The sequence below is a fragment of the Epargyreus clarus genome, unplaced genomic scaffold (genome assembly GCF_041222505.1).
Source record: "Epargyreus clarus isolate Ecla_fem2 unplaced genomic scaffold, WU_Ecla_fem_2.2 ptg000029l, whole genome shotgun sequence".
Lineage (NCBI taxonomy): Eukaryota > Metazoa > Arthropoda > Insecta > Lepidoptera > Hesperiidae > Epargyreus > Epargyreus clarus.
Window position 1 is genome coordinate 10,685,983 of NW_027332235.1, and position 53,656 is coordinate 10,739,638.

Consider the following 53,656-nt stretch of genomic DNA (forward strand, 5'->3'; position numbering starts at 1 on the left):
TTTTATAAATAGTGTAATAATTATGTTTATGATAATCTAATGACCAAATACGCTCGAAGATTTTTGAAAAAAGCTACGTCTTTTTTCGTAGACGTAAGACGTAGACCATATTCCACTTAAAGTTAAAATATGTACATTATACCCTTACATTTGGAACCCGTGATCCTTTTGGTTTTTTATTATTATAGACAGACGATGTTACGACACAACATAGTAAAAAAAAATACTTTTGACGCATGTTGGAAAAAGAATCAATTCTCAGATGCACTAAGTATGTCAAGACTTATAGCAGTCCAAGCCTAAATACAGCAGGATCCTTAGGAGCTCTGGGCACGTAAATGAATCGGTTTTACGTCTATAATTTCATTTAAAAGTGTTGTAGATATTTACTCTAATAAAAAAATAATGTAATACAATCACGGTGCGTAGTGTTTTTGGTCATTGATTCGATACTGACATCCGAATAGATATATTTCATTGCATTATTCTTGTTTAAGCTATTTAAATCGAGTATAATAGTGGTACTAACTGTCTACTAGTCATTTTTAATGTCATTCATTTTAAGCGACGTGCGCACGATTTGTCTGCTATAATAATATGTGCATATGAACGTTACGAAATGTTTGTAAAGAGCATCGAACATTTTTGATTAAAACCACATTTATTTATGTCTCTTATAAGTCCGATATTTTTAAAAACCTTACCTTTACCTTACTTTACCCTTATTCTGGTGGGTAGTTATGAAACATGTGTCAATTTATTTTTAAAAATGTTCGGCTTGAATGAATAATGTTGTGTATCATTTTACTCTTTTCAAATATTATGACGAAGTTATAAGCATGTACAATGCCTCGTGAAGCCTTTGACTTTTTTAAAGATTTGCTTTTGTAAGAATTATAGGCTCCAAAGGCCGAATTTTGTACCACACTACTTATAATTAACATTTTGTACCGTTGCATATGCATAGTACATAAAATACAGCAGATAATCGTCCGTTTTTCGTATTATTGTAAGTGCAATCTTCGCGTAGCTTCTTAGATCCATCCGACTATCGCCGACTGAGCGCTCTTGTATATTTTTATAGTATTTTCGTTATTATTACAATCCCTCGATCGATCCGGTTCTACAATCGTTGTTTGGAAGTATTTATTGTTATTTTTTTTTCTTTATAAAAAAATCATAACTTACTCGTGATTTTATAAAAGAAAACTATATTTTTGGCTGGTTTGAAATTGCATTTCACTATGTGACAATACGTACTATTGTTTTTTATTTTATTAAGTGGTAATAGTATCACTATTAATAGAATAAAGAAATACATTTGATTCGGGATTTCATACTTAGGTATTTTTAAATATTGTTGAAATGTGTCTTTATAATTGCAGCTGAAAATGCCACAAGTTGGTCCGTTACTTTTATTGATAACCTCTGATTATACTACTTTGATTATGTGTCTATCGACTACTTAGATATCGGTTGTGGAACCAGACAATTTCTAAGCAGCTACATACCAACGGAATAATTTAAGTATTATATATTTTCACATCAAGACTGACTACAGATTACTCAGCTCGTCGGTCGCAGTCGGGACTTAGTTTTGTAAACACGTTTATAACACTTAATATTCATTTACAATATTTGTAAGATTTGTTAATATGACAAGCATTAGTTCGTGTCGCAGTTATTCCCCCTTAGAATACAGGCTACAAATTTTTGTTTTTCCCTTTTATTATGTATCCTGTCATAGTATCGACTACAGTTGTAAACAGACGCGGCTGACAAAAAATGTGTAAAATGGTTTCGATAAAATTGTAATCGTAAGTGCGGATTTCTTTTTACCGCGCGTTCTTGATTGGTGAGCGCGATGTGTGTGTGTAAGCTGCCATTTTGAATTACATTTTTTATTGAACCAATTTATCTTTTTTACCCGGTGTTTTAGCCGGTCTTCCGAGTCTTCCGTAAGAAAGTTTCAAATGAAAAAAAACATTCAAAGATATATAGGAAAGATTATTCTGAATAAAATGCAATATTAAAAGTTTCCAATCATTTATTTGCATTAAAGTTCTGCGAAATATATTTATTACGCTAAAAATTGTAGGCCGCATCTGTATTATATCATATTTATATTGGAATACGAAAATTGAAACGCAAAGCTGTTTTTATATTTTATGTAAAACGTCTCGTGGAATGTCACAACTCGCAATCTCAAATAATTATGTCACAATTTGTATTTTTAATATGCAATATTGCTGAGTTTTGGCTGGATTTCTCGAAATATAGTTTCGTCGACGCAGTTTTAGTATCTAAGATTAATTGGATGATAACCTAAGATATATTGGATGTGAAATTTGTGGACGCTGTGCAATGATTTTAATATTAAATTTGTTTAACGTTGTGTGTATGAAAATGATTGTTTTGAATTGATAGTGTGGGTAAGAGGCCTAGTTCTTGCTGAAACGTGGTGGAATAAATAAAGTATTTTACGTTGATACTTATTTAATAGTGAAATATACTAATGTTACCTTGTATAGTTCGCGCCAAGCTGCTAGTCCGCTCTGAATATAGAAACGAGTCGCGTCGAATAGCGAATTGTGCTACGAATATATGCTTGTAGTTGTGCGCAACAACTTCAGAGCGGACTAGCAGTTTGGCGCGGATGATACTAATGTTACCTTGTTTCAATAAATGTTAAAATACAAACTGGCGGCTCTATTCACCTCTCGCTCATTTTCCATATGTAAGTGAGAAACAAAATAAGGTTGCAATTTTGATCTTTATTGAGACAGGTTTTACTATTGTTTACAATCGTGTTGCCTATAATCGAATTATTACTGCGTCCAATTAAATAAACAGGGTAACGTTGAAAAAAAATCGAGTTTCGTTTAAAAAGATTTTCTAACTTTCAGTTTCAACAAAGGAGCCACTTAACCATGAATTTAGAAAAGAAAAGGATTTTTTATATTCATCACTTGTAGACACGTTTAAAAATAATAAGTGACCAAATAAGCAATGTTAATACATCGATATAACATGATCTTACGCCTGTTAATAGTAATCAGTCTAACTCTACTTACCAAATAATTTCTTCACTAGCAATTCCCAAATTGCGACGTGGGTAAGTAAAAATTCGAGACTGAATTGGTTAGTAACGGGCCTTAGTCAGTCAGCACCTCTTCAGAACTTATTACCTATTACGTGTGTTTTATTTGGTTACTTCCTCTATATTTGAGATGAATATTGAAAATCTCTTTTTTGAAATGTAATAATTAGATCGATCATTGTACAGTCGCCACGTGGTTCCAAAGACACTTGCCGTCCTGAACATTTGGTAGCGTACCCACCTTATTTGTTATCCATTACGTTAAGCCTGTATTTATTATGTTTTATAAAACAAATTTAAAAAAATACGTGTTTTATTACCTCCCTTTTATTTTTAGAACATTTCTGGTTTAGTGTTACATGCCTGTAAGTGAAACTTTTTTATTATAGTACTAGCATACAAGCATGTAGACCTTCTAATGGTAAGTGGGCGCCCATTGGCATCTGTGATAAACCCCAGATAAGATTAGATTCCTATCCCAGGTTGGCCACAAATGCAATTTTTTAGGCGCTCCTTGAGAGAGGGTAACGTATTTGGTGTAACGCGTCTTGTAACGGAAACGGTAACGCTGAAAAGTTACGTTACGTTACGGTTATATATATTTAATTATTATCGAGGCCTGGGGCGGACTGCAATTAAGCAGCTAGAGGACATATTGTATCTAACAATCATTTATGAACAGGGATTAAAAATGATGTATTATTTATTCATATTATGATTACAATTCATATTAATATTATATCAACATGCTGCATTTAGTTAGTCTTTGAGTTACTGCTAAAAATGGGTAAATAAAATGAGAATAAAACAAGTAAGTCCCAGTCGAAAATTAATTTTATTTTTTCCAAATATTTTTTCCAATTTTATAAGTCAGTAAAAAACTAGCATCTAGCAAAGGAGTTCACAGAATTTGTAAATTTGCATCTTAACAGAACTTGTGGTTTATTTGGCAATTAATTCAAGATATTATAGTCAAAGGGACAAATTAGATACACCTATATGCAATTGAAGAACAGTAATCAATGTATCGCCAGTTAAAATAATCTATCCATTGTTCTCCTACCAGAGATCGAATGAATGAATGAATGAATTTATTTATCGACGTTTGACTGTCTAAAATAAAGAAATTGTCTAAGCTAGGCACAACATTAGATAGATTGTATTGTTTGTATGGAAATTTAAAAGTTCAGATCACATTTTATAACTGGCAAAATTTCATGATTGCGACGAACACATTTTCAATGTACAATTACAAATATATTATCTATGATTACTTTTAAAGCTATTCTACTAAATCTAGGAGCCACACAATGCTTATAATATTAAAACATTTTATGATTATTAATAATATTTCATAAGACATTACGCTGTAAGATTTTGCGTTTTTAAAACAATAAAGAAATCAAAATTTCCTCAACCCTACTTAAATTTACGTCATTTTTATTTTGCACATTAACCATTAATTTTAAATTAATCAAATACTTTTTCTTACTTTGTAAGTGATTACACGCCACGTTAAACGTTCAATCATCGTATGAATTTAGATACAAACAAAATCTTATAAAATATATATTTTAAACATAATCTAAAATTAAAGAAAATAATTCGGTTTTATAAACATTAATCAATATTGTCCTTATACAATCACAAAAAAACATCTAAAGATGCTGCTTTTTAGAATATAACGCAAAATAAATAAGCAACCTTTTTAAAAGAATGCAAATAAAATAATTATAAGTGATATATGTAAGTCTTTAAATATCCACTGCTGGGTAAAGCTACTTACTGCGAGACTGGTAAGAAAATCTCCGATCACCATGACAGATCAAGTTGAATCCATATATATAAATTACATTGTCACATTGTAATTTGGACGATGAAACAATAAATACACGTATAAGAAACGCTTAAACAGCGCAGGGAGATCACAAAGAAACCTACACAACTTAATGATTTTCTCAAAGTATTTAAATACTATGTAACATTTCGTCTCATTTTGAGAAACGACCCCTACCCAGCAGTAGAACATTAATGACTTTGTTTTAATTGCTGTGTAAAATAAGATACATATCAAAAATAATAAACATAACGGTTGCAATTTAGTTATAACATCATCATTATGTAATAATACAACAGGACATAAGGACATTATTTGCAGAGCCATTTTTGTACTTCGTCATATTATGTGATATCACACGAGTAGGGCAAAGGGTTCTTTACAAAATAGGCTATTAGGAAATCATAAGTTTTATGTCATTTATAATAGAATATATCAATAAAAATATTGTGACCCCGCGCGTGGCGGAGCGCTCACCACACCGGTCTGACACACACAGTTCCGGGTTCGATTCCCGGTCAGACAACATATGTCTAAATAATTAATTGATGTATGTTCCGCCTCTGGGTGTTTATGCATTCATATGTGGAAAATTCTTAGTGTATGGCTATAGTATAGAAAGCGTAATATATTTATATAAAGCAGGTGTACAAAATCACTACAAGGGAATATCAAAATATAACGTTTAAACTATACGATTTCAATAGAAGGGGTTTAAAACTGTACCATTTGAAGCATATTTTACAGAAGGGTCTTTACTTTAAAAAGCAAAACTATATCGTCAAACACTAATTTAATATTATAATAGCGGTCACAGACAATTAATTATGCTTCTTGTACGTATATGTAGGCTTACAATTACAAAGAACCATTAAAAACAATTCTTATACACAAAAACAATCACGTTTATAATTTTAAATCACGTTTCTTACAAAAGATTATTTTTTATTATACTTCACCATAATCTCATGATGAAATAAATGATGACAACCATAGTTACATAAAACATCGCTTATAGTGGACACATCCAAATAAGTCACGTGACCATTTTATCATAAATCCAAACACAACGCCCACTTACTTGGAACTTGTAGATCATAGATAAGATTTAGTTAATTCCATAATCCTATTTTGTAAATGTATACAAACACAACACATCGTACTCATTTACATCGATATCAAGATATAGGTAAATATTTTCTTCCCCATATACATTAGACGGATATACTGATTACAAGTTAAATATGTGTATTCAGAGGTTAAACTCAAAAATTCACATAAAATTTAGGTATGAAATTCAATTTAAAATATACCAGAGTACCAGAGTATCGGGCATCGATTAATTATTGATATTTCACAATGTGAATTTTAAAAATACATTTTCACGCAAGAAGGCACGCAGTCCATCTGATAGCAAATAACTGCTGCCGATCATGAACATCGGTTATCAACACCAGATGGCCACAGATGTGTTTCTACTTTGAGAACTAAGTTGGATCGCTTCGGATAAGTATGTCCCCCTTACTTACGTAGTAACTATTTATTAATCTGTGCCCTTACCACACCCTTCAAAGCGAAGCACAACACTACTGCTGCCGTTTATAAGGCAGAAATTGGTGTTCCGGTAATGGCTTCGGAGACGAATCACAAAGAGTTCTACCACATTCAACATTGTAATAAGTATATCCATATTTTAATATATTCAAAATCATTAAAGTTTAGAACCAGCCGCTCACACGTACAAAGCACCATAGGATTGAACTGTGCACTTATTCATAGTTGGTTCTTTGCACTACACATTTAAATTCCATTAATTTTATTCCCATTTACCATAATACTTTAATTCACCAACCATTTACGTAACCATTTTAGTAAAATTTCATAGCAGCTCACTGCCATCAGAATGTCCGATGGAATTACAGCTCTATTATGAATAGACATAAGTTTTATTATTCCTTAGACATCAATTGTATCTTATGTTTTACAACCTACATTTTATATGTCTGAAATACATATAGAAGACACCATATATTGATTACACATAATATTATAACACAATGCACCTGCGATAGTGTACTTTTCTTTATATATTGAAAATATTAAAATAACAAGCGTTCCTGATACTAGGTGTGACGTAATCAACTCCAAATTGAATGAGTTCTATTTGAAGTTTATTACGTATGCGTTTCTCAACGTTATAAGGGGCTAGTCGTAAGTGTTATACCCCACGGGGACACACAGACAATAAGGAATATGACCAATTTTGTGTAATTTTTATGCAAAATTAAACACACTGTATAACCTGCATACTATCCAATCTTGCCAATCGCTCATACTACACACGACACTGAATTTGCTATCTCAATACCCACAAGGAATAAGCTGGAACGCCATATGTCCCAACTTAGTCTCTAGGGCGAAATCCAGGAAGGATTGATTTAATAAGGCAGGTCATATTGACCATTTTTTCAAAAGTCTAGTAATAACTTTTTGGCATAACGATGAACATTCTAGTACTACAACCCATTTGCCCACTGTTGGGAATGGATCTCTCCTTCATATGGAGGTATCACCACTCTGCTCTAAGGGAATGAACATTATTTTTCATATAAAATACTTATTTCAACCAATGACCAACAAATGTTAGTCCACCATATGTTGCCCGTGGTCATCTGTTATCAATCCCCGGTAAGATTAGAATTATATTTAAAGTCGGATCCAGAGGAACCTTTAATGTGCTCAAATCCCCCAAAGTATAAAATCATGTACGTTTATCGGGACTTCTAGGAAGCGGGAATATTTCAGAAATATGAGGACCAAGTCCCTAAAAATTGAAATAAAAATAGACAATATGATTTTAGATTGTTGCGATGTTAAACAGGCAACGAAAATTTAATCTTCTATACCATAGTAATATTTATATTAATTATAATGTTATTCTTTATTTGTATTTGAACCCATTAGTGAAAAATCCTGAAGAAACATAGGCTTATGTTCGCATATTTCACGACAAACAGAGAAGTTTCACTTCTACACATTAGCATTACTTACCATCCCAGAACAAACACTCACAGTTTAAAAATCATCACTTTCAGCATCAGATTCGTCCGAGTCTTGCGTTGAATTGTCTTTTTGCTCCCGAAAAAACTTTGAGAGCCGCTGCCTCTGGACGTCGTTGTACGTTTTGTATGATATCCGCACCTCGTCCATCAGTTTGAGAATCGCTCTGTTGTTCGGGGAAACTCTGTTCGCATGTTTTAGGTCTACAAGGGCGCCGTCGTAGTTCTTAAGGGCGAAGTGAGCTTGCGCTCGCCTGTATAGGGCCTTTTCATTCGTTGGATCCACTTCCAAAACCTGTAAAATGTATTAAGTATATTAGTTTTAGTGACCAGTTGAATGAATGATTTGAATGTTAAATTACATTAAGTGATTGAAGCGCGCACAGTCCTACGCCTCTTATAAATTGTAACTTAATCAACTCCAGATAGAATTAGATATTCCTACCTGAGGTCGGCCACAGATGCGCCCCTACCCCTGAGGACTAAGCTGGAATGCCTTGGAAAATATGTCTCCCTTACCACACCCTTCGAACCAGAACCAGTTGAACAGCGCTCAACACTGCTGTTATGAGGCAGAAATAGGTGTGGCGGTGGTGCTGCCGGAGTCGAACAGCAACGGGTTCTACCTTCAATCACACTATACAAGTCATTCATTAATTTCATATCGAAACTGTACCTCATTGCACGTGTCGATGCACGGCCGCCATTTCTCCAGCCTGATGTGGCAGGCCGCCAGGTTCAGGCTGCTCTGCCGCAAGTACTGCACCATCGTTGTGATAACTGTCAAAATTTATTTATTTTAATAAAACACTTTTGTTAAAGGAGGTTTGTTAAAGCTCTGTTAAAGGAGGAAAATAGACTGTTGGTAGCAGAACGAAAAATTTTACGGAAGATTCTGGGACCAGCCCAGTCCGATAGTGGGGAATGGCGATCCCGTACAAACAAAGAGATTGAAGATCTAGTGGCCGAGCCTAACATCATAGGAGTAATTAAATCCCACCGGCTTCGCTGGCTTGGCCACGTTGTAAGAATGAGCGAGGATCGCGGCGTCAAGCGCGCGTACTTGGGGCGTCCAAATGGTCGACGCCCTGTTGGCCGCCCAAAATACCGCTGGGCAGACAGGGTCGAAGCAGATTTGCGCGAACTTAAAGCCAATAACTGGCTTGAAACTGCGCAAATCAGGGACAAGTGGCGAAATCTCGTGTCGGAGGCCAAGACTCACTTTGGGTCGCTGCGCCAGCGGAGTAAGTAAGTAAGTGAGTAAAACACTTTTGTTAAGATTTTTTGGACGTGACAGTGAAAACAGAACTGCAGCGGCACTGATGTCATAGTATGGATATGTTTCTTAAGGTTCACTATGTTTAGATGTTAAGGAATAAATGCCAGTATAATTGGCGCGTTGCATGGTGCAAATTTGTGCGTTGCGTTGCTAATTTTGGCAGTACGGCACCACGCCACTTTTGATTTTTGACACTCAGTAAGGATGTAAATTGGAGAAATTATTGTTAAAGTATCGGTATTCATATTGCATGTCTAGAATATCAATTTATACAATATATTGAAAATCAACAGTACATATTATTGTATGTTGAAATTTTATAATTTCCGCGAAACTCAAGTAGAACGATCCCTTATTTCACCTTTTATTATTTTATTAATACTTTTTTCCGACCAACTAAAATTTGTGCAAATTGTGTGTACAAACATTCAGGCCCGGAAATGGAAATCTATTCATAATTTAGACATCTGTCTGGCCGGGAATCGAACCATGCATATAAATGTTGTTATTATTATGAAGATGATAAACAATAGAGTAGACTGTAGATTTGATTCTCATTGCAGTTTTCTACATATAAAATTGTAATGTAACTTAAATGTTTAATTGTAATTCAAAAATAAGTCTTTCTTACTTGAAATAAATAATTAAATTATTATTATTAAACTTTCGCTATATTATATTTTAATCACACTCACAGTCCTCCCTCCGACGGCGATCGGGCACGTGATGCACGGCGTGCTTCAAGTGATCAACATAACGCACACACTTGGTGTACTTTCTAGCCGCAGCCCCGTACCGCCCCGCACCGAACAGAGTGTTTCCCGCGTGTTTTATGTCTCTAAGACATGGCATCAGCTGTTCTACCTGGAAAATCATTCACAAATATGCAATTGTGAAAAAAAGAGTAAAAATATGCGCTAGACGTGGGGTAGATAGATTATTCTAACACTAGTCTTTGTCAAAGATTTTCTTCTCTATCGCAGATTCGCAGTGACCATGGCCCATGTAACGTGGGTCGAAATATGAAAACTACTACATTTAATTAAAAAAATACAAAAATACATATTAAAATGACTCAATTCCGCAACTTGACTCAATTTCACAACTTATAGAATATTAATGAATGGATAACATGTTAGACTGATTATAAATAACTGGCAAAAATTAAGAAAAACATCGTAAGAAAAGTTTAACCATGGAATCCAATTAAATCTGAATTGCTTCATCATTCTTCATTGCTGCCAATATTGCCAATCTACCTTTTGTCACGCTGCTAGATAACCCATGTTCAGCAATGTAACAGAAACGTATGAATGAATGGTGAACTCACACTTAGAGGCTCCCTCATATCCTCGGGGAACTCAGGCAGCTCATCCGCGGTACCATCGCGGCAATTCACGTCCCAGTTCTCAACATCTTCCAACTCCCCACAGTCTTCTATAACGCATTCCTAGTGAAAAAGTATTCTGAAGTTATTAAAGGTAATTTTATGATGTCATAGCATTTTGTTTTACTTTAGAAAGTTATATAATTTATAGTAGAGTTAGGTAGTTTATTAACTTGTATGTATATTTATTTATCAATATTGCATGTGTTGTACATTAATTGTAAACTAGTTTATCTGTTATTATTGTGACAACGATACCACATTTATTTTCATTTTCTACGTACATATCAATTATTATCATTGTGTGCTATAATAATTAAATTGTAATTTTTAACTGGTTTATATATTTTATAATATAAGAGTAGCAGACGAGCATGCAGCCCACCTGATGGTACGTAGCTACTGCCGCCCATGGACATCTATAATCAACCCCAGATAGGATTAGATATTGCTACGTGAGGTCGGCCATAGATGCGTCGCTACCGCTGAGGACTAAGCTGAAACGCCTCGGAAATGTCTCCCTTACCACACCCTTCAAACCAGAACATAGCAGCGCGTAACACTGCTGTTATTAGGTAGAAATACGCCGCCACGGTGGTACCACCGCAGTCAAACCATGAAGGGTTCTACCACCATCAAAAACCTTATATAAAGTTAATATCGTGACTGCATATTTTAATGTTCGCAAGATTGCCTACTTGACACTATAGCTTACCATTGTAGGTCTTCCATCATCATTGGTCCGTTGCACCTCATCCAGCACCCCAGCGCCGCCCAGCACACGTCCGAACACCACGTTGGTGCCGTCCAAGTGCGGACACGGGCCGCTCGTCACACAGAACTGAGAGCCGTTCGTGTGCGGACGACCTTTGTTCGCCATTGATAGGACGCCGTCTTCATGCTTGAATGTTCAATAGAGAAAGGATTAGTTGTGTTTTGATGAAAGATTTAATTTGTTTTCAATACGAAAATAGACCTTAATCAAACATTTTCTCCTACATATCACATCTGAATCATACATTATATTCGTACGTAATAAATGTATCTATTTTATATAATCATATAGAGGGTGAATTTTTCAAAAAGGCCTTCAGAGCCAAATCCAAAACGATTAGCGAAAAATGCTGAAAAGATTTACGACCTGAAAGCTTATTTGAAAAATGCACCCTGTATATTAGATACATTTACTCGTATTATGTCCCTCCTGACAAGTAAAATATTTAACAGACTAATTTATATGAATTTCATGTTGATTTTCTATAAGCAATTAAAGTCTAAATAGGCAATAGCGTCCACCACATGGTAACTAGTGAGTGGCAATTATGGAGTAATCATTTAATCAACCCCAAATTGGGTTCCAAGTCCGATCTGAGACCTAACTTATTATGTGTCAAAACTCTCTCTTTAACTACTCCTTGATCAACTTTAAGTTTACATCATAAAAGAACTTGATAATTACCGGTAAAATAAAATTTTCGTCTTCAAAAGTCGGTCCATATATGCTCTCGCCGCCGGATCCATCACCATGTATTATGTCACCGCCTTGCACCATGAACAGCGACATAGCTGAAACAATACATTAGAAATAAAACACAAGTTTTGTATAATGTAATCAGAGTCCTGATAAAAAGCTCTAATAATATTTTGATTCATTCAACCATCTTTATAAATACACTATGGGATATCGCTCCGTAATATATATTGCAACATTTTATATATAAAGCATATTATTTTCTACCTTTCAAATTACAACACATCTTTAAACTACTGCTTTAAAGCAAAAGTATTTGTGACTGTAGAAAATGTTAAAACTTTCTGGTTCGATAATCTTTAATCTACTCTGGTTAATCTATTCTTTATTTGGGTGTCTAATAAAAGTGAGTGATTTTGTAAGTACGAAGTGTTGTTTGTAAGTCGAAATTAATGGACAAGTGTCTATTTTTCCTTATGATCTTAGGGAATATGTTATACATTCATAACCAATACCTGTTTGAATATTGACTAACCTTTATGAAATCGAACACCTTTGTAGTGGAGTGGTTTTCCATACACTCCAATTCCCTTCTCACCAGTGCACAGTGCTCGAAAGTTCTCAGCTGTTTTGGGTACCACATCTGCTCTTAGTTCTATCACCATGCGCCCAGCTGAAAATTTGTGCAGTTCACAATTAATTTTACTTTATCAAAATTATATTTCTTTATCACAAAGACAACTTTGAATTAAATTTTTATATTTACTTCAAACAATTTTTATTAATAGTAGAGTCCACGCCAAACTTGTAGTCCTCTCTGAATATAGAAACGAGTCGCGTCACAACAGCAAATTGTAGATATTAGCGGGACGAAGACAGCGCGGGACACCTCGGCCCCGTACGCAGCCCGCTCTCGTCGCCCACGGGTACATAGAGTAGTTAGTATGCCCGTATACGCGTGAGGTTGTGTTCGACCACATTGGCTCTCTCGCTACACCTGCGCGCAACAACTTCAGAGCGGACTAGAAGTTTAGCAAGGACTATAATAGTATAGTGGTTAAAAAACTTGGCCTCATATTCAGGGGGTTTGACGTTCCAATCACACACACACCCTTCTGATGCTTATGTTATGTATGTATTAGGCATTAATAATCACTTGCTTATACTGTGGAGAAAAATATTGTGAGGATACTTGACTGTGTTTGAAAAAAACCTGAACTGTCTGTGAAGTATTTTTTTTTACAATATAGGAGTAACAGACGAGCATGCAGTCCACCTGATGGTAAGTGGCTACTGCCGCCCATGGACACCTGTGATCAACCCCAGATAGGGTTAGATATTCCAACCTGAGGACACAAATGCGCCGCTACCCCTGAGGACTAAGCTGGAATGCCTCGGAAAAGTATATCTCCCTTACCACACCCTTCAAATCGGAAAACAGCAGTGCTTAACACTGTTGTTATTAGGCAGAAATAGGTGTAACGGTGGTGCCTCAGGAGTCAAACCATAAAGGGTTCTACTACCTTCAAAAGTCAGCGTGGTCAGCATGGTGGATAATAGCCTTAAAGTTCAAACCCATTTTCCTAAAAAGTGTGCCATGCTAACAGTGGTACAGTAATGGTTGACAATGTATTTATTTAAAATATTGTCTTAAATAATGAGTTAGCTAATAGGATTACTAATAGCATATACATATATTTACATATTATGGATATTTACATATTTAATTACTATCATAATAATTTATAATGATATTTGTTCATACATATTTATTTAAACATTTGATAATAAATTATATAAAGTTGTAATTTCATTTAGAATATAACATTTTTCATTTGAATTACAATAATTAAATGATATGGCCTTGTGTGGTTGGCATGTAATTTAATGGCATGGCATTAATTTAATTTTTAATACAAATGTTGTGATACCTAGGCCTTATATTGGGGATACCAGGTTCAGATCCCAGTTATGCACTTCTGATTTTTAAATGAAAGTAAGCATATAGCTTAGAGAAGATAATTATAAGTTGTTTTAACAGTGAAGAAAATATTGCGAGGTCAGCACAGATGAATAGTCTTTAAAAAAGGAAGTCTTTAAAGATAAGAAGTCTATCAATTAACATTTGTGTAGTGGACTATGGCCTAAAACCCTCTTACACTAACAGGAGACCAACAGTGTGACAATAATGAGTTGTATCCTCAACAAGATGTAAAAGCTAACACACCGACTTAGAAACAAGTGTATATAAAATTCATCGAAACTCATTTTTAATGACTAAAACATCTTCCTATACATATATAATAGTTATGTAAATTTATGCTGCAACAGTTTCAAAGTCCTTGAACACATTAATAATATTTCAAAAATATACACTGGTACCTAAACAAAATCATAAAAATAAGGTCACTAATTTAAATTTCAAATGCACTTCATTATGTAAAATAAAGCTTTGTGATATAACAGGTACATTATCATTGAGGTGCTCGGTGCAACGGATCAATCGACCAACAATGTTTCACGACCTCAGCACACTATACTGAATCGTAAATCATCAATCTTTATGCACATAATGCAATGATAAATTACGATATGTTTTACACATATAACTTATCCTTTGTTCGTGTTTTGCTATCTTAATAACACTTTTATGTGCAAATTAATAGATCAATGTACAGTACTAACCTTTTTCCCCGTCAATAGCAATATCTAAGAAAACTAAGGGATTCTTTTTCTTCGGCTCTGTCCTCGATACCATTTTTCTGAACTCATCTACAAACACTGCTTCTAATAATACGAAAACAAACACACTGTACTTTATGTGACCCTCACATCATTCGTCCCTTTGATAATGAGAAATCTTTAATTTTAAATAATGAAATAAAAACAAATAAACAAGGGCATCGAGCCAACCTACACCAATCACAGATTGAATATTTGATTGTCAGGGCGACAATGACATTAGTTATGACAGCCATCCATGTTATGCGTTTCGTTTGTAGATTTATTTTCTTATTAGAAAATATTTATTCACTTTTCATTTTTTAATTTATTAATTTTACAAAAAAAATATATGTCTCTACAAAAACATTGAATAGTAATAATGGTATAAGTATTTAATTAGATATTTTCGTATAAGTTAGGAGAATGCGACGGCTCTATGAATCTATGATACTATACCCGAAAACACAGAATGTCATCTTTACAGTCATTGTCATCAAAACATCATTGACAGTTGACACTGACAAACGCTAATTCACTTCAACACAATTGCGTCACCACGTCTGCGCTGGAATTAATAGAATTGCAGATAATTATGATTTATAATTAAATAAACGTATAGTCCACCACGTAAGTACATCAACGCTTAGTTTACATCGTTCAGCGTCATATATTTTATTTGGCAAACCACATCTCAGCGAATTGATATGCTAGGACATGTAATACAAACAGGTTTTGTTGGTTATAGATAGAGCGATAAGTGTCATCAGTGATAATTTTGTTTCCAGCGAGATGTCGTCGTCGGCTATATACATTTTGGACGTGAAGGGGAAGGTGCTGATATCAAGGAACTACCGCGGCGATGTCGACATGGGTGTCATCGACAAGTTTATGCCCCTTCTCATGGAGAAGGAGGAAGAGGGCATGTTGACTCCTCTGCTGCAGACCGGAGAGTGCACCTTCGCGTACATCAAGACTAACAATCTGTACATCGTGTCCACTACGAAGAAAAACGCCAACATTGCTCTCGTTTTCGTGTTTCTGTACAAAATAGTCGAAGTCATGACAGAGTACTTCAAGGAACTGGAGGAAGAAAGTATACGCGACAACTTCGTAGTTATTTACGAGTTGATGGACGAATTGTTGGACTTTGGCTACCCTCAGACCACTGATAGTAAGATCCTACAGGAATACATAACCCAGGAGGGCCACAAACTCGAGATGCAGCCTAGAATCCCCATGGCAGTGACCAACGCAGTCTCATGGAGATCTGAGGGCATTAAGTATAGGAAAAACGAAGTATTTCTAGATGTTATTGAATCTGTTAACTTGCTTGCTAACTCGAATGGCAATGTACTTAGAAGTGAGATAGTAGGGGCCATAAAGATGAGAGTGTATTTATCTGGCATGCCAGAACTGAGGCTTGGCTTAAACGACAAGGTCCTCTTTGAAAGCACTGGCAGAGGGAAATCTAAGTCTGTAGAACTAGAGGATGTTAAATTCCACCAGTGCGTGAGATTATCGCGCTTTGAGAATGACAGGACCATTTCTTTCATCCCTCCTGATGGTGAATTTGAACTGATGTCCTACAGACTGAATACACATGTGAAGCCGTTGATTTGGATTGAGTCTGTTATTGAGCGTCATGCCCACTCCAGAGTAGAGTACATGATAAAAGCTAAATCACAGTTCAAGAGGCGTTCAACCGCTAACAACGTGGAGATAATCATTCCAGTACCTGCTGATGCTGACTCACCAAAATTCAAAACTACAATCGGTAGTGTTAGGTACACACCAGAACAAAATGCTATCACTTGGTCGATTAAGTCCTTCCCAGGGGGTAAGGAGTATCTCATGAGAGCCCACTTTGGATTACCGTCCGTTGAATGTGAGGATGTGGATGGGAAACCACCGATTCAAGTTAAATTTGAAATCCCCTACTTCACCACATCTGGCATTCAAGTTAGATACCTGAAAATTATTGAAAAGAGTGGCTATCAAGCCCTGCCGTGGGTTAGGTATATCACACAGAATGGCGACTACCAGCTTAGAACTAATTAATCAATTGATGCCTGATTTGTCACATTCCTTATTTATAAGTGGCACATACTAACTATATCCATTATTTTCGCAATTATATTTCCATTGTGTTTTGAAGTATTATCCTGTAAGCATATTATTTTGACTGGAATAAATATTCAGTAAACTAGCATTTTTATTTCTCCTTTTTTTTACCTTTGATAATGAGCCATTCAGGATAATTTCAATACTGATTTGGTATGCAAATAAGGAGGCCTAAACCAAAGAGTATATAACCATTCTACTTTATGAAATGGACATATATGCACAGCAGCGCCGCCAAGCGATTGGGGGGTAAACTGAAGTTATTTATTTTGTATAAATTAGTATGTACAGTCAGCGCCTAAAGCAGATGAACAGATTAAGATTTCAAGAAAACCTACACACGCAAGCGTTCATAAGTAGCTGAACATTCATTATATTTATTTAGATTTGTGTCATATTTATTATGAAATAAATAAAAAGAAAATACACAATTTGGTAATATTTTTATTATTTACAACAGGTTTTAAAATATCACAACAACAGACTGAATAGGTACACAAAATATAATAACAAACTTGAGGCAGTCTTTAATACCTAAACCTAAAAGCGTATGATTTACATTTAGACCTTATATGAAGGAAAATTTACACTTATTCTTATGTGTCTTTAGTGCTCCCGCAATTTAATTAACTGCAGATACATCGCGTGCTTAAAGGTAAAAGGGCCTATAGCTAAGGGTTGGCAAAAAAAAATAAATTATGTGCCCTTTCAGCATAAATCCCTATTAACCCTTAGCTATAGGCCCTTTTACCTTTAAGCACGCGACATATTTGGACCTAAATTAAATGTAAACTAAGAAAAAACTATACGGACAGCACCTATAAAACTTAAATGTACTAAATACAAAAATAAATATGTTTGGTTTTTCATAGAAATAAAAAAAAAATATTACATTATATTTTCTTTATATTTTATCTTACCACTCAAAATACGGTTAATTGATCGGCACCAGGTAAACATTAAAATGTTAATTGATACATCGATAAACACTTGCCTAAACTCGGCTTTGTGGATATCACAACTAACTGGAAATTTAACAAATGTATCAACAATCTTTGCTATTTTGCGTTTAATTTTGTTTTTTACAAAGGTTTTTCTAGTAAAAATTATCGTTATTTCATGAATCTCATTGTAACAGTCGATCAATTGTCTTGATGGATAGGCAATCCATTGTTTTTTTATATTATATTCTTTACCTCTTATGTATTCGTTTCCAATATCTGTTTTTTTAGACAACAAGGTGCCTTTACAACTTTTGCATCCCTTTACTACTTTACGTAGACAGTGAGACAGCACCCAACCACACAAATATCTTTGCTGTTGATTATTATTAGCAACTACAATTTTTTCTCTATAAATTTGTTTAAATATTTTTTGGCTTAAGCTGGGCTCAAGCTCAACCTCAGTTTCATTTATGGTATTATTAAGGTTTTCGTTGAACAAAAACTCTAGAGTTTGAAGGTAATTATTTAAATGTCCTTCACAATTTGTGTTTCTTGTCTGAAGTGAAATGAAATTGTTTAAGAGTAAAGTTTTAAAGGCATCTTCGAAAGCTCGACAGTTAAGGGCACCATTTCTGACCCCTAAACTTCTTATATTACCGAAAAACATTTTAAGCGGCTCGAGGCTCAATTTTCCAGTTAATAAATAATCAAATAAATACCGTTTATGTAACATGGACCACAATGTTTGCACACCTTTAATGGTTTTTATTAAATTCTTAAGAGATGGGACAGATGTTGGATCAATACGTGTTACGTTTCCTTCTGTCTTTACTACTAAAAATTTAACATTATTTAAAAACACTTTGCTTTCTACCCATAGTTTGTGATGTGGTGAGTTTCTTCTTACGCCACAGCTGAATTTTTTTCCATTTGGGCTTCTGAAAGTCCGTGCATTTAAGCTGTCAAATAATTTATCAAATAGTAGCACTACAGGAATAAGATTTTTGCATTCAATGGGCAATAACTTTCTGGCAGTCAAGTGCTCCGCTGCAACTGCCACATTATGGCTGAAAATTTCCGTGGCCGTTTTGGCACACTTTTTTTTAATTTTTTTTGGGTTGATGTGCTCTTCAGTCAGCTGGTACAGAAATCTGGAAATATAATTAATGAAGGGTTATATAATTATTAAAGCAGTAATAATTTACTATAATATTTTATTTGCCTTTTTTGTATATATTTTACAGGTATTGAAATTCTATTTAGGAATCAGCAAATACAATTAATATATGTATTTGAAAGTCTTTGTAAAGGTGGTAGAACCCTTTGTGGTTCGACTCCGGCGGCACCACCGCCACACCTATTTCAGCCTCATAACAACAGTGTTAAGCGCTGCTGTGTTCCATTGAAGGGTGTGGTAAGGGAGACATACTTTTCCGAGGAGTTCCAGCTTAGTCCCTTAGGGGTAGCGGTGCATCTGTGGCCGACCTCAGGTAGGAATATCTAATCCTATCTGGGGTTGATCACAGATGTCCGTGGGCGGCGTAGCCACTTACCATCAGGTGGACTGCATGCTAGTCTGCTACTCCTATATTATAAAAAAAATATATATAATGTATTTTAAATGTAACCAACCTTAATTCTCCGAAACGTTTGTCTACTTCATATAATTGTTGAAGATACTGCCATTTTATTAATTTTCTTTTATTTTCATCTTTGTCATCTTTATACACCATATATTTAGTTAAAAGATTATTCCTTATACCCTTGAAAAGACGGGGCACATCGTACAAATGGATAATTTTTTGCTTGTCGACCTCATAAAATTCTCCGCGTAGCTCTTTGCCTTTCTTCAAATATGCTGCCTTAGTGTCTTTGAATAGGCTATTAATAGCACTAACGTTAGTAGCACCCTGGTCAGAAACGGTACATAATATTTTTAAACCTGTTGACTTTACATGTCGTATCACATCAATTATTATTTCTTTTAATTCCCGCGTGTTGAGAGACTGTGTGAAATAGTAAGCTATTGGTTGTTTGAAATTCGTTTTAATTCCATTTACCATGAATACAAGAGCACGGTTTGCAATTTTTAAACTTCCGTCATTTGTGACGAAACCTACAAAGTTATCAGTCTTGGAATCATACTGTATGTTTTGTGTCAGAGGCATCTCATCAAATATTAAAGTAACAAGTTGATCCTGCTCGTTCATTCCTTCAACAGTGTCTTTTCGTTTTTCAAAAATTACTTTATTTATTCCTGGACTTAACTTTACATTGTCCAGGCGTATTTTCAAGGATTTGGCTGATAGCAATTTAAAATGTTTGTATAAATAGGAGTTAAGCCTTGGGCGTTTTTTATAAAATGACAGGGGCTGCATTGTATCCTCCAATGTGAAGTGGTTGGCTTTAGGAGCCTTTAAGACTTGTTCATATCGATTATTGGGTTTTTCTTTTGTAATTCTCCTTTTTCTTGTTTTTAAATTGTATTTTTCAATTTTAGAGACTGGTCCCTTTTTGTTATCTGCAAAATAAATGAGGCTCTATAAAATATTTATGCAGGTAGCAAAACTTATATTTCGAATTTTTGTAAATTTTCGCTACAAAAGCAACCAATTAAGTTTATTATACTAAATCGAATATTAACCTGTAATTAATGGTTTTGACGACGAAGGTTCGGCATCATTGTTAGTTTCCAGCTCTACTTCGAGATCTGAAAGTTAATAAAATAGTTGTTTTACTTAGATTAACTGTAAACATTATAATATCATTTATTTCAACTATTATAACATCTTTAATAGATATTTTAGCAGATAATAAGATAATATTTATTATAAAAAAATAAATATTAACCTGGCAGTAATGTTTCAGATGTTGAAGACTGGTCTTTATCAATTGGTGTTGGGCATCTTTGATGATCTAAAAGTAATATAAAACATTGTTATATTACTTGAAATAGAAATGAGTATATGATGGTAATTATGATTTATGTTACTTATTGAATACTTTTCTATTTTTTTTTTGGATATGCAGTCTTGCTTTGTGTTATAAATTGTCAACTGAAATCTTCAATGTCTTTTATAATGGTAGTGTGATGAATTAGTGGATAAAGATTATTGATGATTCTGGAAGAAGATATTGTATTATTGGAATCCCATTCGAGTGTTTTAATACTAGTTACATTCTTACCTTCATCTCCATCTCCATGTACATCTGCAGCAATATGATTTTGTGGAGAAATACAGTTTTCTTTGTTCTCTTCAGGCCACATTTGTAGCTTTGCATAATTATGTTCTAATAGTAATAAGATTCCTTCTGAACGAAACAGCCCTGTAAAAATATATTTTATTTAAATTACATATCTTGTCTAATCTTACGTGACTTGGTCAACCTATTTAATGATCATTTTAATATTTGTTTATAAATACTTATTTATTTGTATATACAGGGTGATTTTTTCAAATAGGCCTTCAGGGTCATATCCGAAACTATAAGGATTAGCCAAAAATGCTGAAAGAAGTTATGAGGCCGATTTTGATAAAAACTAAAACTGCATTATTACTTTTTTAAAATATCTTTTTCCCTAGCCGGGAATCGAACGAGTTCAATGAGAAAAAAATAAATCCTCTATATTAATCCAGTAGACTACTTACTTATAGCTTCTTACTACCCATATAGTCAGTTTTATAGTGTTAAGCACTACTGTATTCTGATTTGAAGCGTGTGGTAGGGCAGACTTAATTTTCCGAGGCATTCCAGAATAGTCCTCAGGGATAGCGGCACCTGTTGACCAGCCGACCTCAGATAGAAATCTCATCTTATCTGGGGATGATCACAGATGTCCATGGGCAGGTGGTCAGGTGCACTGCATGCTTGTCTGCTATTCTTATATTACTTAAAAAAATTAAAGAAACGTAAACCTACCATTTAAATGAAGTGTAGGTACTGCCCAAGGTTTTAAGCGATGATTGTGTTGAATTTTGTGCTCTGGTATGAAGTGGTAATCACAGACTCTCTTGTTATTATAAATCTTCTCAAAGTCAGGTTCTTTCACTTTATCTCTTTTTCTCAAAATGAAAAGCCAAGTTATAAACAATTCTGGTCTTTTGCTGGGGTTCGGAAAGCGATGCATATAACCACCTGAAAAAGTTACTAATAATTTTGTTATAAGTTCAATACTATATAAATTATATAAGAAACTCTTTAAAAATAACATCCCAAAAATTGCATTAGCAGTATTATCTTTCTATTAGGTGACGGCAATTTGATAAATAATAACTAGACATCAGATTATATGCACTATCAAAATGCCGAAATATGCTAAAAAGAGCGAAATATGCACTAAAAGGGCAAAATATGACCAAAATATGCAATATTAAATGACTATATATTTTTAAGTTTTAAGCTCATTGACGCAAATTGATATAGGGTATTGCATATACAAATATGCAATTGCATATAATCCGATATCTAATAAAAACTTTTGTATGTTGTGTGAATAAATTTCAAAAGTTGTATCACACTTAAAACAAAGTTGCATTATGATTAATAATAGATAAAATATATATATTAGATATTTTAGAAACTTACTAAAATCGTCGCATCCAAAAACACAATAAACTCTCTTTTTCGAGAATGAGTACATTTTAAACAGTAACAATCCCTTATACTCTCGAAATGTACTCGAAAGTTTCAGAAACTTTGAACTTATTTACATCGGTTACTAATGTAGGGTTAACTCAGAGTATTGAATTATTGTAATAATAAATAATTATTTATTATTTGAAGTGAAGGTTAAGATCCGTCAAAATCGTCAAACGTTCCATTACACTCATGTCGCTTTCATAATATTGGATATATTACCTTAAATTACTTATTTAAAAAATATATTGAGAGACGTATTAAGTATGAGAGCAGAAGATGATAATATTTATTACATAATTTTTTATTGGTATATTAGTAGGTATATCATAAATAATCATGAATTTTTCTTAAAATTATCTAATAGATTTCTTAAAATAGAGTATTGCGTGCAAAGGATATAGATTGCGTTAATCGGTTCTTTGCTGCCTGACTGCGAGTTGCGACACAGAGTTGTTCACCAATCAACCGTCTAGATGGCGGAACTTGTCTGCTATTTTTTTTATAATGTGACGTTTACTCCTAAGTTGTACGAAATATACATTAAAAATATTATTAATATAAATTTAATTAATTGAATCAAGTATTCATATATTTAAAAAAATAAGTTATTTTCCGCGCACTTGTTTATTTTGGTGTGTCTTATTCTGGTGACTCCACCTAAAAATGTACTCTGTGATTCCACCTTCTTTATAAACGGACGCTTTACTGTCAACACTGTCAAGTGAAGTTTGAAATATATATTATTGGAAAAAACAATAACAAATAGGCGGCAATACTTCACATAAAATGTTGAATACAAAGGAAAGAAATATTATTAAAAGTCTTAATAAATACTACATTATTTACCGAAATTGCTGTGATATATTACCTAGTAGTGAAATAAGGATAATAAAAAGAAACGATAACAATTCCGCTGATAACCTTAAAGGGCAAGAAACCGAAATTAAAAAGGATGAAAACATAGTTAATTCCAAAGAATTTAGGGTAAATGAAGTGAATATACAAATGATTTCTAAGAACATTTACAAACAATTATTTAAGAAACCTCCCAGGCCTATAGATCCAAAGATAGTTCAAAGGTAATTTATTTTTTGATTTATGTGGAAATTGTAAAAAGTCTCACATATGAGTGTTGATTATATGTCTTGATTGTCTTATCGACATTGTTTCTATATTCTTGTATAATAATATTTTGAAAAAATACTGTCTAAAATAAGAAAAAGATAAAAAAATTGTGGTTCCCTTCAGTATTTCTGCTTTATAACAGAAGAGTAGCACTGCTATGTTACGGCTTGAAGGGTGTGGTAAAGGAGAAACATTTATTTGCACCATTTCAGCTCAGCCCTCAGGGGCAGCAATGGATTATTTGTCAACCGCAGAAACCTCCTCTAACTCCATATGGAGTTGATTATGAATGTCCATTAGTTGTCACTTATCAACAAGAATATATGTCCGTTTGCTAGTTCTATAATAATATAATTTTGAAGGTGGTAGAACCCTTTGTGGTTCGACTCCGGCGGCACCACCGCCACACCTATTTATGCCTAATAACAGCAGTGTTAGGCGCTGCTGTGTTCCGGTTTGAAGGGTGTGGTAAGAGAGACAGACTTTTCCGAGGCGTTCCAGCTTAGTTCAAAGGGGTAGCGGCACATCTGTGGCTGACCTCGGGTAAGAGTATCTAATCCTATCTGGGGTTGATTACAGATGTCCATGGGCGGCAGTAGCCTCTTACCGTCAGGTGGACTGCATGCTCGTGTGCTACTCTTATATTATAAATAATAATAATAAAAATAATCAATATTTCAGTTGCCAAGAGAGTCTATTGAAGCATGGAATTGACTACAAAAACTACAGCTACCTACCTGATATAGAGTTGAAGTTGCCTGAACTAGAAGGGGAGGATATTGTGGAACATTTCTATAATATTGGGGAGCGGCAAAGTGCACCTTACAGGAGCCTGCTTCAGATGTTAGCTACTAACAAATTACCTACATTGCCTAAGGTATAAATTCAATATCTTGAGAACTAGACTTGTTCTGTAATCTGTGATTTTTAGTGTAAATACATGTGTGACCGTAGTTTAATTTTTTGAAATACATTGGTAAATTATTTTTATTTAAGACTAGAAAAAAAATAGTCTGGAGTTACAGCAATTTTCATATATTACTGTTTTACTTATCTCAATATTAATTTCTTTATAATAACAGAACTGATTTCAATTTGATTGTTTTCTAAGTAAATATGCTTTTGATTGTTTGTATGTATAAGTAAATTTTCATTGCTGATGATTAACTTCTAAAATAATAACAATTTGTAGACTGTTCTATTTGTCCACTCTTTTCTTTCTTATCTAGAAATGGTTAAGGAACCCAGGTTGGACCAAGTATGGTGAAGGTCCACCTCAGTCGGTGCCCTGTCCTCCTGATGATGCTCTTATCTTTGATGTGGAGGTGCTGATGTCTGCAGGAAAGAGGCCTACACTCGCCTGCGCTGTATCACCTGACGCTTGGTTAGTTGAGAAAGTAAATTATTAAGTAAAAGCTATAAAAGCCAAAGTTTGCCATTTCACATGCTATAATTGATATAACAGAACTAGTGAAAGCTCTGTGTTTAGAATAACAAGGTAGCTAGCTAAGCTAATATTAAGTTAATTTGGCCCTCGGTCAACAGATGGCATTGTACGAATTCAGATTATTCACAGAATCACGCTTTCGAGATTATTTGGCGGAACTATAAGGGTCTCCGGTTAGTTCCGCCAGGCATTGAGCTCTCAGCCGAATAAAACGTATTCCCTATAGTGGTGGTTTTATTTGAGGGATTTTTTCGGAGCCGTCTGTATACTCTTGCCTATATAGTATTTCGGTTATCAAAATTGACAATTGTCACAATAAAAATTTGTTTTTGTAAATACACATTATGATAATTATATAGGATAATTAGTATACAGTTAATTATATGCAGTGATCATATTAAATGTCTGTTAAGTTGAAATATTGCACATATCTATGTTTCATCTTTCAATAATATTGTAAATGGCATTATTCTATCACATACTCACTCTCTAGAATGTATGAATGACAAATATAATATATGAAAGCTTCAATTTCGGATTATATTATTTTTGGTTTTAGTCATAAATAAATGAATCAGAAATGTATGTTCCAGGTATGGTTGGATTAGCGCACCAGTTGCAAACAGTGAACCGAATAAATCTTATGACAATGTTAGGTATGAAGATCTGATACCATTGGAAACTGATGGAATGAAGCCTTGTGGAGACATTGATAGACCTAGAATTATTGTTGGACATAATGTCTCGTATGATCGTGTTAAGATTAAAGAGCAGTACTGGTTGAAGAGAACTGGTAGGTTTGTGGTCAAATAATGGCTAATAAAGATTTATTTATGATTGATTGTTTTTAGTGGATTACCCATATGATTAACTGAATTATTATTATTATTTTCATTAATTTTTTTCATCTTTTATATACATGTGTGACAAATAGAATGGAATGATTTCAGCTCAAGTGAAAGACAAGTTCTCTTATTGTTAATAGATGCACTATTTTTTGTTATAATTTTGTTGCAATTCCTGTATAAGATTTGTGTGTATTTCTGTATTTGTACTAATTATATTCGATTTACATTATAATGAAATAATTGACTTCGAAGGTTACTACGACTACGTAATCTGGCTCGAAGGACCAAAATAAGCAACTTTGTTCAATACCTTTTTAGGAGTTCGTTTTATGGATACGATGTCAATGCACACATGTGTAAGTGGGGTGACGAGCTACCAACGAACTGTGCTGAAGGCAAAGAATAAAGAACCAGACCCTTCTGATGACGACTGGATGGAAATCAGCTCATTAAATAGTTTAAGTGAGGTGGGTAGGTACATTATTTGAGTAAATTATTTCTAGTTGATAAGAGACATTTAGATGGGATTGTTTATACTTTGACTAGATTTGTTTCCCGGTTATGTGGAAATAGAAGTGTTGAATTTAAATAATGTTGGTGTTTATGTATTGATAATATATGTGTATGGCACCTATAATAATAGGGATATGAATTTGAGACTGTTCCGTAATAAAAAGTCTACATTTTTAGAGTGATAAAACTTCAGATAACACTCCATTTCACAAATGTACTTAAGCGGCAATGTCCACTCACCAGCAGGTGTACTGCAAGTTTATGTGCTTCTTCAGTTTTATAAAAAAAAAAAGTTAATTTACAGGTTCATAACCTCTACTGCGGCAAACTAGTGGACAAAGAAACTCGCGACATATTCGTAGAAGGCACCATGGGAGATGTCCACGAAAACTTTCAACTGCTGATGAACTACTGTGCCGGTGACGTCATAGCCACGCACAATGTCCTGAGGGAGCTGTTGCCGATGTTTCTAGAAAGGTTTCCGCATCCCGTGACGTTGGCCGGTATGTTGGAGCTAGGTGAGTACGGCTCGAAGGACCAAATCTGTCAGAAAATATCCCTTTTAAATTTCCCTTCGAAATTATCCTTTAAACTGTCTTACAAGCCTTGATTACAGCACTATTATGCATATAATACAAATTGGGTTGTCACAAAGTTAATGTGACTTATACTATATTATTAAATATGTTTGTGGTAGAACCCTTTGTGGTTCGACTCTGGCGGCACCACCGCCAAACCTATTTCTGTGTTATAACGGCAATGTTAAGCGCTGCTGTGTTCTGGTTTGAAGGGTAAGTGTGGTAAGGGAGACGTACTTTTCCGAGGCGTTCCAGCTTAGTGCTCAGGAGTAGCGCCCCATTTGTAGCCGACTTCAGGTAGGAATATCTAATCCTATGACAGGATTGATGACAGATGTCTATGGGTGGCAGTACCCACTTACCATCAGGTGGACTGCATGCTCGTCTGTTACTCCTATGTTATAAAAAAAGTAATTTCTTTTCGATTTAATCTCTATAAGATGACTGACTTTTGAATCACTATTTTAGGGACTGCCTATTTGCCAGTAAACTCAAACTGGCTCCAGTACATTGATTCAGCAGAAACTGTATTCGAAGACTTCAAACTGGAATCACGGCAGCTACTGTCATTGAAGGCAGACGAGGCCTGCAGAATGATGGAGAATGAGGCCTACAAGAAAGACCTCTGGATGTGGGACCAAGATTGGTCCACACAGACCTTGAAGTTGAAAAAAGGTGGTGTTAAAAAAAAGAAACTGGCTGAAAATGTTGAAAAAAAGAAAGATTCAGTGACCATAGAGGAAGTTGTAGAAAAAAAAGAAGTTGTCTATGAGTGCCTCAATGAAGATTATATAAACTCGTTAGAATGTACAAATTTGGGTATTAAAAAGAGTAATATAGAAGAGTTGGATGCAAAGTTTGGGTATTTGTACGATTTGGGGGCATTACTGCCGGTAAAGCGGCCGTACTTAGCGGGCTATCCTGCGTGGTACAGGAAACTGTGTACGAAGCCCGGGAAAGACCCGGATTGGACGCCCGGCGCTAATAACATTACTACTAGTATGCAGGTGTGTATTATTGTCTATTGTTTTAGAACAAAAATAAGGTCTAAATCTACAAAGGGCTAAATCTAAAACCTGGTGAGACAATCCTAATGTATGTGTGTTGATCATAAAGAAACATAATTAAAGTACCTATATGTAAAAGTGGTTTATAATGGCATACTATAGTAGTTACATTACATAAATAAATGATGTACATATAAATTTAAAGTGACTAAAGTCAATGCTTGTGTACTTTAAAATGTAGTTCAAATAACATTTAGCAATAATGGTGGCCAAATGCCGCCTTATAACTATAAGTATAACTATAAGGCGGCATTTATAGAATAACGAATATTTTTCTCTCAATATTATTTATCAATGTATAATTTATGTCTGTCTAGTTATTTACATATTTCGGTTGCACAGATAACACCAAAACTCCTGCGCTTGTCCTGGGAGGGGTATCCCCTCTACTACATCCAGTCAGAGGGCTGGGGTTTCTTAGTACCGTATAGTAGGACCAGAGAGGACTGTGAAGAACCTCCTGTGCCCTTGGAAGGGCTGCTGGAGGCGTGCCCTATGATCCAAGGGGAGAAGGAAGTCGATACTGAGTTGTATGTGCTACCTAAAACTGTTGAGGTAAATATTTTTTAGGTAAATTCATATGAAGGTCCTCAATCCAATGTCTATTGATGGCATTAAGAGATGGGTAATTGTTGACTGTTATTTACTGATTCATATTTTATTTTGTTTATAAAAAATGCCTTTGCAGCACGTAATTTTGGAGCCCACGATCTTGTGATTGCTTGTGCCAATAATGCAAGCTAATCAATTAAATTTTTAACTTATAGAGTATAGAATAAAGGTATATTTATAATAATACATATAAAGTAATTTTGTGGTAGGAGGACTTGGGTCGACGGGCATACTACGCACGTAAGAGACGGCTGGAACAAGCGGCTGCTAATCAATACCATGGCTTAGGAGTATGGTGCGGAGTTCAAGTGCAAGGTATATATTGTTGTAGTATCTTATATCTCGTTTCTATACGCATTATTTATCACCTATACTAGAGAAGGGGTGGGGGAGTCGTACCCCTAACTCTTGACTCTGTTATTACGCCCGTGACTAAAATATATACAGTTATATATAAAATAAAAATAATTACAATAACAATTTTTTTTATTATTTTATATAACCTTCCATTTGTCAACTTATTTATTTACTTGTTACAATATCAAGTTTTCTTTATTATAGGTTGTTGTCACTTCCTGCGTCTCCCGCACAAAGACGGACCGAAATACAAAGTGGGGAATCCCCTAGCAAAGGACTTTCTGAATATGTTCAGTCAGAACGTGCTAACGGCGCAAGGAAATGAAGCTGAAAAGGTAATAAGACGAATTCAAATAAGGAGGAGATTATGTTTTATATATACTTATCTTTCTGAGGGAGCTATTTAAGGAAAAATATTTTTAATGTAAATAATTTAAAGATACTGGATGTGCATTATTTATTACATAAATGGATTTATATATCTAAGTTGAAATGTATTGGACTGAATAATCAATTAATATACAAATGCGTTTAAAAGATTTTTAGCTATTTTCATAATAACCATATACAGAGAGGCAAATAAAAAGTAAATACGGTTGTTAGTTTCTTTTAATCTGTATAACTTTTGGTAATTATACAAAATGACACGCTTTTTAAAGTCACACAGAAAGTACAAGAAGACACTAACACACAAGAATAATTCCATAGAGAATTTTCTTTGAATAAAATAATTTGTTTACATTTGAATGACTGTAGGTGCTATCATTCGGTCGCATGATGTCTTACTGGCGGAACAACCGCGAGCGAGTGATGGGGCAGCAGGTGGTGTGGTTACCACCTGATGTACTGCCAGGGGATCTCCGGGGGGACGGGAGACGGTACGGTGCCATCGTCCCCCAGGTGGTTGTCTGCGGTACTCTCACTAGGCGGTAAGTACTGTTCTTTATTGTTGTATTATTGTAGTATTGTTCTTATATGTCTTGTAATATAAATATAATCCATTTGTATTTTTTTCCTTAGTACATGTTTATTATTGAACGTATAAATACCGTCCTATTTATTTTCTGCTTTACCCAAAGGTTGACTGGTACAGAATGCTTCTAGCATTAAGTCCGCCTTTTGTACCGATTTTTATGGTATAATAAAGTATAAATAAATAAATAAATAAGTACCTACACCTGATGGTGAGGGGTCATCCATAAATTACGTAACACGTAAGGGGGTGGGAGGGGGTTAAGGAGTCAAATATTGTGTGACAATGGGTAGGAAGCATTCCTAAATTTCGTGACGTTACATTACAAAAGTAATTTATCTACAATTCTACTATATGTATGGATAATTTAAATGGAAAGAAATATAATTTTGGAACTGCATTTATAATTTCATTATACTCGTATGTAGATGTGAAATTGCAAATACGTGATGTCACAATGTGGGGGTCTCACAAAATGTGATTACTGCGACAAGGGTGGGGGAGGGGTAAAAAATTAAGTAATTCGTGTGACGTATGGGTGGACGACTGCCAATGTAGATCAGAAATCTATTCAAATAGGATTGGCTTAATATTTGTCACTTCTTAGTATAAATAACAGGCAAGACAGTATAATTAACATCATAATATGTTGGAAAAGTTTTATCCTACGTGTATAGCATGGATTTCCGCGAAATAATGCCTGATACCTCTAATAATAAGAAGAGACATGTGCCCGAAGCCCTGTAGCCATCTTAATATTTGTTTCAAGTGCGAGTGAGCCAACATGGATGACAGCAAGTAACGCACACAAAGAACGCATTGGCTCTGAACTACGCGCTATGGTACAGTCGCCGCCGGGGTACAAGTTCGTGGGTGCTGATGTCGATTCTCAGGTCAGCTTGCTTTGATTATTTGTATATTAATTATATAAAATGACTGAATTAACATAAGTTCTGTTATGGAGAGGGACCCTTGCTCGGCAATGGGACATGATCAGGGTAATATTCAGTACATACAGATAAAATATATGTATCAATAGGAGCATTAAATCAAATTTCACTATGTAGACAAAGTTATCAAAATAAATCCTTATTAGGTATAATTTTTCACAAGATTTATAAAATCCGTTATAACGGATCATCTTGCATATACAAGGTGACTATGGAAATGCTAACTTGGCATTAAGGAGGTCCGGACACAGGCGAGAAAAGATAAATTCTTTATGTAATAGGACTTTGGGATTCAACCCCTCCCGCCGTCCTCCTTAATAAACCTGTTGCAACGCCTTTGAAAACTAGCCATCACAGCCCACGTTTAATATAATTAATCTCTAATGTTAATGACAAGATTAATTATTTTTTTTCCGACTTTACGTTTCGTATTGTTTACCATTAAACATATTAAATAATTTGATACTATTATCCAGGAGCTATGGATAGCAGCACTTCTAGGGGATAGCTCGATAGGCCTATGTGGGGGTACTCCCTTCGGCTGGGCCGTCCTCGCGGGAGACAAGAGCCGCCAGACAGACCTACACTCCCTCACCGCTAAAGCTGCCTCTATTAACCGGGATCACGCTAAAGTTATCAACTATGCACGGATATATGGTTAGTCTTTGTCATAATCACTATCATCCTTATTGTCAGTATTATAATGTTGGTATTCGTTATTACCTCTATTAGGTTTACATTATAGTTATCAGGGTTATAGTTTAAAGGTTTGTGGTTTGATTCCGGCGGCACCACCGTCACACCAATTTCTGCCTAATAACAGCAGTGTTAAACGCTGCTGTGTTCTGGATTGAAGGGTGTGGTAAAGGAGACATACTTTTCCGAGGCCTTCCAGCTTAGTTCTCGGTAGTGCCGCCGGAGTCGAACCACAAAGGGTTCTACCACCTTTGACGATCATACTTTTTTATTACCCAGGTGCGGGCCAGAACTTCGCAGAGCGTCTGCTAAAGCAATTCAACCCAACAATGACGATATCGGAGGCAAAAAGCAAAGCGGCCAAGATGTTTGCCACCACTAAAGGGAGGAGGGTTTATACGCTGAAAAAGCAGTACATGGAGGGGTTCATGGATGAGGATTTGGAAAACCAGGTACATATTTGTAAAGGTTAATAGATTATATTTAGGGCTAGATTCAACTGTGGGAACATCCCTGTGTTTATTTCTGCCTTTTAATAGTGTTAAGTTGGAAATAGGTGCGTTGTAACAACGAGCACGTTATATTGCCTCGGATTTGTCTTGAATTGTCTTGATGAGTAGGCAGAAATAGGTAAGTCGGCGGCACCTCTGGAATTGAACCACGAAGATTTGTGTAGTGCATGCAGGTAGAAAAAATATTATAAGAGGGTATTTGCTTGGAACGCAAACGTCATTACTGTCATAAGGTGAGCGTCGACTGTCAGTCAGTCTGTATGCGTTCGTCAGTCCGAGCGGACGTGGTGGTGCTTTAATTATAGTCTGATTCATAATTAGGTGTCCAAAATGTAAACAAAGGTGTTGACCTATCAAGATCATACCCTTCAAATGGTAGATTCTTATTTTTGACAATATTAAATTAATACAACAATAATAAAATAATAATCTAAAAAAATTAAGATCAATTCACATTTTCTAATATTTTTATTACCTCAATTTCGTTCCATACAGTAATAATAATAAAAAACAAGGTTTATGGTAGAAAATTAAAATGTGATAATGGTAACACAATCCGAACCCAGAACATTTCTTGTGCCGTCATTTTTAAGTTCCGTAGCTGATGTTATTCATTTTCATGATTGTAATTGAACTCGAATGTATTATAGTTTACATAGCGCGTTTGTTAAATTGTGAATAATTGTAAAGTTTTCGTTTTTTGTTGAGTTTGTTAAAGTATTTATTTCTTGTTAATTTTGACAGTGACATTTGTTTGTTTACATTTTGGACACCTAATTATGAATCAGACTATAGTAATTTTTTTTTTATAATATTCGAAATAGCAGACAAGCATACAGCCCACCTGATGGTAAGTGGCAATTGTCGCCCATGGACATCTATAATCAAACCACAGATAAGATTAGATTCGTAACTAAGGTCGACCACACATGTGCAGTTAACAGTGAGGAGGTTCAGCCACCAGAACACATCATTGCTATTATTAGGCAGAAATAGGTGTGGCCGTGGTGTTTCGGAGTCGAACCACACATGATTCTGACACCTTAACCAAACAAGTATTGTTATCAGTGTCGGGGACACTACAAGTACTACCACCTTCACTGTATTAGTGTGCTGTAATAAACATTAATTATCATATTTATTATCATCAGAGTGTGGAGATGACAGCGTACCAAGCGACCCGTCTGGCCAAGATGAGCGGCAAGCAGTTGGAAGATATGTTCGAGCGGCCGCAGTGGCTCGGTGGCACTGAGTCGCTCATGTTCAACAAACTAGAGGAGATTGCCGGTTAGTTGTGTAGACCGTATAACAATTGATAAACTGATAGACTTTTTTTTTTTTAAATAACCTGACAACATCGTATTATCCATCTTCACATTAATAATACTAGAGGAGTGGGGGTGAAAAACATTTGTGTAACTGTACTAAAAAGGTAAAAATTGAAATGACAAAATGGACAAACCCATTGTGAAAATTTAACTTGTCGCATATAATATTAGTATTTAATAAAAAAAAAACGTATGAGTACCTATGTACGCACATAAGAAGTTATACTTCTTTGGCGCATTTAACAAAAAAATATAAAAGAGTGCGTTTATCAAAATGTACACGCGCAAGAAGTGATATTATTACAAAGGAAAAATGACCGCAAACTGTAATCAAATCAAACATCTTTATTTGCTAAAATAAGGTATAAACTGTTTAAATGTGTCCTAAGATACAAGAATCCTCTTATTACCATATTACCATTTCGGCGTGCAAATTTAATTTTCACAAGCTTAATCTCACTGGTATAAAATGATGATTATACATTTGTGCTGTCCTCAGACTCCCCAGCGCCATCTACCGCGTTCCTTGAAGGGCGGTTATCTAGATCCTTGGAGCAGGCTCGGGGCCGTTGGGCCGGTACCCGTCTCAACTGGGCCGTGCAGAGCGCCGCCGCGGACTTCCTGCACCTCATGCTGGTCAGCATGACACATCTTGCTCCCTCAGCTAGGTACTAATGACCTTGTCAATGCTTCGTTAAATAAAACATTGCTTCAGTATAGAAAACGTTGTGCATTTGGTACGTATTGTTGGAAGGGTCTGAACGCCGATTGACTTGCATGTAAGACTTCAATTAGGGTTCGTACACAAAACTGCGATGCGACGTCGCATCGCAAAAATCTGCGAGCTCCCTCGACGCATCTCAAGAACTTGCGAATTGATTCGCATCGCACAGTGGTTGTTGTTGTTGGTCACCCTGAGAGACGCTACGCCGCACGATATCGCATCGCAGCAATTCGCATCGCAATTTTCTGCGTTGCGAATTCGCATCGCGTCGCATCGCAGTTTTGTGTTCGAGCCCTTTATCTGTGATCGGCTTTAAGTAGAAACCCGGTACTATTTGGAAACCCTATCAAGTGGCGGTAGTGACCGATTAAATAACATAAAAAGTACCCTCATATATTTGTGACTTTAGTTTGGTTTAGCTTCATAAAAATGCATACTTACAATAATTTCCCAGACTCATTCACACAAAAACAGCTAGACAAACATTTCGTATCTCTGAGATTTCAATTTTATTTATTTTTAGATGTAGGTATAGTTTTCCATATATTCTATATTCCATTTGGGGTTGGATAAAAAATGCTTTGTATTAATTGTATTTCAGATTTTGTCTTAGCTTTCACGACGAAGTACGATACCTGGTTCCTGAAGAAAATCAGTATGAAGCTGCTTTAGCCTTGCAAATTACAAATTTGTTTACAAGAGCGTTTTGTTCTCAAAGGTGAGGAATATTTAAAAAAATACGCTTATAAATGCAATTCGTAAAATTTTGTATATGTACATAAAATCAAGAATTCAGATGTGCCTGGCGCTTTACCTCTACGAAAAAAGAAAGCATATTCATACATGATGGTAAATTGAGTTTATGATCCATTACTGTTCCATTGCACAAGCAGTGATAGCCTAGTGGTTAAGAAACTCGGCCTCTCGATCGAGGGCTCCGAGTTTAAAATCCCAGGCACGCACCTCTGATTTTTCAAAGTTATGTGCGTATTAGAAATTAATTATCACTTGCTAAACGGTGAATGAAAACATCGTGAGGAAACTTGCATACCTGAGAGACTTAAAAAAAAAACTCAAAGGTATGTGAAGTCTACCAATACGCACTTGGCCAGCGCGGTGGACTTTGGCCTAATCCTTCTCATTATGAGAGGAGACCCGTGCCCAGCAGTGGGACGTTAATGGGTTGATGATGATGACTGTTCCATATCTGGCTACTATAAGCATAACGAAGCAAAAATGCTCAAGGTTATGCATGTATGTTGATAGACATATAACAATACTAGAATATTAAATTTCCTTTCCAGGGTAGGAATCAATGACCTCCCAATGTCAGTGGCATTCTTCACATCGGTAGAAGTAGACCGTGCGTTACGCAAGGAGGCCACGCTCTGCTGCAGCACACCTTCTAACCCGCGAGGCCTCCAGCACGGCTACGGTCTGCCTCCGGGACAAGGCCTCGCACTCACTGAATTGCTGGACATTTTGAAGAAAAAGACTGAGAATCTTCGTAGAAATGTTAATAAATAAATGAACATTTTTGATTAAGTGTTTTTTTTCCTAACAATACGGGTAGTATTGTATATACAAAATGTGATCTGAAAATTTTTAGCGATTTTTCGACTTTCGATCGATTATTCCTGTGGCGATTTCTCGTAAAAAGATGGAACTGAGACCACAGAATACCAATAGGTACTCCTAACGAGACTGAATGATTTCTGATCTCTCTGTCAGAAATTATGACATTCAGTTGACATATTTGACAGCACAAAAAGTAAGATAAAGTTTGGTTATGTGGGTTGTGCGAGTTTGTTTATAAATTAGAATATCTTAATGTTTTAATCATTGAAAATGTCGAAAGTTAACAAAAGAAAACATGTTATGAACGAAGCTCTCTGGGATGACTACGAGCTGCCTAAGGAGAATCAAAGCATTGTTAAAGTATTGAAAAGTAGAGGAAACAATCTTCACGAGGTGCGTAATAATGTTTTTATCATTTTCATGTGATTTTCGATAAAATAATGATGTGATAAATGACATAAAAGTAGCACATAATGTACTTTTCTTGATTTTTAGAGTACTATTCTTGATTTGACTTCTTATTTCGCATGTCTGTCTATAACCAACTTCAATTAGACGAAGAGTGATAATGTTACAGATGCATTGCTCTCTGGTGAGTTACCTGTAATGTACACCTTATGTATGTCTCACTTCACCCATCTAAATTATTGTGAAATCATCAATCAGATGTCTGCCCCCCTAGGAGTTCAATCTAAACATTTATATTGTAAATTACATTATTGGTGCTATATGAAACATATTCAATGTATTATTAAACTTACTTTTGTAATATAATATTGGATTTATTCTAAATTTATTCAATAAAACAAAGTTGCAACTCGATAGTAAGCGTACTAATCAAATTCATAATTTCCTAAGCAATTGCTTGTATGTAAAATTTGTTGATTGCCATTCCTCTAGATTTTAAATCGTTAGACCATTGCATGGTATGTTACCAGGATGGGATGTGAATAATATACCTCTAATAGAAGTTATGAGGTATTTTATTTTACTATGTTTTTGCAAAATGTAACTTTTAATTTATTTTTCTATTACAGATCACAACCCCAAGTGGTGAAGAATACTTAGTATCCATGCCAACAAAATTCCGTAAGAATATTTGGGTAAAGCGAGGAGACTACATACTTGTAGAACCTATAACCGAGGGGGACAAAGTTAAGGCAGAGATTGTGAAAATTATGAACAAAGACTCTATTAAATATTATAAAGAAAATAATGTCTGGCCGAAAGAATTTGATGATGATAAAAAGGAAAATACAGAAGTCAATGATGATGATTTGTTTACAAACACTAATAGGGCACATGTGAGAGCTTATCAAAGTGATAGTGACTCTAGTGATACAAGTGAATGTAGTGAAAGTGATTGAGATAAAAATAAACTTTGTGATAATAAATGTTTATTACATTCATCCTAATTTCATCATACATAGTGTTACAATTTACCTATTTCAATATTGTTATTGATTACATATTCGATTGATACATTTCGTTTGAGTAAATAATAATTATTGTTACTATTATGATAAATAAAATGCTAAATGCATGTTTGTTAATATTAACAGTTATTTCTATATATGTGACACATGTTTCGGTAGTAACATTTTCAACTGTATTTAAACCCAAATTAATTCCCCAATTGATGATACAGTGTACCAATGTAGTAGCATAATATTAAATTTCATAAATATTTTATTCCATATATCATTCAAACATTAAAAAGTGTTTTATATATTTTATGATTTGGTAATAAACCAACGATCTAATTAAATTTTGGTGTTGTAATTTCATGATAACCTCATGTTGATAATTTTTGTAAGGAATGCCGAATAAAGAATGTGCATTACTAAATTATTGATTGATATAATCCTTCATATGATCATGTTATATCAATTTCCATATCATCATTCATGATATACTCATAAATTGTTTTAATCAAGTCCACAGACTTGACTTTTGCCCAGCCTTCAGTCTTCGTTATAAGCTTAGCTTGCCCATCTTTAATGAACTCAAGTGTTGAAAGTTTTAAAACCTTTGCGGAATGTAAGTCGGCCAATTGTAGAGTCTCAATGGCATTTTCTACAGTAAGTTTCTTGTGTAATGATTCCTCGCAAAGACTCTTAAGTCTGCTGAGTTGATAGTAATCAGCTGCAGCCAATAATTTCTCAGGCATCTCATCTACTTTTGGTGCTTTGTCACTGTATATAAACGTAAGCACTTCATTTAACACATCTGATTCCAATGGTGACTCCACAATGTTGGTATAACACTCAGTAGTGTTATGCTCGAAATGTGCTCTTAATACAGCACTCCTGCTGGCCAGAACAGCCTTATGCACTTTGTGTTCAATGCCTTCAGCAGATTTTATTGTTATATCTGAAAACAGACCATTGTTTAAAAGATTCTCGAAGTCGTAAGCCAGTTGAGTTTTGGGGACATTGGTGCGGTCCACTTTGATGTCGTTTGTAACCAGGAATTGGAACTTAAGACGCAGACTGCCGTCGCTCAGGAGGTACACGTCGCGGCCGTCGTCGGCGATTTCTTTCTTGAACAAAGTCGATAAATACTGCCACTTATTCGCTTGAACTGTATGATATTCCTTGATAACGATAGAGCGTTCTTCGAAACGCTTCAAGCACATGGTGAGGATTGCTTTCAGAAACACGGGTACCGGCGACAAATAATATAACTCGATCACATCATTGTCGCGCCCAATAAAAATCATTTTTAATTGAAACCGTGTATCTGTTACATCGGAATTTTTGTCCTTAGACTTCTCGGTACGAATATCTTTCGTTGTTTTATTATTCAGCAGGTTTATGAAATTCGGTATGGTCCAAGTTATCGTATTTATCTTTGTCTGGCCCTCTGTGCGAGTAGTATAATTTAAGCTGGACATGGTTTTCAAAAACGAGAAGACTACTTTATTTAGAGACTATAAGTGGTAAGTTCTGACTACTTCAGAGTCCGAGTCTTCCTGACAAATATATGATTTTATTTACCGAGCAATATTGCGATACGCTCTCACGTTTAACGAAATTATTGATTTTGGTGACGTCAAGCAAACAATGGAACAAAAATGACACATTGACATGGCAGCCGGCTGATGAAATTGACATTGACTAACTTATTTAGAACATGATTTTGCCGATCATATAAAATATTATTGTAATAGATGTAGTATAAAGATACAGGCTTACCACAGAGCTAGGCTTATAAGAATTAAATTATCTATTTTGTTTTGAAAAAAAGTTGTAATATATAAACAGCTGTTCGTTTTATTTGACCAATTTAATGAATATGGCAATAAATATCAACTGTCATTTTGACAGAGAAAACATAAGAAGGAACATTTATAAAGTTAGCTTCTTCCACAGTAATGTTGTGGTTTACTAAATCAAGTTGATTATATTATTTTTTTATAAACTCATAAAAACTATATTAGTTAACCAAATTATAAATAGAAAAAGTTGCACATTTATTACACATATCTTGTTAAAATTTGATTGTTTAATATATTTTTTTTATTTTATATCATTAGTCTTTATAAAAGCACTTCAATTGTTCATGAGACGGCATCTCGGACTACTCCGACGTCGATATTTTTTATTCAATTTTTTAATCGCATCCGAAGACATTGTTTTGTATCAGAACTCTATGTGAAATCTCAACAATACGCGTAATCTTATCAATAATATGAAGTTGATCGTGAAATAATCTCGTAGATACAAGAATATCATCGCCATATCGTGATGAATAAAATGTCAATTCACTAAAGCGTAACAGTGAGCGGCGAAGTTAATTTATTGTAATTCCTTTCTGCTAGATGCGACAAATGTGATTCGGTGCTCGTTATGGAGGATTATAAGTTTCTATTTAAAGTGGTGTTAGTTGGTAACGCGGGGGTCGGGAAGACATGCCTTGTGCGTCGATTCACTCAGGGTCTGTTCCCACCGGGTCAAGGTGCTACAATTGGTGTTGATTTCATGATAAAGACCGTAGAAGTTGACGGTGAGAAAGTGAAGGTGAGTGAGTTAATTCGCGACTTATTTGGACATGTCGTTTATTTATTTTGCGCGTTTTATTCATCTTTGTTTTTCCACGCAAGTTTCATCGTACATAATTTCGTTGGTTTTCTAATTATGCAACGATCGGCATTCGCGAGAGGAAGCCGTGTGGAATGCAATTAACGATATTTCAGACAATTTTATTGATGCATTGTTGCAGATGATTAAGTTATTTATGTGCATGCAATATCAGTTGTTTAGTTAACTTTTTAGTCGAAAGTTATTGCAGGATAGCTTATATTTCTGTGGTTTTAGAAACGATTACTTATAATTTGGGCTACAAGGATAATGACAAATGGAAAGGTCAAGGGAACATCCATTTAACTTGAGATTTGACTGTAGTCATCAAGATTTTCCTTATAGCAGCAGTGTTATAATTTTTGTTTTTATCACAGTTTGATGAATACTGGGATAATATACTTTTAGCATCAGAAGTGGAAAATTATTAAAAAAAAATAAAAAAATAACAGAAAAGTTCATTTATTGAAAAATAACAATTTAAGTAAAATTTAAATCAAATAAGAACTAAGTAAAATCGACACAAGAAAATAACGAAACCAAATACTGCAAACTTCAAAGAAATTAAATAACAAAAAAAGAATAATTGGAAACAAAAAAATGGCTTACATGACCTTAATAACGATCTACACTGATTTTCCCAAACGTCCGTACAGTCCAGCGCTCACGAGCAAAATGCCCTTTTAATTCTGAGTACCCTCCTTATATAGCCCCTCGCCAGGTAGTTGATGACGTTGCATGCGAACTCCTTACACGGCCTCTCCTGACGTTGAGTCGTCCTCGACGCAAATCCCTTGAGTTCCGCTGGGACCTGCAGCCGCAGAGGTCGGTGGGCCGTCATCTACGTCGTCATCGAGCAAGGGCATGGATAGATTACTTGTAGGACCAGCCTCAATTGGTAAAGTCTCTTCTTCAATGCTAGTTTCATCTAAAACAAAGAAACCATTCCCCACAATTCATGGAAGAAAGTTAAAAACGTTAGACCTAACAGACCTATCAGAATATCTCCAGTCAATCAATTCATTCATCGTTCTTTCATTCTCATAAAAGTGAAACAAATAAAACAAATTGTATTCCTGTTTTTCATAAGGCCTGTATACTTCGATCTTGATAGTAGACTTCACGATGTTCAGTAACATAGTCCTGTAATATGGCCCCAGGCCCGTTCATACGAACGCATTCCACACGCAGACTATAGTCAAACGTGTGAAGCTTCCCGACAAGCAGACCACATTCATGCGAGTCGAGGCTTCCAAATACGCTGACCATCGTCACACGCATTAGGGCATCTCAACGTGCAGAGCGAATCATACAAGTGAGGAATACTAATCATCCATGATTCACCATAAAGGCTTACATAGGAACTCGTATAGCAAATATTCATCCGTGGTTCACCATAAGGGCTTACACAGGAACTCGTATAGCAAATATTCATCCGTGGTTCACCATAAGGGCTTACACAGGAACTCGTATAGCAAATATTCATCCGTGGTTCACCATAAGGGCTTACACAGGAACTCGTATAGCAAATATTCATCCGTGGTTCACCATAAGGGCTTACACAGGAACTCGTATAGCAAATATTCATCCGTGGTTCACCATAAGGGCTTACACAGGAACTCGTATAGCAAATATTCATCCGTGGTTCACCATAAGGGCTTACACAGGAACTCGTATAGCAAATATTCATCCGTGGTTCACCATAAGGGCTTACACAGGAACTCGTATAGCAAATATTCATCCGTGGTTCACCATAAGGGCTTACACAGGAACTCGTATAGCAAATATTCATCCGTGGTTCACCATAAGGGCTTACACAGGAACTCGTATAGCAAATATTCATCCGTGGTTCACCATAAGGGCTTACACAGGAACTCGTATAGCAAATATTCATCCGTGGTTCACCATAAGGGCTTACACAGGAACTCGTATAGCAAATATTCATCCGTGGTTCACCATAAGGGCTTACACAGGAACTCGTATAGCAAGTATTCATCCGTGGTTCACCATAAGGGCTTACACAGGAACTTGTATAGCAAATATTCATCCGTGGTTCACCATAAAGGCTTACACAGGAATTCGTATAGAAAATATTCATCCGTGGTTCACCATAAAGGCTTACACAGGAATTCGTATAACTCAGACATATAAAATTCACTTACTCTCAAAAAATGCGGCACATGTCTCTGGGGTCCACTCACCCCGCCACGGCACCATAAACTGCGCAGCAGCTTGCGTAGTTTTCCCATAGTTGCCTCCAAGTAGGCGTAGAGTATAACGCCCACTAGGTAGGACCTCAACCACTTTATATGGACCACGCATACCGGAGTCAAGTTTACCTGAGGACTGAGAATACTTAATAACAAACACGAGGTCGTTAACATTATACTGTCGTGGTATACACCGTCGCTGGTTAACCTGAACATCCTGTTTAGTTTGGTTACTTCGAAGAAGTTCGCGGGTCCTGCTCCTGGTGATTTCACGAAGAGCTTCTCGGTTAGGTGCCGAACCCTCAATTGCCACATCTCGTACTAGTGCACGAATCGCGGGAGTTGTTGACTCCGTGCCTATAAGGAGATTCAAAGGAGACACTCGTGTAGTCTTCTGTCGAGTTATGTTAAGCACCAGTTGTAGTTTCCACAAAGTCTCCGACCATTGTAAGTTCTTGTGGTTAGTCTGAATGCGTAACATGTTTAGGACAGTACGCATGTACCTCTCCGCCTGACCATTCGCCTGGTGCATTTCCGGAGTAATATAGTGCAGGTTACAGCCCAGTTCATTGATCCACGTTACAAACTCATTGGACTCAAACATGCGTCCTTTGTCTGTGACCATGAGTTTAGGCACTCCGAATAAAGAAACAGATTGAGTAATGACGCGCTTAAGTTCCGTGGAATCTTGACGACGAATGGGGTAAAGAAGTGTATACTTGGTAAAAGCGTCCACAATAAGAAGAATGAATTTGTAACCTTCTGATACTGGCAGAGGTCCCAAAGCATCAACATGAACTGTATCAAATGGGGTATCAGGTTTTTCCCACGAACTTATAATTTGCAAAGGAGCTCGAGGGACTCTTTTTTGAGAAATGCACACAAGGCAATGAGAGACATACTTGGAGACAAATCGCCTGAGACCAGGGAACCAAAAGTGTCGGAGAATGAGGTCAAGGGTTTTCTCAGCGTTAATGTGTTCATGTTCATCATGGAACACCCTCAAAAGACTAAGGCGGTGACCCTTTGGTATGTAACAGAGCAACCTTGTTTCCTGGCCTACCGGGACGTATTTGTAATACAGGATACCATTTAGTATCTTGTAACGATCGGGATCTAGCTTACCATCATGACATTTTTGAATAAGGTCTTGAGTTTCTTCATCAGCTGACTGAGCAATCTGAGCCCAGTTACGAGGTCTCGAAATTTGATTAACAAGAGCAGTATTGCGACTTAAATAGTCGGCATGAGGTAACATTATTCCCTTACGATACTCAATTGAAAAATCGAAATCTTGGAGATACATCCACCACCTCGCTACCCGGGGCAGAAGGTCCTTTTTACGTTCCGTGGATTTAAGTGCATTGCAGTCAGTAACAACTACGAATTTAAGGCCTATTAAGTAATGGCGAAAGTTTTGGAGTGCTTTAACGACAGCCAGAGTTTCCAACTCGTAGGAATGGTAATTACTTTCCGCGCCTTGAGTGGATCGACTAAAATACGCGACCACGTGTTTATTTGAGTCAGGGTGTACCTGTAGAAGGACGGCACCATATCCAATGCTGCTAGCGTCCGTATGAACTTCCGTAGGAAAGTCTGGGTTAAAGATTGTAAGAACCGGTTCGTTTGTTAATTCTTTAATTAGATTTAAACGAATGTTTTCACATTCGGAAGTCCAGTGAAACTTAACATTTTTATGAGTGAGAATAGCAATAGGGGCAGTCTTAGTTGCGTAATTTTTTATGTACTTCCTAAAGTAACCTGCAAGGCCCAACAGTTGTCGTACCTGCTTAACGTTTGCTGGCGGCAAGGTGTTAACTAGGGCTTCCACTTTACGAGGACTCGGCCTAACCTGACCCTGTCTTATAAGTCTACCTAAGTATTCGACTTCCGTAACTAGAAATGAACATTTGCCTAGATTAATGGAAAAACCCGCCATTGTAAGAGTCGTGAGTACCCGGCGCAATAGTTCAATTCCCTCACTTACAGAATTACTAAGAAGAAGTATGTCATCGACATAAACTAATACATTGCCTTCATTAATATGCGTGCGAAGGGTGTTATTAATAATTCGCTGATATACTACAGGAGAATTAGCTAAGCCATAAGGCATCTTGACATATTCGAAGTGTTCTTCTGGTGTCACGAACCCAGTCAAGTGAATAGACTCCTCTTTTAGGGGAATTTGGTGGAATCCCGTGGCCATATCGAGACAGCTGAAGAACTTGTAGCTGCCCAACATGTCGATATGGTCGTCGATTAATGGAAGAGGGTAGCGATCTTTGACGGTGATACGATTAAGTGCCCTAAAATCGACACAGAGTCTATCCGAACCATCACGTTTTCTTACGAGTATGATTGGACTTGCATATTCCGAGTTAGAGCGCCTAATAACTCCTTTCTCTAAGAGATCTTGAGTTATCTCGCGGACTTTAAGTTTTTCAGAATACGAGAGCCTATACGGTTTGTAAACGACAGGAGTTGAATTGGTAAGTCTTATCTCCATTTCTCCTGTTCGAACTGTGGTTGCAGCAGTTCCCGATATCAAAAATTGAGAGAATTCATTTATAACAGACCTAAGACTTTCCAACTCAGCGCCTTGTAAAGGTGTATTTAATTTAAACTGGTCGACTAATTCAACAACATTAGCCGCCCTATTAACTTTATCAGAACGCGTGATGTATTGTTTATCTTTCGTGCGAATATAAGTAATTCCATCACGGTTCAACACATCAGTTCCGATTATGATGGGCACGTTCATGAAAGACGGTGGAACAACTATTAAATCTACTTCAATTGAGATGTCACTAAACTCTATTGTAAGAGTAACGTAAGACGTTGCGACTACTTCCCGATCACTAAGGCCCTTCAAAACGCAGTGCCTCGGCTTAGGCTGACACGTAAAATGTTTTAAAATGCCTGAAGAAATGAGAGACACATCGAGGGCTCCACTATCAATAAGAACATCTACTGGAATACCATCTATGATTGCTGAAGTTATGTCATTACTGGGTGAAATACCGGATTGGTAAGCACAAAGGTTGACATTGCGTTGATTACGTTGCTCGGACTTAGCTTTGATGAAGCATTTATTCTCAGTGTGTCCTGACTTCTTGCAAAATGTACAAGTATTACTTGAAGACGGCTGCACATTGGAAGTTGTCTCAGAAGGTATATGTGGCGGACGACTATTAGACATGTTGGATTTGGGTTGTCTACAGTTGCGACTGACATGACCGAATCGATTACAATTATAGCATTTAGGAACTGAAGCGCCAAGTGGTTTTGTTACATAACTATGTCTTTTATGTTCAACTACCCTATCCCGTTTTCCTGCTAAAGGCTTTGTGTAAATCGAAAGGAATGAAACGATAGTGTCGGGAGCCAGGTTAGCGTTGGCGGCCGCAGCGCGCACTTGTGCATTATCTATACCGCGTATCACTATAAGAGTTCTCAAATCATCACTTATCCCCCGAACTATCTTCAAACGCAATAGCGTACAACGAGCGTATTCAGCATAACTAGGGTACTTATCCGAAGTTTTATTCATTGCGTCAAACAAAATATTGGCATAGTCCAATTTACCAGGACAAAGAGGTATGAACTCGCGTTTAAAATTAGACCAAGTACGATCATTTGACACCCATTCACCTAACCACACCCTAGCGTCTCCCTTCAGACATGACGCTACACGCGACAAGCATTCGTGATCGTTCCATCCATTAGTTTCCCTGGCGCGATCCACCTCTTCACACCATGCTTCGATGCTATTAATTGATGGGTCGAAGTTGGAAACATAATAATGTTGCGACCTTGAAGGTTGCATTGTTTTAATTGCTTGCATCAAAGCATTAGCGAGGGTAGACGCCTCAGAACAAGGAGTACTAGATTCCACGGAGTGCTGTCGCGGCGCAACATTATCAGATATAGGAGTCGTAACTGCAATAGGTTGAACATTGATTTCGTGAGCAGCTTGTGCTTTATCTTTAAGTGAACGCGTTTCGACAGGTGAAACATTCCGCGACTGTGACCTTAAACTAACGCGATGGTCACTGCGAGAACGACTACGCGACTCACGCCTAACCTGGGTACGCAACCGGTGTACTTCAGTATTGTGAGAATCAAGTCGATCTCGGACACGCAAGCCATTTCGTGAAGAATGACGCCTATTGCTCGAATCGTGATTCAGCCTATCACTACTAGAATTGCGTGATCTTCGTGAGGCAGGTCGAGCCCGACTGCGCGAATCGTCCACAAGATCACGCCTCCGTGGACTAGGAGTTCTCGTACGTCTCATTATAACAGTAGAAATGAACAACAAAACACACAAAATATCAAAAAAATGAAGCAAGCAGTAATTGTAACAAGAAAAAATCAATTTCAAAAGTCAACGGTCTTTTAGGCGTTATTGTGAGCTTATGAGTCCTTTATCCCACTTCTGATTTTAGCATCAGAAGTGGAAAATTATTAAAAAAAAATAAAAAAATAACAGAAAAGTTCATTTATTGAAAAATAACAATTTAAGTAAAATTTAAATCAAATAAGAACTAAGTAAAATCGACACATGAAAAAAACGAAACCAAATACTGCAAACTTCAAAGAAATTAAATAACAAAAAAAGAATAATTGGAAACAAAAAAATGGCTTACATGACCTTAATAACGATCTACACTGATTTTCCCAAACGTCCGTACAGTCCAGCGCTCACGAGCAAAATGCCCTTTTAATTCTGAGTACCCTCCTTATATAGCCCCTCGCCAGGTAGTTGATGACGTTGCATGCGAACTCCTTACAATACTGATATTGTATGAGGATCCCCTGTTCCCATCTTACAGACCTCAATCCTTTCTTGCTCATATTAAGTCTTCTTGCAATTTGTCTTGGATCCCTTGGTCTTTCTTTCATAAGCATACTTAGTACAGCATATACCACTGTTTTTAATAGCAAATGAAAACATTAAATAGTTTTGACTTATGAATAATACTTGAAATTTAGTGGCAGTTTTGAGTATAAATTACTTTGTTTATACAGTTGGGTTCCTATAGATTACAATATACTTAACATCAAGTTTGTATTAAGAACTTGAATATAGGCAGGGCCAAACTTTTACTTAAAGATATTTAATGTACATTATTTTCATCATTTACATCTTAAACAAATGTGTAAAAATATAATATGCTTTGTAACAACAATAAGTTAATATGACAATGAAGCCATTGTCAATTTTCAGTTACATGCTAATTAGTATGCAAAATAAGTATATACATGACTAAACAAAACATGTTTAGCAAACCTTGTAATATGATAATCATATATGTATATTTTCGATTACAGATACTAACAGACTGTTAAAATATTTATATAGTTATATAATGCAGTAACAGTAGTTATACATATATGCATAACACAGACAATATGATTAAAGGTAGACCTTATTGGGGTATGACTCTGGTGGCACTGCCACACCTTTTCCTTTGAATAACTAAGTTGCCAAGTTTATTTTAAGCCAATTTTATAACATAAGACTTATTTCCTTACCTGTCAAATTAGAAATATTAAAATAGAGGGAGCACTACTCTACAATATGTTTCCAGAATTCATAAAAAATGTACACCCATTTAACCCATTTAATCAAATCAAACTATTAAATAAATGCATTGCATGGGTACCATATAACAACATTAATTTGAGAACATTTATCTTTTTATCTTTTAAGCGTTGTTTCTCATGTAAGTGACAAAGTGTCTTTATAGAATAAAGATTTTTAAACCTTAATTTTTATATTCCAGTTACAAATATGGGACACAGCGGGTCAAGAGAGATTTCGGTCTATAACGCAGAGTTATTACCGCTCAGCACACGCCCTCATCCTGGTATATGACATATCTTGCCAACCCACATTTGACTGCTTACCAGACTGGCTCCGGGAGATTGAAGAGTATGCTAGCAATAAGGTTCTAAGGATATTAGTAGGTAAATTGTAGCATAATTATGATGTTTTTTAGTTACTGAAGTTTGTGCATTTTCGCTCTTTTTTGGTGTTTGTGTGGTGTTGGTCTAAAAGTGTAATATTAATTACTCCCACTTCTAGCGACTTAAGGAGGGGGGGCGAAAGGGGCGGTCCGTTCCGGGCCCCCGATCCTGGGGGGCTTCAAACACAGTTGATAAAAAAAGGTTGTCAGAACCAAATTATCTATGAAATGTGTATCAGTCAGTGAAAAAAAGGTCACCGAATCACAGGAGAACTTTTTACACTGGGAGCCTCCATTCAACTTTCCACCCCAGGCGTCTGACGACCCTAGTCCGCCACTGACTACCACTATTGTACATAATATAGATTGCAATTTGAGTCAGGGGTTAAATCCAAGGTAAAATCGGGAATAGTGACTTATCCCTGCAAAATTATTTTTAATGACGACCCGCGTGGCAGAGCGCCCACCATACCGGTCTGACGCGCAAAGGGTTCGATCCCCGGCCAGACAGATATCTAAATGCACACACGGCACAGGGTATCCTAGTATGGGGCTGTGAGTGTAGAAAGCGTTTTTAAGCGTTTAATGTACAGTTAACTTTGGTCACTATGGCAAAACCTCCCTTGGGAGGATGGGCTTGTCAATGGATTTTTAGGACTGATAACTTTTGTTTTAATAAGCATATTATTAGCATGGAGAATAAGAAAGGCATTAAGTGAATTACTTTTCGTCTACCTATATTGGCTTATTTCGGAAACTACAAAACAAATGTTCCTTGGCTGTATAAAAGACTAGCTGACCCGGAAAACTTTGTACTGCCTCAAAATCTATTTATCAAATATATTTCATATAAAATATAGCCTATGTTACTCGTGGATAATGTAGCTTTCGAATGGTGAAAGAATTTTTAAAATCGGTGCAGTAGTTTTTGAGCCTATTCAGTACAACCCAAACAAACAAAGTTTTCCTCTTTATAATATTAGTGTAGATGACAGTGGAGGTTATCTCACAGTTGTTTTTATTTCAAAATTTATAATCTCAATTAAATATGAATATTGCGATGTTTCCAGGTAACAAAACAGACAGGGAAGACAGGGAGATCCCGCGGCATATAGGCGAGGACTTCGCGCAGCGTCACGGCATGTACTTCCTGGAGACATCAGCCAAGGAGGCAGAAAATGTAGAGCGGCTGTTTATGGAGATTGCAGTGGAACTGATGGAGGTAAGAGGGAGCTGTAGTGTTACTATTTATCTTAATACTGCTGACCTGGCAAACATTGTGTTGCCATATATATAAAAAAATGTTAAGGGTGAATGTCCCTTATCACTTAGGGATATGAAAAATAGATAGTAGCCCATTCTCAAACCTACTGAATATGCATATAAAATTTGGTGAAAATTGGTGAAGCCGTTTTGGAGAAGTATGGTAACTAACAATGTGACATGAGAATTTTATATATAAGATAAAATAATTGTAAGTTATATTAAGAGTCAAGAACAAATATTATTTGGATTTAAAAAAATATGTATTATATATATTGAATGAAAATATTGCTTGTTTACAAAAACATAAGGATAACACTAAGATAATTAAAATAATAATTTCCATCCTAGCTACCTACCTGGGAATAGAAACTGACTGTTTGATCTCTATAAACATAGTGGTGATAATACCACAATTTACTTTTTGCTTAAATTGTTAACAACAATTTTTTGCATTTTTTAAAACATTTTGTATCAAATTGCAAGTGATGTATTCTACGAGGTAATCAAATGTCTATTTCTAGTAACTTCTATTTGCAATGATTTTTTCCTGCATGTTGTGTAATAATGCAATAATAACTGCTTAATGTGTTTTTAATTATAGCATCCATAAGGAAGGAAAATAGAAAATTAATTATCACTTCAGACATAATCTAGTAAAGGTGCTACTTCAGAAGATCCATTGTTTAGTTTAACTGGTTTTTTTGTATCAATTGAGCCTGAAGTCATCGGTTCAACCTGACGTTAATTACTCACCATGAATTATAGATATTTATAACAATGTAGTTGTAAAACTATGTTTATATCCACATTCTACAACAGTTATTGAATATGTTTCTATACAAAATTTGGACAGGCACGGCGCATTACGGTAGACATAAATACATATGTCATTAAGGACACAGTGGACACAGTGGTGGCGTAAGAACTAAATTTTATGTGGGCAAAATACATTTTGGGCCCTCTGCCACAATACAATGTAAACAGTGGCGGACTAAGGTCGCTGGAGGCCCGGGACGGAAAGTGGAAGGGAGGCCCACAGTGTAAAAAGTTGATTTGATTTTACAAAATTACAAATATCACATAGAATTATTCGCCGACAAATACGTATTTTAGTGATGGGTTCATTCCGGCGACCTTTTCTTTTTTTTTTCATTGACGGCTAGGGGCGCGAGGCTTCCGGGGTCGAGAGGCCGTAGGAGGTGGCCCACTAATTCGTCTAAGCCTTACGCCGCCACTGTCAATACATATTGTACAAGATAATATTTTTGTCTGGCATTTCACGCGCACGTCTCGCACGCTGTCTGTACAATCTGTACATGTATATGATACATGTGTATAATAAGCATACCTGATAAAATTTTATCAAGATTAATTACTATTGGAAAAGTTTGGTACACTAAAATATTATTTATTGAATTAATACCACATAGTTTTAATAAATTATTGTCACTCAATCAATCAATAAATTCTATAAAAATTAAATCCAAAAGGACGATATTTCTATATATATATTTCTTGCTCATTCTGTATAATGTGTGACTGACAAGTATCCAAAAGCCGCCATCATAGATTACATTCTTTATTACAAAAAGTTATAAGTTGCATATTTTTTTCTTTTTCAGCAAGCGAAATGCAAGGAATTGCCGAAGTACGACACAAGCCTAGGGCCCATCAACGGGAAGACGTCGTCTGTGGGAGACAGCTCCTGCTGTCTCCGCTAGTGGACATAATGTTTACGAATTTATCTCACTGATATTATTAGCGTTGTTGTGTTGTGCCGTTTCTATGGAGACTTCATTCTTGTCTATGGGTGACTTCTTTTTTAATTCTCTATGAAGAGTATTTACTTTTTTATTATTTTTTTTACTTTTTTATTTGTATATTGGTGCTCGAGATTTGTGTTTTTATTTATTATGTTTTTCATTTTGAAGAATTGTTTTATTATTTTTTAATAAATGTCAGATATACACGAACGAAAATGTGTTGAACATGGTATTAAATTAAGAAATATGGTGCAATATTATCTATTGATGGCTCTGTAGGAACGTCACACAAATTTCTGTATTTTGTAGTACTGAGATCATTCCATTCGCTTGTAAGCATTCACACTGTCACAATATAATGTTTACCTTTCTATTATTAATTATTATCAAACGTGTGTGATACACACGTAAGAAGTTATACTTCTTTGGCGGAAATTATATGGATTCGTAAAATTTTTACTGGTCCAACGAACAATAGACAAAAGTACTATAATATATAAAGTAATGTGTTACATCGCGCGCGCAACTTCGTACTGATCTATTTTCCCAAACGCTCAAGAAGTATAACTTCAAAAAATACATTCAAATATTAATATTACACACTTAATTACATTGTATATTGTGTATTATAAATATTATATTAATTATTGTTTAGTGAATTTAAATATTAAAGTATATTTTTTAATAATCATACCGTTTCCGAACCATTAAATGCATATCAAAACAAATAATGTATATCAATTAGATGTTAATTGTTACACTTTCATATTTACTTTAATATTTTTATCACTGGCACGTTTTCACACGAGGCTGTTTCGCGACACCTGAAGATCTTAAAATGCCTGTAAATTAGAGTGGAGCATTGTTACAGCTACCTCAGAAACAGAATGGATATATTTAATTATTATTTTTTGAATACGGTTTATTTCATTGAAATAGATAACAGATTTTTTATATAAATCCTAGGCTGTGACCAGTTTAAGCATTGCCTGTTCCAATCAGAAGTATGTCTGCTTCAATCCATGTTTCGATCTAAAAAACTTGAGATAACAAAAATACTTAACCATTTACCTGTAACCCCAAATACTCTACCATTTAGTCTGTTTGAGTTGAACATAATATTATCATGTACTTTGACGATTAAGAAACGTCTCGTGTGTGAGAAGCCTAAGTATTATATTCCCCATTATACCCAATTCATACGACATTACATTGTGACAGTGGTTATAGATTAAAATTTTGCTGTTGCTATTTTTTTGTTATACTTATTATTATCAATTAATTGATTAAATAATTAAATTTTTAGAGTACTTAGATGCATCTTGAAACAGTTAACTAGACAATGTATAGGTTGTAATGTTATTGAGATATTCAGTAGGAAATAGATGCCGATCTTTACTATTTGGGAGGTGTCCATAAATTATGTATGTAGTATGTAATTAATACAAGTATAATCCAGTGAAAATATCAATAAGTTGACTATGTAATATTACATTACATTCTGTACTTTTTCTTAATTCATTTGGCATACAACTTATATGATATACAGACATGTATTTCGGTTTTGTGTCGGGAATACGTTTAAACAAATATTTGTTTATATTTTTAATTTCCCTATATAATTGTGACACAATTTATGGATACTCCCATAACTATAATATTAATTGGTATGCCACAGACTTATACCGGAGGTTACAAACGGCGTCGCAATAAATCGTCGCGCTTTTATGTGTATTATAATGAAAGGAGGATTGAAGGCGTGATTATGGTGATATGGTGAAACTCTCACTCTGGGCATTCCGATTTCGTGATCAAGTCAATGCATCTGTAACCGATCACAAATAGAACTTTAAATCCTATTTGCAGTCGATTACATCTGTCTGGCAGTATCGCCAGTAACCATTCATGTAAATTATAATAGCGGTCAACTTTTACGACTTATACATTAAATTCTACGTTCGGTAAGTAAAAGTCGAGCGAGTGGACGTTTATTTTACGGCGCCGTGTGTAACCGCCCTAAATGTACAATGTACAATAGTGTACGTGAAGCTACTGATAACCTGGTTATGAAATAATATTGGATATATTTGTAGCGATAGTTACTAATATTCGTTAATATTTATATGACGGTGAATTGAATTTGTCATTGATATTTAAAATAAGTTTGGGGGAGTAGATATATGGGATGAATGCAGTATTTATGCAGGTATAATTTGTTTACTTTTTAGTTTTATTTTGTGTTCATTTATTATTGATATTTTTTATTATTAATAACTTACACAAGAAAAGAAAGATACTTCAGTTTTCTCTTTCTCCTTAAAGTTTATTTATATTTGTTTCCGTCCAAAGATTTGATTTTTCTCTTAAGCTTTTACATTTCTTATTATCAGTGTTTTTTCTAACTTCTTTCAGTATTTTCTGTTTCCTTGGAGTTGGTTCTTGGTTGATTAATATATAAATGAATGAATGATTGAATGAGTAATATTAATAAG

At 35.5% G+C, this 53,656-nt stretch overlaps 8 protein-coding genes and 1 long non-coding RNA gene across 9 annotated transcripts; 4 read left to right on the forward strand and 5 right to left on the reverse strand.

Annotated features, from left to right (window-relative positions):
* Positions 1–7,885: 7,885 nt before the first annotated feature.
* On the reverse strand, positions 7,886–15,069 carry Cyp40 (Cyclophilin 40). Its single transcript, XM_073089181.1, has 8 exons — positions 14,819–15,069; positions 12,669–12,806; positions 12,122–12,228; positions 11,378–11,563; positions 10,606–10,725; positions 9,971–10,139; positions 8,673–8,776; positions 7,886–8,291 (listed from the first exon to the last, which is right to left on the reverse strand). The coding sequence occupies exons 1-8, from the start codon at positions 14,889–14,891 to the stop codon at positions 8,013–8,015; spliced, it is 1,176 nt and encodes a 391-aa protein (XP_072945282.1). The 5' UTR covers positions 14,892–15,069; the 3' UTR covers positions 7,886–8,012.
* A 277-nt stretch (positions 15,070–15,346) lies between these two features.
* Positions 15,347–17,066, forward strand: AP-1mu (adaptor protein complex 1, mu subunit). The gene is made up of 2 exons (XM_073089274.1): positions 15,347–15,484; positions 15,643–17,066. Exon 2 carries the CDS (start codon positions 15,647–15,649, stop codon positions 16,913–16,915), a length of 1,269 nt encoding a protein of 422 aa, XP_072945375.1. The 5' UTR covers positions 15,347–15,484; positions 15,643–15,646; the 3' UTR covers positions 16,916–17,066.
* A 4,013-nt stretch (positions 17,067–21,079) lies between these two features.
* LOC140754368 (uncharacterized) lies at positions 21,080–22,738 on the reverse strand. Its single transcript, XR_012103650.1, has 3 exons — positions 22,510–22,738; positions 21,844–22,059; positions 21,080–21,249 (listed from the first exon to the last, which is right to left on the reverse strand). It is a non-coding gene; the product is annotated as an uncharacterized LOC140754368 (long non-coding RNA).
* A 573-nt stretch (positions 22,739–23,311) lies between these two features.
* Positions 23,312–35,838, forward strand: tam (DNA polymerase gamma, catalytic subunit tam). The gene is made up of 18 exons (XM_073089154.1): positions 23,312–23,642; positions 24,370–24,565; positions 24,918–25,072; positions 25,729–25,928; positions 26,302–26,450; positions 26,801–27,014; positions 27,543–28,081; positions 28,484–28,696; positions 28,963–29,068; positions 29,315–29,445; positions 29,867–30,039; positions 30,853–30,976; positions 31,510–31,690; positions 32,009–32,181; positions 33,393–33,528; positions 34,069–34,237; positions 34,895–35,011; positions 35,598–35,838. The coding sequence occupies exons 1-18, from the start codon at positions 23,350–23,352 to the stop codon at positions 35,818–35,820; spliced, it is 3,492 nt and encodes a 1,163-aa protein (XP_072945255.1). The 5' UTR covers positions 23,312–23,349; the 3' UTR covers positions 35,821–35,838.
* A 210-nt stretch (positions 35,839–36,048) lies between these two features.
* On the forward strand, positions 36,049–37,343 carry LOC140754211 (probable RNA-binding protein EIF1AD). Its single transcript, XM_073089156.1, has 2 exons — positions 36,049–36,264; positions 36,909–37,343. Exons 1-2 carry the CDS (start codon positions 36,142–36,144, stop codon positions 37,236–37,238), a joined length of 453 nt encoding a protein of 150 aa, XP_072945257.1. The 5' UTR covers positions 36,049–36,141; the 3' UTR covers positions 37,239–37,343.
* Positions 37,344–37,542: 199 nt separating this feature from the next.
* Positions 37,543–38,988, reverse strand: LOC140754212 (speckle-type POZ protein-like). The gene has a single exon (XM_073089157.1). The coding sequence runs from the start codon at positions 38,765–38,767 to the stop codon at positions 37,748–37,750; it is 1,020 nt and encodes a 339-aa protein (XP_072945258.1). The 5' UTR covers positions 38,768–38,988; the 3' UTR covers positions 37,543–37,747.
* A 445-nt stretch (positions 38,989–39,433) lies between these two features.
* On the forward strand, positions 39,434–51,694 carry LOC140754595 (ras-related protein Rab-30). Its single transcript, XM_073089640.1, has 4 exons — positions 39,434–39,893; positions 47,953–48,136; positions 49,206–49,357; positions 51,024–51,694. The coding sequence occupies exons 1-4, from the start codon at positions 39,723–39,725 to the stop codon at positions 51,120–51,122; spliced, it is 606 nt and encodes a 201-aa protein (XP_072945741.1). The 5' UTR covers positions 39,434–39,722; the 3' UTR covers positions 51,123–51,694.
* Positions 40,420–43,378, reverse strand: LOC140754594 (uncharacterized). Its single transcript, XM_073089639.1, has one exon. The coding sequence runs from the start codon at positions 42,786–42,788 to the stop codon at positions 42,108–42,110; it is 681 nt and encodes a 226-aa protein (XP_072945740.1). The 5' UTR covers positions 42,789–43,378; the 3' UTR covers positions 40,420–42,107.
* On the reverse strand, positions 43,562–46,340 carry LOC140754541 (uncharacterized). The gene is made up of 2 exons (XM_073089581.1): positions 44,151–46,340; positions 43,562–43,759 (listed from the first exon to the last, which is right to left on the reverse strand). Exons 1-2 carry the CDS (start codon positions 46,005–46,007, stop codon positions 43,562–43,564), a joined length of 2,055 nt encoding a protein of 684 aa, XP_072945682.1. The 5' UTR covers positions 46,008–46,340.
* Positions 51,695–53,656: the final 1,962 nt, after the last annotated feature.

What these genes read in the sequence shown, in the direction of transcription:
- AP-1mu (XM_073089274.1), top strand. Translation starts at nt 15,647, where the DNA reads ATGTCGTCGTCGGCTATATACATTTTGGACGTGAAGGGGAAGGTGCTG.
- LOC140754541 (XM_073089581.1), bottom strand. Translation starts at nt 46,007, where the DNA reads ATGCAAGCAATTAAAACAATGCAACCTTCAAGGTCGCAACATTATTAT. An exon ending in TACTTCTTCTTAGTAATTCT is followed by an intron (nt 43,760 to 44,150) that starts GTAAGTGAGGGA and finishes TCTTTAACCCAG; the next exon opens with ACTTTCCTACGGAAGTTCAT.
- LOC140754212 (XM_073089157.1), bottom strand. Translation starts at nt 38,767, where the DNA reads ATGTCCAGCTTAAATTATACTACTCGCACAGAGGGCCAGACAAAGATA.
- LOC140754595 (XM_073089640.1), top strand. Translation starts at nt 39,723, where the DNA reads ATGGAGGATTATAAGTTTCTATTTAAAGTGGTGTTAGTTGGTAACGCG. An exon ending in TTGACGGTGAGAAAGTGAAG is followed by an intron (nt 39,894 to 47,952) that starts GTGAGTGAGTTA and finishes TTTATATTCCAG; the next exon opens with TTACAAATATGGGACACAGC. An exon ending in GGTTCTAAGGATATTAGTAG is followed by an intron (nt 48,137 to 49,205) that starts GTAAATTGTAGC and finishes CGATGTTTCCAG; the next exon opens with GTAACAAAACAGACAGGGAA.
- Cyp40 (XM_073089181.1), bottom strand. Translation starts at nt 14,891, where the DNA reads ATGGTATCGAGGACAGAGCCGAAGAAAAAGAATCCCTTAGTTTTCTTA. An exon ending in ACGAAAATTTTATTTTACCG is followed by an intron (nt 11,564 to 12,121) that starts GTAATTATCAAG and finishes TGAACATTCAAG; the next exon opens with CATGAAGACGGCGTCCTATC. An exon ending in TCGCCGTCGGAGGGAGGACT is followed by an intron (nt 8,777 to 9,970) that starts GTGAGTGTGATT and finishes AAATTTTGACAG; the next exon opens with TTATCACAACGATGGTGCAG.
- LOC140754211 (XM_073089156.1), top strand. Translation starts at nt 36,142, where the DNA reads ATGTCGAAAGTTAACAAAAGAAAACATGTTATGAACGAAGCTCTCTGG. An exon ending in GAGGAAACAATCTTCACGAG is followed by an intron (nt 36,265 to 36,908) that starts GTGCGTAATAAT and finishes TTTCTATTACAG; the next exon opens with ATCACAACCCCAAGTGGTGA.
- tam (XM_073089154.1), top strand. Translation starts at nt 23,350, where the DNA reads ATGTTGAATACAAAGGAAAGAAATATTATTAAAAGTCTTAATAAATAC. An exon ending in AAGGAAATGAAGCTGAAAAG is followed by an intron (nt 29,446 to 29,866) that starts GTAATAAGACGA and finishes GAATGACTGTAG; the next exon opens with GTGCTATCATTCGGTCGCAT. An exon ending in CAACTATGCACGGATATATG is followed by an intron (nt 31,691 to 32,008) that starts GTTAGTCTTTGT and finishes TTTATTACCCAG; the next exon opens with GTGCGGGCCAGAACTTCGCA.
- LOC140754594 (XM_073089639.1), bottom strand. Translation starts at nt 42,788, where the DNA reads ATGGTCACAGACAAAGGACGCATGTTTGAGTCCAATGAGTTTGTAACG.